The sequence below is a fragment of the Nicotiana attenuata genome, unplaced genomic scaffold (assembly GCF_001879085.1).
Source record: "Nicotiana attenuata strain UT unplaced genomic scaffold, NIATTr2, whole genome shotgun sequence".
NCBI lineage: Eukaryota > Viridiplantae > Streptophyta > Magnoliopsida > Solanales > Solanaceae > Nicotiana > Nicotiana attenuata.
In genome coordinates this window covers 211,641-283,729 of record NW_017671278.1, presented here as the reverse complement: position 1 = coordinate 283,729, position 72,089 = coordinate 211,641, and the positions used below count along the sequence as shown (strand labels likewise).

The following is a 72,089-nucleotide window of genomic DNA, read 5'->3' as shown; positions in this document are numbered from 1 at the left end:
ATGGATGAATTTCGAAATAGAATAAATAGTGTAATTATGAGTTTTTAGTGGAATAATTCGTAATTAATTATGGTGGATATTAATTTCAAAAATTAGAAATTAATTCCATAATTGGAAGCCTTGTTAATTAAATTATGTGGTCCTTGTTGTGCCTAAATAATAGGAAATAAAGGAATCCTTTTTCTGGTGGAAAAGAAAATCCAACAGATTTTGGAAAAGGGTTTTAACCCTTAAAACTTGTGCTATAAATAGATAAGGTTTTCCACCTAGAGAAGTAGTACATGGTGGCCGAAATTTTCAGCCAAGTTTTCCTAGAAATTTCGCCCACACGAAATTACTATTTCCGGATATTATTTGGGTAACACAGTAGAAGACCGTGGAGCGTTCGAGGATCATGATCGTGCGAGTGGTGGAGATTTCATTGAGTTGTTGTGGAATTGAAGGCTCACGTGATAGAGGAGCTTTGTTCACGCTTCAAGAGGTAACCCGTGAAATCCCGTTTATACTAGTTGTCTAGATTACATGTGATTTTGATACTGGGATTGCTTCCGCTGCTTATTATAATCCATCACTTGAACCCCTTAAATTAGATAGCAAAGATCAGAGCAAGAAAGCTTACATCGGCTGCAAACTTCAAGAACCGAGTAAGTTTTGTCAATTCTTAACTACTAACGCGGACTTATTTGCTTTTAGCCATGAAGATAAGCCAGGCACTCCAAAAGGAAATCGCCACACACAAACTAAACGTTGATCCATTCCACCCCTAGTGAGGCAGGTCCGGCATAAGTTCAACTCCGCAATCAACGATGTAGTACACGAAGAAGTGGAAAAACTATTGAAAAACGGCTCCGTCAGGGAGTCAAAATACCCCCAAAGATCGCCAACGTGGTTATGGTGAAAAAGAAGAATGGGAAATGCCGAATATGCATAGACTTCATAGATTTGAATAAAGCATGCCCCAAAGATTCATTTCCATTACCTCATATCGACCAACTCATAGACGCAACGACCGGGCATGAATTGCTGAGCTTTTTGGACGCCTGATAAGTGGGGATTTTGACTACTCATTAGCGCCTTTTTACTTTCTTTTCAGTCCAAAAGTGTTTAATTATATTCCCGAAAACTAATGAAATATGCATAATTGCAGGAGTATTGAAAAATGAGCCACTAGATGAAATCCAACTCAAGAAGGAGTGATCTGAACCCAATGACCAAAATCAGGCACAAAGGCTTAAGTGCGGACCACAGATTTCCATCTGCGGTCGCAGAATGTGAAGGAAAATCCATCAGAGTTTTAGTGCAAAGTGCGGCCGCAGAAGCTATGCAAGAGCTAAAGTTCAGAGAGTCATCACTTCAAGCTTAAAGGAAATGCAGACCGCATAATTATTGTGCGGCCGCAGAAGTCATCTACGCGGCCGCACTCAGAAATGTGCAGTCCGCAGAAGAGCCCTTAGCGGTCGCACCAAGAATTGTCCGAACTGCAGAATGTGAGAGACGCGATTGCATTCCAGTGTTGTGCGGCCGCATATCCAACTCTTGTCAAGACTAAAGAGAAGTGCTAACCGCACATGGAATTGTGCGGCCGCAGAACCTCCGAAAGGACATTTTTGTTCGAAAATCCCAGCTTTGTATAAATAGACTAGTTTCACAAATTTAGGTCAAGTTTTGAATATTGAAAGTCTTGTAGCCGTTTTTGCTTGCTTCTTTAGGCAACTTTAGTTTACTTTGGTGATTTAACATTGGATTTTTATCTTTTAATCTTTCAATATGAGTTTTATTATCTTTTCTTCTATACCCTCTATGAGTAGCTAGATTTTTAACTAGGGTTGTGACCCAACCCTAGTGTGTAAACCTAATGCGTATTTGATTTATGGCTTGTTCATGGTTGAGTGTTTATTATTTAGCCTTGTTCTTGCTTTTTATTGTAGAATTAATGGTTGCAAACATTAGTTCATGCCTATTTGACTTGGTCTCTACTTGAGAAAGAGAGACATAGTCTAGGAAAATTTGGCTAACAAGAAATTGGGATAAAATGAAGAGATTGATAGTCCCAATTAAAGGGTACCTAGAGATAGTGAAACCCGACTCGAGCATTTTATCAAGTATTTGGTTCAATACCCATTTGGACTTGAGAAAGCCAAATTAAAAATCACTCTCTTACCGAGAGGTATAGAGTGGGTACTTGACTGTTGATAGCTATAATAGACCCCGACCAACTAAACAAGCTTTAAAGTTTACAACACGTTAGGCAAACACCTAGGTGAAGGTCATAGCCCTAGGCATTTTATATCTTTGAAAAACATCCAAAAACAATATTCTCTAGTTTTATATCTTTAGAATTGTAATCCTTAGCATAATTTTAGAAGTACAGACAAAACCATATTTGTGGAAGTGCAATCTAGATACTTCACGTGCTCTATCCAATTATATACTACTAATTCCCATCTCAGCTCCTTGTTGATTCGATACCGACTCCTTGTTGGGTATTATTATTGCAATCGACCGTTTCATAACCTCGAATAGAGGTGTGACTTGGACGAGATCAATTTTTGGCGCCATTGCCAGGGAGCTTAAAACGGATTTAGCTATATTTTTGGTTTTGTGTGTGAATTGTCTTCTTTTCCTTCCGTGTTACTAATCTTTTTGGTGAAACAATTGTAGGTGAAACAATGTCTCTCAAAAACAATGATCATCTTGGAGACATGCCTATGGGGGATGTGGACGTGGAAGATGACCAACTTAAAGAGGTTCCTCTTGAACCTCAAGCAAATAGACGAGGCCGACCGCCTCAAGACAATGTTCCCGTTCCGCCCCACCTCTACAAAGAGCGGCTCCACATCGGGTGTTGCCGAATGAAGGGTATGCAAGTGCCAGAGTCCCACCCTGTATTAGGGCGGGTAACTTTCAAATCACAAATGTTATGTTCACATTGCTAGAGCAACGAGGATTCTTCACCGGGGCTTCGAATCAAAATGCGTACTAGCACGAAGGGGTTTGTGGAGACTTGTTGGGGAGAGTAAACAGACAAACGTCTCCAAGGATGCTTTAAGGTTGAGGATATTTCCCTTCTCTCTATGGGGAAAAGCCTTGAATTGGTTAGAGAGATTTCCAAATCATTCTATCCATACATAGGATTACATGGCGGAGAAATTTATTTCCAAGTTCTTTTCTCCCGGGCATATGGCTACTCTTAGAGACGAGATTCTAGCATTCAAACAAGAACCCAATGAGCCTTTGCATGAGATATGGGAGAGGTACCGAACTATGGTGAAAGAGTGCCCAAATAATGACATGACGGAGGTTATGATTCAATAAACTTTCTATAGAGGGATCAATACTACCAATCAATGCGTGGTCAACCAACTTGCTAGTGGAAATTTCATGACAACGCCATAAGCGGAAGCTTGTGAGATCTTAGATGAAATGGTGGATACTTTCATCAGCATGGCAAAGTAGAGCAAATGTTCCTCAAGGTGATCCAAACGTGATTCACCTACATAAAGAATTGCATGACCATGGGCAAGCAATTGTCGAGTTGACCACCACAATGAATCAAGTAGCCAAGGCTCAACTTCAACAAGTGCAAGGTCTTAAAAAAATCAATGAAATGGAGGGAGTTAGTATGATGGTAATCAAGAGAAGGCAAAAGGGTCCATAAGTGCAAAACCGTGTGGAAAATTTTGTGCAAGATGATAGTGGGGTTTGATCAAGATGAATCTTACAATGAACAAGAGGAGGAAGTACAATATGTGAACAACTTCCAAGGGCAAAGAAAAAATTCTCAAGGCCCGAATCAACAACAATGGCGACCTCAAGGAAATCAAGGGATTGAAATTCTAGCAACCAAGGTAATTGGAATGGTGGTAACAACCAAGGGAATTGGAACAATCAAAACAATCAAGGAAATTGGAATGGTCAAAATAACCAAGGCAATTGGAGTGGCAATAGTTAAGGATATTGGGGAGGAAACAACCAAGGAGGGTGGAATAATAACCAAGGCAATCGGGGGTCGGGCTTTCAAAGGCCCCCGATGCATCAACAACCCAGCAACCCGCCTCCTTATCCGTACCATGGTCCAAGCTCTTCCAACAATGAGATGGGACAAATTGAGAACATGTTCAAACAAATTATGGAGAAGAATGCCGACTCCGATGCCCAACTAGCCTCTTAAAACACTTCAATTCGTAATAAGGAAGTTCAATTAGGGAAAATATCGCAAGCTTTGAACACTCGTCCTAAGCGGGCACTACCAAGTGACACGGTGGTGAACCCAAAGGGTGGGAACAACACAGAACATGCCATGGCCGTTACTACAAGGAGTGAAAAAGGTGGGGATGCAACCACCTCAAGTCAAATGAAACTTGTAGATGATGAGCAAGTGGTACAAGAAGATGAGATCCCGAACAATAAGGTGCAAGCAACTGATTAAGTGAGGATTGATATTAATGATAATGTGGAGGAGACTCATGAGGAAGTGAACCCGTCTAGGGAGCACATTGTTGACATACCGGAACCGTTAGTGCAAAAGGCAAAGGCGCCATTGCTTAGGCCTCCTCCTCCATATCCTCAAAGGCTTGTCAAACAAAATGGTGAGAATCAATTCAAAAAGTTCATTGACATGATGAAAAGTCTATTGATTAATGTGCCATTGGTTTAGGCTTTGAAGCAAATGCCTGGTTATGCAAAGTTCATGAAGGATTTGGTGACAAAGAAGCGGTCGATGAATTGTGAAACTATAAAGATGACTCATCAAGTGAGTGCAATTGTACATTCCATGGCTCCTAAATTGGAAGATCCCGATGCTTTCACAATCCCTTGTACCATTGAGAGTGCCGACTTTTCTAAAGCTCTTTGTGATCTTAGGGCAAGTATCAATTTGATGCCCTATTCCGTTTTTAAGACTTTGGGAATTGGGAAACCAAGAGCCAGATCTATGAGATTACTAATAGAGGATCGTACCATGAAAAGACCGTTGGATATCATTGATGATGTGTTGGTTTGTGTTGATAAATTTATTCTCCTGGCGAATTTTGTTATTCTTGATTGTGAGGTTGACTATGAGGTGCCCATTATTCTTGGGAGACCTTTCCTTGCTACGGGGAAGGCTATAGCTGATGTTGAAGCTGGAGAACTTACTTTCCGGGTTGGTGATGAGAAAGTGGTTTTACATGTGTATAAGTCTATGAGGCAACCCAATAGCAATGAGGTGTGCTCTTTCGTGGACTTGGTGACCGATGTTATTATTGATGAAACAAGTGTCGTGATGAATGTTGATGATACTTTGGAGGCCGTCTTGCTCAATTGTGATGATGAAGAAATGGAGGGTTACGTGGAATGTGTGAAAGCTTTGCAAGGAATGGGGTCGTACACTTATGAGCCCCGCAAATTGTCCTTGGATCTTGAGAATAGAACCACTCCTCCAACAAAGCCTTCAATTGAGGAGCCTCTTGTCTTGGAGTTGAAGCCATTGCCTCCACATCTTTGGTATGAATTTCTTGGCCCTTCTTCTACTTTACCGGTTATTCTTTCCTCTTTTTTGACTAACGTGCAGGTAGATTCCACATTGGCGGTGCTACAAAAGAGGAATAAGGCTATTGGATGGACATTGGCGGATATTCGGGGGATAAGCCCTACATTTTTCATGCATAAGATTAATTTGGAGGAAGGTGCCAAACCATATATTGAACACGAAAGGAGACTCAATGAAGCCATGAAAGAGGTTGTCAAGAAGGAGATCATCAAGTGGTTAGATGTAGGGGTTGTTTACCCCATTTCTGATAGTTTGTGGACTTCTCAGGTACAATGTGTCCCAAAGAAAGGGGGCATGATGGTGGTCACCAATAAAAAGAATGAGTTGATTCCCACAAGAACGGTGACCGGGTGGAGATCGCAATCTCAACAAAGTCACAAGGAAGGATCAGTTCCCACTTCCCTTCCTAGATCAAATGCTTGAGAGATTGGTCGGTCGTGCTTTCTTGTAACACCCCATAAATTCGACATAGGTATGAATGAGTTCAGGGAGTAGTAAGGTTATATTTTGAGCATGTGAAGTCTCATCGAGATGATTATGGGTGAAAATAGTTGTTTCAAAATCAAGATGGAAAGTGAGGTGCATAGGATTTGACAAAATCGACTAAGTTTGCAGAAGGTCTGTATTCCATCAGTGTTTAGTGAAAATGTGTAAGGAATTCGGGAAAATTGAAAGCATGAAAGTTGTATGCCTTTGAATTAGCTTTCCAAAGATATATTATGGAGCCCGAACGGATCTCTGTGCAAAACGTTATGTGCATTTTACAGAACAGTACGCGATATGCGCGCCGGTAGCGCACCCTTATCGCGGCCGCGCTAATTTTGAGGCAGTGTGACTGCCGTTTAGCGCGGTCATTAGCGCGGGAAACCCTCCAGTAGCGCGGGCACGCTAGTGGGGGGTCATTTTAAAGCTATATTTCGTCCCCCACAGCCCCAAAACATAAAAACTTGCTCTAGAAAGGGAAGCTCTAAAAAACCTAACTCCTTAAGGGTCCTTCCACCATCCAAGGTAAGTTCTAATGGTGATTTTAAGTTAATTTCAATTTCCCAACATTATTAACATGGGTAAACCCTCCATATCGTTAGATATTCGATTGGGACACCATTGTTGAGAGAAGAAACCCTAGAACTCGAATTCAAGAAAGATTGAACGTCAAAAAGGTAATATCTTCACCCTCTAATTGATTCTATCATTGGATTAATGATTGTAGACTACAAGTTCATGAGATATGAGTTGATGGGTTTGGTAGAAAAGCATGAACGGTGATAGGTTTGGGTTGTTTATTGGTTATTATTGGTTATGGGTGTTCATTACCTTATGGGTGATAAAGAATGATGTTGATTATAATCATTTGAGACTTTTGAATTTATCTAGGAGCAACATAATGGGTTATTGGGTGTAGAGACACCATTAATAAGGACTACGAAGCTTTATGTCACCAAGTGTTTGAGAAAATGCTTAAGTGACTAAAACATGAGAATTATTGCTAATATGGAATCCCTTTGACTTGTATTGATATAGATTAAAGTTGAAAGGGGTGGCGAATGTTGTATTAAGCTAAAGAGCAGGAAGTTAAGGTATGTGAGGCTAACTTTCTATGTTTGGGAATTTTAATGATTCTCCCTACACTACGTTTCTTTTACGGCGTATCAATTGCCTCAGAAATATAGTTAAGCCTAGTTCCTTGAATAGTTGTAAAACTTCTATTCTCTAGCTTCATAACTCGTTCATGACTTTCATGTAGAACGTTGTGAGCTCAGTTCGTATTTAATATTGACTTGGGCTTGATGTCCCTAAGTCTCAGTATAGCTTACTCAGCATGTCATAAACAGTAGAAGTTTCAGTGTTCATAACCAGTTCAAGAATACATGTCTCATTCTAGTCCTATTCAGTATTCCAGTATTATGTGACTCAGTATGATTCAGTATTCCAGTATAATGTAACTCAGTGTGATCCAGTATTCCAGTATTATGTAACTCAGTGTGATCCAGTATTCCAGTATCATGTAACTCAATGTGATTTAGTATTTCACTATCATATATTGCAGTATGATTCTCAATTCCTGATTTTAAATCCCTGAATGTTGAACACTTGTCTTTGGGCCCGAGGCCGCAGTTTATGCTTTATGCATCTTTGGGCCTGAGGCCGCAGTTTATGCTTTATGCATTTTGGACCTGAGGTCGCAGTTATGTATACGTATACTTGGGCCCGAGGCCGCAGTTTGTGCACATATATTTATTGGGCCTGAGGCCGCAGTTTAATATTCAGATAAACAGGTTGTTCATCATTCAGAAGAGGGAGTATTCATATCCTTACTTCCTTTATTCAGTTCCGTTATCAGCTATCAGTTATCTTTTCAGTTATCAGTTCAGTTATCAGTTATCAGTTATCAGTTATCTTTTCAGTTATCAGTTCAGCAATCAGTTATCAGTTATCTTTTCAGTTATCAGTTATCTTTTCAGTTATCAGTTATCAATTATCTTTCCAGTTATCAGTTCAGTTACCAGTTCTCACTTCAGTTTCAGTTTCAATAGTTATCATTTCAGTTATCAGCTTAGTTTCAGTTTCAACATTTATAGTTCTTTCTTTCAGTTGCTTTACATACCAGTACAATTCAAATGTACTGACGTCCCTTTTGCCCAGGGCCTGCATCTCACAACGCAGGTAATGATTTACAGGTCAACGATGCAGAGCGCTAGGATTCTCGTACCAGCTATTTGGTGATCCCCAGTTCTTTCGGGGCATTATCATTACTTTACAACCTGTCAGTTTACAGATAGTTAGTGTTTTTAGTACTTCAATAGAGGCTTCATAGACTAGAGTAACAGTTAGATAGAGTCACAGGCTTTTCATATTAAGCTATGTTAGCTACAAATATGTTTCAGAATTGTATTAGTATTTCCGCACTTTGATTTTTTTATCATCCAGACTTTCAGTATATCATCATATGTTAGTTTATCTTCGGCATTCAGTATGTTATGATACCACATGTTGATTCAGCCAGCCAGTTGGTTCGCTCGGTCACATGTAGTCAGGCACCGAGTGTCGTGTTACGTCCAGGCCCAGGTCGGGGCGTGAAAAAGCTTGGTATCAGAGCACTAGGTTCAAGAGTCCCAGGGAGTCTATGAAGCCGTGTCTAGTGGAGTTTCCTTTATATGTGTGTGCCGGCCACTCATATTAAAGGTTAACTACCAAAACATCCAGGATTGTCTCATTTCTTTCTACTCTAGATCGTGCCATGAAGCTTAGAGCAATAGTTAACCTTCTCTTCCTATCGAATTCCAAACGTATTAGATGCCCAAGCGACGCGCAGGAGAAACCTAAGGTCCTAGAGAGGACAGTTTCCCATTGGGGTATAATTATGGAGTACAGGTTGGTAAATATGAGACTTTAGAGGACGGTAAAAGTGGGATGCAATGGATAGTAGTACAGATTAAAGCATAACCTTATCAGAAAGTACAAAAGCAGTTATCATATCTTATGGTTATCAGTTTACCTCAGTTACCAGTTATACAGTCTTTTAGTTAGCAAGTTTATGGTTATTCAGTACGCCAGTATTCAGTTATATGTTTACCAGATATCCAATTTTCAGTGTATCAAAATTTCTATAGGCTTGTGAGTATACAGTGATGCATATGGATGCTCAAAGAGAATGTAAGTAACAGTGATTATAGCAAAATCTTCGCATGTTTTAGGGATTAAGACCCAAGACTCACTGGATGGTGCATAAAGTGTTTTATCAGATACGTATGACAGTGTATCCGTATGTCAGACCCCACGGTGTATCAGGTTAAGAATTCAACCGCAGCAGGCATAGAATTGATCACTATAGTTTTGGACAGAAAATAGCCTAAGGGAAATGTAGCTAAGAATAATATGATGTACGAAGTGAGAACAAAGAGCAAGCAACATTGAATTTCAGGAATGATTTTAAGTTGTTTAGATTTATTCAAATTAGAACTAGAAGTACCACGTTAGTAAGCTACTATAAGAAGCAACTATTGATGTAAGATAAAGGATATGGCAGTTCCCCCTTAGGTTATGTGATTAAGTGATTACCGCGGATGTTTATAGTATGATATGATTTTGTATTATATAGAAAGTTTGGGGTTGCATATTCTAATTTTGTTTAAGATAGATGAATTCCCTAAGTGTGATTTATGCACATAGTTTAGAAAGAAAAAAAAAGAGAGGATAGTATGCGACCATAGAATAGGGTCGGATGATAAGAGAAGTTAGAAATAACCTTATTCCCCACTTTAGTTACCCAAAGTAGAACAAGAAAACGTGACGCTAGCAGGTAGTTAGTAAAAGAATAGTTAGCATGTTTGAGTTAATACAGTGAATTAGCAATTTTAGCAGAGCTAATAGAGGTAAGGTTTGATTTACTTAGCCAGGTTAACTCTAGTGAATGGGTAACAGTTTGAAACACCGAACGTGTGTTAGAACCCAAAGAGCTTAAGTTAAATCCGAAGTACAATGATAGTGGGAAAAACAATCAGCTAGCAATAAGAGAGCAAACTATAGAAGAATAGCCTTTAGGAATTATCGAAATGTGGTTTCTCCAGGATTGACAGTGTGAGCAGAGCTAAATTATTACGATTGTGTATGATAGTTGTGAATACATCAGCTTTGCGTTATGTGAATAATTTAGTTTTTTTTTCCTAGCTCAGAAGTAAGTTGGAAATTGAGTCATTATCGACGTAGAGTGCAAAGAATTGCAGAAAATAAGGAAAGTTATTTGGATCCCAACAAAAAGTGAAGGATCCGCAAGTATAAGACGATGGCTTTTGAATAAGGGGAAGATGATGGTACTTTAAGGTACCAAGACAGATTGTGTGTTCCAGACATAGATGGACTTAAAGAGGGAAGATCATGTTAGAAGTCCATAATTCCAGGTATTCTTTCCATCCAGGTCCCCCAAATATGCATCATGACCAAGGAGATAGATTGGTTGAACGACATGAAAAAGAACGTTGCAGACTTTGTGGCCAAGTGTCCGAATTATAAGTAAGTGAAAGTCGAGCAGCAGAAAGCCTAGTGTTTTATCACATACCTCTCATTGACCTTGCTAGTAATAACACCTACCATTCTAGTATCAAGATGGCACCGTACGAAGCTCTGTATGGGCGAAGGTGTAGATCACCAATTGGTTGGTTCGAAGCTGGAGAAATGGAGTTGTTAGGACCCGATTTGGACTATCAGATTATAGAGAAAGTTAAGTTGATTCAAGAGCGTTAGAAAACTCAGAGCCTCCAAAAGTCCTATTCGAGCGTGCGTCATAGAGACCTAGAGTTTCAAGTTGATGATTGGGTGTTTCTGAAAGTTCCGCTTATGAAAAACGGGTGTTTCTGAAAGTTTCACTAAATAAAGGGTTATGAGATTTGGGAAGAAGGGGAAGCATAGTCCCTGCTATATTGGGCCATATAGATTCTTGCGAAGGATCGGTCAATTAGCTTATGAGTTGGAGTTGCCAGCATAATTAGTGGTGGTACAACCAGTATTTCACGTGTCATGTTATAACATTCAAGTTTCCAGTACTCAGATACTCATGCCAGTTCAGTACTCAGATACTCAAGGCAGTTCAATACTCGGATATTCAAGTCAATTCAATACTCAGCTACTCATGTCAGTCCAATACTTAGATAGTCATGCCAGCTTAGTACGCTTATATTGATGTTAGTTCAATTCTCAAATATTCGTGCCAATTCAATATTCAAATGTCCATGCTAGTTCTGTATTCACGTATCCATGGCAGACCAATATTCAGTCAATACAGTAGTCATTCAGTTCAGTATCGCAACAGTTCAGTAATCATGTATTCATTCAGTTTGGCATACAAGTGTTAATGAAAGTTCATGTTTCCACCAGACCCGTTTAAGGTCCGGAGTTAGCAGAAGTTACAGTCAGGACAATCATTCGAGGACGAATGATCCCAAGGGGGAGATAATGTAACACCCCGTAAATTCGACATAGGTATGAATGAGTTTAGGGAGTAGTAAGGTTATATTTTGAGCATGTGAAGTCTCATCGAGATGATTATGGGTGAAAATAGTTGTTTCAAAATCAAGATGGAAAGTGAGGTGCATAAGATTTGACAAAATCGACTAAGTTTGCAGAAGGTCTGCATTCCATTAGTGTTTAGTGAAAATTTGTAAGAAACTCGGGAAAACTCAAAGCATTAAAGTTGTAGGCCTTTGAAATATCTTTCCAACGATATATTATGGAGCCCTAACGGATCTCTATGCAAAAAGTTATGTGCGTTTTACAGAACAGTACGTGATATGCGCGCCGGTAGCGCGCCCTTATCGCGGCCGCGCTAATTTTGAGGCAGTGTGACTGCCGTTTAGCGCGGTCATTAGCGCGGGCAAGCCTCTAGTAGCGCGGGCGCGCTAGTGGGGGGTCGTTTTAAAGCTATATTTCGTCCCCCACAGCCCCAAAACCTAAAAACTTGCTCTAGAAAGGGAAGCTCTCAAAAATCTAACTCTTTAAGAGTCCTTCCACCACCCAAGGTAAGTTCTAATGGTGATTTTAAGTTAATTTCAATTGCCCAACATCTTATTAACATGGGTAAACCCGCCATATCATTAGATATTCGATTGGGATACCATTGTTGAGAGAAGAAACCCTAGAACTCGAATTCAACAAAGATTGAACGTCAAAAAGGTAATATCTTCACCCTCTAATTGATTCTATCATTGGATTAATGATTCTAGACTACAAGTTCATGAGATATGAGTTGATGGGTTTGGTAGAAAAGCATGAACGGTGATAGGTTTGGGTTGTTGATTTGTTATTATTGGTTATGGGTGTTGATTACCTTATGGGTGATAAAGAATGATGTTGATTATAATCATTTGAGACTTTTGAATTTATCTAGGAGCAACATAATGGGTTATTGGGTGTAGAGACACCATTAATAAGGACTATGAAGCTTTATGTCACCAAGTGTTTGAGAAAATGCTTAAGTGACTAAAACATGAGAATTATTGCTAATATGGAATCCCTTTGACTTGTATTGATATAGATTAAAGTTGAAAGGCGTGGCGAATGTTGTATTACGCTCAAGAGCAGGAAGTTAAGGTATGTGAGGCTAACTTTCTATGTTTGGAAATTTTAATGATTCTCCCTACACTACGTTTCTTTTACGGCGAATCAATTGCCTCAGAAATATAGTTAAGCCTAGTTCCTTGAATAGTTGAAGAACTTCTATTCTCTAGCTTCCTAACTCGTTCATGACTTTCATTTCGAACGTTGTGAGCTCAGTTCGTATTCAATATAGACTTGGGCTTGATGTCCCTAAGTCTCAGTATAGCTTACTCAGCATGTCATAAACAGTCGAAGTTTCAGTGTTCATAACCAGTTCAAGAATACATGTCTCATTCTAGTCCTATTCAGTATTCCAGTATTATGTGACTCAGTATGATTCAGTATTCCAGTATAATGTAACTCAGTGTGATCCGGTATTTCAGTATTATGTAACTCAGTGTGATCCAGTATTCCAGTATCATGTAACTCAATGTGATTTAGTATTTCACTATCATATATTGCAGTATGATTCTCAGTTCCTGATTTTAAATCCCTGAATGTTGAACACTTGTATTTGGGCCTGAGGCTGCAGTTTATGCTTTATGCATCTTTGGGCCTGAGGCCGCAGTTTATGCTTTATGCATCTTTGGGCCTGAGGCCGCAGTTAATGCTTTATGCATTTTGGACCTAAGGCTGCAGTTATGTATACGTATACTTGGGCCCGAGGCCACAGTTTGTGCACATATATATATTGGGCCTGAGGCCGCAGTTTAATATTTAGATAAACAGGTTGTTCATCATTCAGAAGAGGGAGTATTCATATCCTTACTTCCTTTATTCAGTTCCGTTATCAGCTATCAGTTATCTTTTCAATTATCAGTTCAGTTATCAGTTATCAGTTATCAGTTATCTTTTCAGTTATCAGTTATCTTTTCAGTTATCAGTTCAGTTATCAGTTATTAGTTATCTTTTCAGTTATCAGTTCAGTTATCAGTTATCAGTTATCTTTCCAGTTATCAGTTCAGTTACCATTTCTCACTTCAGTTTCAGTTTGAATAGTTATCATTTCAGTTATCAGCTTAGTTTCAGTTTCAACATTTATAATTCTTTCTTTCAGTTGCTTTACATACCAGTATAATTCAAATGTACTGACGTCCAACGATGCAGAGCGCTAGGATTCTCGTACCAGCTATTTGGTGATCCCTAGTTCTTTCGGGGCATTATCATTACTTTACAGCCCGTCAGTATTTACAGATAGTTAGTGTTTTCAGTACTTCAATAGAGGCTTCATAGACTAGAGTAACAGTTAGATAGAGTCACAGGCTTTTCATATTAAGCTATGTTAGCTACAAATATGTTTCAGAATTGTATTAGTATTTCCGCACTTTGATTTTTTTATCATCCAGACTTTCAGTATATCAGCATATGTTAGTTTATCTTCCGCATTCAGTATATTATGATACCACATGTTGATTCAGCCAGCCAGTTGGTTCGCTCGGTCACATGTAGTCAGGCACCGAGTGCCGTGTTACGTCCAGGCCCAGGTTCGGGGCGTGACATTTCTATTGTTTCTTTAATGGGTATTCCGCCTACAATCAAATTATTATTGCTCTGGAGGATCAAGAGAAAACTACTTTCACATATCCTTATGGTACTTTCGCATTCTCGCCGATGCCATTTGGGTTGTGCAATGCACCAGCGACATTTCAAAGGTGTATGATGGCTATCTTCACGGACATGATGGAGGATTTTTGTGAAGTCTTCATGGATGACTTTTCGGTGGTCGGGGATTCTTTTGATGATTGTCTAGCAAACTTGGACAAAGTGTTGGCAAGATGTGAAGAAACAAACTTGGTGCTCAATTGGGAGAAGTGTCATTTCATGGTTGAGGACGGAATTGTCCTTGGAGACAAGATCTCAAAGAATGGCATTGAAGTCGAAAAGGCAAAGATTGAGGTGATTTCTAAACTTCCACCTCCAACTTCAGTCAAAGGCGTGCGGAGTTTCTTAGGCTACGCGGGATTTTACCGGCGTTTCATCAGGGATTTCTCTAAAGTTGTAAACCCATTGTTCAAGATTTTGGAGAAAGATGCCAAGTTTCATTTCAATGATGATTGCATGAGAGCCTTTGAGTTGCTAAAGCTCAAGTTGACTACTAATCCCATCATCACCGCTCCAAATTGGAGTGTTCCTTTTGAGCTCATATGCGATGCTAGTGATGTAGCGGTAGACGCTGTTTTAGGGCAACACATCAACAAGATCTTCCATCCGGTATATTATGCAATCAAGACCATGAATAGTGCCCAAGTCAACTACATTGTTACGGAGAAAGAGCTTCTTTTCATTGTGTTTGCTATTGAGAAGTTTCGCCCGTACTTGATGGGTGCAAAGGTGATTGTTCATACGGATCATTCGGTACTCTGTTATCTCATGAGCAAGAAAGATTCCAAAGCCCGTTTGATGAGATGGGTACTTTTGTTGCAAGAGTTTGATATTGATATCCAAGATCAAAAAGGGAGTGACAATGAATATGAAAGAGGTACCTTGGTTCGTGGATCTAGCAAATTATCTTGTGAGTGGTATCATTCCGGTTGAGTTCTCTTCAAACCAAAGGAAGAAGCTTAAACGAAATTGTCAAGACTACTATTGGGATGAACCGTACCTTTTCCGGATTCATACGGATGGAGCGTTTGGGAGATGTGTACCGGAGGAGGAACAAAGTAAAATTCTTAGGGCTTGTCACTCTTTGCCGCATGGTGGTCACCACGGTGGAGCAAGAACGGCGGCCAAAGTGTTAATTTGCGGTTTCTATTGGCCCACTCTCTACAAGGATGCTAGTGATCTTGTCAAGCGTTGTGATGAACGTCAAAGGGCAGGTGAAATCTCAAAGAAAAATGAAATGCCCCTCACTATCATTTTGGAGATTGATATTTTCGATGTGTGGGGTATTGACTTCATGGTTCCTTTTGTGAGTTCTTTTGGAAACACCTACATCTTGGTCGCGGTTGATTATGTGTCCAAATGGGTTGAAGCCGTTTCTTTGCCCAACAATGAAGCGAGATGTGTGGTGTCGTTTTTGAAGAAGAACATTTTTACAAGATTTGGTACTCCAAGGGCTATTATAAGTGAAGGGGGATCGTATTTTTGCAACAAAGCTTTCGATACCTTACTCTCCAAGTATGAGGTCACTCATAAAGTCACGACCCCCTATCATCCTCAAGTAAGTGGTCAAGTGGAAGTCTCCAACCGGGAGATAAAGAGTATTTGTTCCAAAACAGTGAATGCCAATCGGACGAATTGGTCAAAGAAACTTGATGATGGTTTATGGGCTTATAGGACGGCTTACAAAACACCGATTGGAATGTCTCCAAACCGGTTGGTGTTCGAGACATCGTGTCATCTTCCTGTGGAACTTGAGCACAAAACAATGTTGGTTTGAAGAAGTTGAATCTTGAGTGGGATGTCGTCGCCAACTTAAGGATGGCACAATTGAATGAGCTAAATGAGTTCCGATACCATGCATACACAAGTTCGTCCTTATACAAGGAGAAAATGAAGTACCTACATGACAAGTACATTGTCACGACCTCAAACCGGACCCGGTCATAATGGCGCCTCTCGTGAAGACAAGGCCAGCCGACACAATACTCATATAAACCCTTTAATCATTAAGTCATTTTAAGCCTTTAATTAAACAATACTTCATAATATAAGTCTGGATGAACAATGCCGAAATAACATACAAGCCCGACATCGGGGTGTCACTAGTCATGAGCATCTACCAAGGTCTGAATACAATAAAAAAAAGTAAATTGTACTAAGTACAGAAATGAAAATGAGAGGAAGGAAGCGGTGCTGCGAACGCCGTGCACCCACCTTGCAAACTCTGATGACTCCGCGTCTGAGCAACCAACACCCGCTACCGGGTTCCGAAATACCTGAATCCACACACGAGGTGCAGGGAGTAATGTGAGTACTCCAACCCAGTAAGTAATAAGAGTAAATAAAGACCGATCAGTAGGAAAAAATGAATCCACATTCATGTTAAACTCAATAAACACACAGGCTGCTAAATCAGAATACGAGTCAATCGCCTCTTTTAAAATCCAGCTTTGGTTAAAAATCATTTAAAAATGCCTTCCGACAGATTCAGTAGGGATTCAACATCATTTTTAATAAAAGAGCTGAAAACCATAATTGGCCCCTCGGGCAAAACATAGTTCGTAAACAGCCCCTCGGGCAAAATAGGAGTCATAAACACCTCCTAACAAGAAAATCTCAATGGAAATAACAAAAGCCAAATCAGTGATTAAATTCTGAACATCTCATAAACCCCAGCTTAAATGAAAGTTGTTCAAAAACATTTATCTAACATTTCGACAGAGGCTCAGTGTAAAGATGAGTGAAAAAGTCATTAAATCAACATATTCGCTAGAAACTCACTCTAAACAGAAGTGAAAAATCAATAAGTTCATAATCAGGCCCCTCAGGCAAACATCACTCATGTGCATGTATATATCTATCGGCCCTCGAGCTAGCCTCTCAGTCATTAACCTCACCATCAGGCTCTCAGTCTATCTCAGTCATCAACCTCACAATCAGACCCTCGGTCTATCTCCGTAATCAAATCACGATCACTCGGACCATCAGTAAAACAGGAAACTCAACCCAAACAGTTTTCACATTTTTTTAAGAATATAGTGATAAGGCCAGATTTAAGCAATAACAGATAAAACATGGCTGAGGATATGCTTTCAAACAAATAGAGTGAGGAAAAATAGTAAAAATGCCCCTAAGGGTCTCAACAAGTCGGCACAAGGCCCCAAACATGGCAAACAGCCAAAATATAATAATATCCAACAATTAGCTATCAAATACGCATTAAAATAATCATTCCGGATGGACTAAGTCACAATCCCCAACGGTGCTCTACCCCACGCTTGTCATCTAGCGTGTAAGTCACCTCAACATTCACCACGATGTGTAATCCGGGGTTTCAAACCCTCAGGACAGTATTTACAATCATTACTTTCCTCGATCCGAGCAAAATCCTACTCCGAAATGTCATTGCCCCTTGAATCGGCCTCCAATCGGCCCGAATCTAGTCAAAGTTAATTCAATTCAGTCAATACTAATTATAGGAATTAATTCCATATGAAAATACTAATATTTCCAAAAAATCCGAAATTTAACTCAAAATTGCTCGTGGGGCCCACGTCTCGAAATCCGACGAAACTCACAAAATCTGACAACCCATTCAACCACGAGTCTAACCATACCAAAATTACTAATTTCCGATAACATTTCGACCCTCAAATCCTCAAATATATCCAAGAGGGTTTTCAAACTATTCCAACTTAAAATCACCAATTACATGTTAAAAAATAACAATGGATTCGGGTAATCTAACCAAAATTGAGTTAAGAACACTTACCCCGATGTTTTTCTTGAAAATCTCTCGAAAAATCGCCTCACCCGAACTCCCTTGGTCCAAAAATGGAAGAGTTAGACGAGTTTGGACTTTATTCTGCTGCCCAGGGATTTGCTCTTCGCGTTCGCGGTCCTCCTCTCGCGTTCGCGAAGAACAAAATTTCTAAAAATTATTTTTCAAACTCTTCTCGGACAGCCTCTAGTATAATGGCCATAACTTTTGCTGCAGATGTCCAAATAACTATTATAATATGTTTCTGGAAACTAGAGTCAAAGAGCTACAATTTTCATTTTTGGGTCATCTCAACATTCATTGTAGATTGAGAGATACGAGCCTCCGAAGTAAGACCTGTGCAACAGAATTTCTTCTTCTTCGCGAACGCGAGGCTCTCCTGGCGAACGCGAAGAACAAAATCCCAGAAGCCAAATCCTTCTTCGCGAACGCGAGAGGACCCTCGTGGACGCGAAGAACAATACCAGATACCAGCTTCAGCTATTGCAAACTAGCCCGAAATGATCCGAAACCACCCCGAAACACACCCGAGGCCCTCGGGACCTCAACTAAACACGCCAACATATCCCATAACATTATTCAAACTTGTTCCAACCTTCGGAACGCTCAAAACAACATTAAAACACCAAATTTGCATCGGATTCAAGCCAAAAAGTTTCAAGAACTTCCAAATTCCATTTTTGATCAAAAACTCAACAAAACCACGTCCGAATGACTTGAAATTTTGCACACACATCATAAATGATACAACGAAGCTACTGAAACTTCCGGAATTCTATTCCGACCCCTATATCAAAATCTCGCCTATCAACCGGAGAACGCTGAAATCTCAATTTTGCCAATTCAAGCCTAAACCTTCCACGGACTTCCAAAATGCATTCCGATCACGCTCCTAAGTCCCAAATCACCTAACATAGCTAACCAAATCATAAAAATTTTGATCCGAGATCATATACAAACAAGTCAAATCTTGGTCAAACCTTTCAAATTTTAAGCTTTAAACTGAGAATTGTTCTTCCAAATTCATTTTGATTAATCCTAAAACCAAGACCAACGATTTACATAAGTCATAATACACCACACGGGGCAAATCATACCCGAGAACTGGCGAGCAAAGTGCAAAAGCTCAAAACGACCGGTCGGGTTATTACATCCTCCCCTACTTAAACACACGTTCGTCCTCGAACGTTCCCAGAGTTGTTCCAGAAGCCAACCAATTGCTAAATAACTTTACCATGTATATACCCGGGGTGATCCCACGTCACCCTATCTCATATAGGTCCGATAACACAATGAAACTACATTTTTCACATTCCAACCTAGCCAATAAGCCTTAAACCACATTTCCACTTCGGACATCATTCACAAGATCAGAATATCACATCTATATCCCGAATAAGACTGAACCAGCTGTAACAAACCATACCTGCAACCTCGGATGCAATTCCATGATAAACCACGTAACTCAAACGCTGGTAGCGATAATTTCTATTCATAGCGGCTGCACACAGCACCCGAATACCGATAGAAAAACCCTTATCAACTAAAGTCTCATCCCAACACTTTCATATACTGCCAATTATCCCTAAAACACGTGGTAAGCCATAACCATTTCCCAGATCAACCATTCATGAAACTTCTTCCTTTGGCAAATACCAAAGTAAATTTCTGAGCCAAAGCTCGATATTATCCTTCCATCATGCTGAAATCGAATCCACTCGTATTCATTAATGATCCCAACGATCTCCTCTAATCCAACACGCTACTCTGGTGACATGACACATCAAGACAGGCCTAAGCCACAACTTGCGCAAAACGCGCACCAATAAGCAACAGTCCGAACATACTCAAATCATGAAAATGACTCCAATGAAAGAGCTGTACCTCAAGCTCACCAGTACCATCACATCACAAGACTGAGAACCCATCTCCCATCATAGAAACAGAACACACGAATCTAACTCGCAGGATCATACATCCACATAACTTCGCTCCAATGCGCGACCTCATCCAAACACTAGTCCACATGAAACACATCAAGTCCCTATGCTCCAAAATCGACAACCATGCACAATATGATGCCTAAAACCAAAGAATTCCTCATAACCACCGCGAAGCAATTGACATAACATTACACTTACCCGAAGGGACACAACCGATATGCCATCCACCGAGCAATACCCAATACTTTTCCCGCTCGAATTCCACTATGAAACCCCAATGGAACCGCACCACATGTGCCTATAACCCACAGCTACTAACGCCTCGCAACTCGGAAAGATAACTCATAGATTCCCCCGATTACTAATAGCTCAATAACAACCGAATCAACATACACCTCATCAATAGCAACTCGAAGTCAACAAGCCGTCTCGATGTAGAACACACATCCATATAGGTCTACCAATGAACCACACATCAACTCTAGTCACCCACAATAGATAAATAATCCTCAGAAGGTTCACAATGACTGAATCATATCACATACTAACATCTGTCTAACTTACTCACATTTTGCCATCCACAACCACGAGCTAACTTGTATATGAGAAATTCCTGTCTCCAAGTTCATAAAACACACGAATTACCATATCCGATCCCAATTCCGCCACTCGCATATATAACTCACCTCTAGTACTCAATCATTCCATGAGAGATACTCTAAGATTCTTCTGTGCTGCCAAGCAAACGCGAATATCAGCAGTCGATCTGGCAAGAAGTGCTGCAATACTACCGAAGTACCATCCACTTAATCACATTGCCTCTTTCTGAAACATATACCCTCGTCAAATCACCTCAATTAGCATTACCATTTCCTTAATCATCTGAAGATCATTTCTCAAATCATCTGAAGCTCATTTCTCTAATTATCTGAAACTGCCCGTGCTGCCTAAGAATTTATGACCTTACATTAAAATCTGACTGTGACCTTACACGTGACAATTTTAATCCTACACAACATATCGCATGTGCCATACCATCCTAGGATATCATGAGAACTTCATATCCCTTCCGAGCTACAAGCAACTATGTACTCAACTAACCAAGAACTTTCCATTTGCACAAATCTAAATCATCAAGATTGAATCCTTCTAACTCGACCGAGCTACGCAGGTCACTAAAACCCAAGAGAACTGCCGCGAAACACCTGTAGAAACTCATTATCTCGTAAGGATCCAGAGAACTAATCATATCCTTACCATACCAACTCGGCCTACTACCATCTATCCCATCTATCCGAATTCCCTTTTGATTTACCTTCAACTTGATACTCATTCTTTCTATAACATCACAATTTCTCAACCCAGACTTACCACACGAGACCCAAGCACAAAACCACACCGTCTAAGACTCATAAGCCGCTGAATACTCTCTTACATATCCCTAAAAGCACCACTTTCAAAATACTTTGCTCTGAAGAGACTTCCTACGAATCTAAATACGTTACCTTTACTTTTCTGATACTGATACATAAAATCCCACAATTTATAGAAATTACGACAAGTCTTGACATCTTCCAATGAAAACTCAGATTCTAATCACATATACAACCTTAAAATACCCAATTGTTATATGTAGAATCTCGATCACATTAGAACCATTCTCTAGAGTCATTCACTCTATTCGAACTGCAATTAGCCTGATCAAACAAACAGAACAATCCGTGCCTCATTAGCACTCAGACACCGCAGAATGTAACCTCATCCTAGAACAACCAAGCCACTTCCTGCTTTATGCACCGAGCATCCATTACCAACAACAACTCAAGACATTCCGTGATTCTCATACACCTATAAAGCATGACATAACCTTTGTCAAAATTTTCCTTTACTTGAGACATCCTTGGTCTCAATCTCCGTTAGCCATAACTGATTCACCAGTACGCCTTAAACTGAAACCAACATAGCACATAACCGTGCAATCAACTAAGCAATAGCAGACTCCCCCACTTGGTTTAAAGCCATAGATCAAAACACACTCAATAACTCGTAACGCTTATACTCTATTGATGTCGTAATACCATAGTGAGATTAAATTCAAATCCTTGGTAAGCTTGTAAAAAACAGACCATCTGGTACTTTAAATCTTCTGCAAACCTCGCATTCACTCTCACAACAGCTGAACCCCACTCTCTTAAGCGACCCAAGTTTAACTTGCAACACATATATTACACTTGCAAGTGAGATCTTCTAACAGACAACGTAAGGATCACACAACTTCAGAACACTCCGCAGGAGATAGCCCACCTGCTTCGCCTCAAACTAACATTCGGTATACCTTCCACCATCATAATCATTACGCAGTCACTTAATCTTCCTGAGTCTGAACTCATACCGCAACATGAAATTTACTTCGCTCCCAATCTAGGAGACATGAAAAGATTCTTCAAACCCATAACTCGGAGCTATACCTTCAATCGAACTGAAAATCAAGTACCTTATAGTTCTCCTATCTTCCAGCACACCCTTCTCGTCATTTCCAAATCATATGAATACACCTCGCAGTCATAACATACTCATCACGTAGCTATTCAGTCATTACTTCTACCAATAGGGCACAACCGAACGTATAAGTTCAAAACACTTGCTCACGCAATCAGCACCTCGGTGCTCAAGCCATAGGCAAAGATCCGGCCTCAAGTCCTCCAGACTGGCCCAACATCAAACTCACAGAGATCACATCTCGCCCCTCGATCAGGGAAATTACAAGCCATCGATGCACATCTGATACTGAGAGCTCATGCGTGCGTGCGAACGCGTGGAAGGAATTTCAAGAGTTACATCTCATGCTGAATCAAAGAACGCACGATAAGAATTCAAGAATGTGAAGTTTTCCTAAAGGTTCTGCAGCCTCTCGAGGATAAATACAGACGTTTCCGTATCGATCCGTGAAACACTACTAAACCTGCTCATGACTCGTGAGACCTATGTAACCTAGGCTCTGATACCAACTTATCACGACCTCAAACCGGACCCGGTCGTAATGGCGCCTCTCGTGAAGACAAGGCCAGCCGACACAATACTCATATAAATCCTTTAATCATTAAAATTCATTTTAAGCTTTTAATTAAACAATACTTCATAATATAAGTCTGGATGAACGTGCCGAAATAACACACAAGCCCGACATCAGGGTGTCACTAGCCATGAGCATCTACCAAGGTTTGAATGCAATAAAAAAAAGTAAATTGTACTAAGTACAGAAATGAAAATGAGAGGAAGGAAGCGGTTCTGCGAACGTCGTGCAGCCACCTTGCTAACTTTGATGACTCCGCGTCTGAGCAACCAACACCCGCTACCGGGTTCCGAAATACCTGAAGCTGCACACGAGGTGCAGGGAGTAATGTGAGTACTCCAACCCAGTAAGTAATAAGAGTAAATAAAGACTAAGCAGTAGGAAAAAATGAATCCGCATTCATGTTAAACTCAATAAGCACACAGGCTGCTAAATCAGAATACGAGTCAATCGCCTCTTTTAAAATCCAGCTTTTGGTAAAAATCATTTAAAAATGCCTTCCGACAGATTCAGTAGAGATTCAATACCATTTTTAATAAAAGAGCTGAAAACCATAATTGGCCCCTCGGGCAAAACATAGTTCGTAAACAGCCCCTCGGGTAAAACAGGAGTCATAAACACCTCCTAACAAGAAAATCTCAGTGAAAATAACAAAAGCCAAATCAGTGATTAAATTCTGAACATCTCATAAACCCCAGCTTAAATGAAAGTTGTTCAAAAACATTTATCTAACATTTTCGACAGAGGCTCAGTGTAAAGATGAGTGAAAAAGTCATTAAATCAACATATTCGCTAGAAACTCACTCTAAACAGAAGTGAAAAATCAATAAGTTCATAATCAGGCCCCTCAGGCAAACATCACTCATGTGCATGTATATATCTATCGGCCCTCGGGCTAGCCTCTCAGTCATTAACCTCACCATCAGGCTCTCAGTCTATCTCAGTCATCAACCTCACAATCAGACCCTCGGTCTATCTCCGTAATCAAATCACGATCACTCGGACCATCAGTAAAACAGGAAACTCAACCCAAACAGTTTTCACATTTTTTTAAGAATATAGTGATAAGGCCAGATTTAAGCAATAACAGATAAAACATGGCTGAGGATATGCTTTCAAACAAATAGAGTGAGGAAAAATAGTAAAAATGCCCCTAAGGGTCTCAACAAGTCGGCACAAGGCCCCAAACATGGCATACAACCCAAAATATAATAATATCCAACAATTAGCTATCAAACACGCATTAAAATAATCATTCCGGATGGACTAAGTCACAATCCCCAGAGGTGCTCTACCCCACGCTCGTCATCTAACGTGTAAGTCACCTCAACATTCACCACGATGTGTAATCTGGGGTTTCAAACCCTTAGGACAATATTTACAATCATTACTTACCTCGATCCGAGCATAATCCTACTCCGAAATGTCATTGCTCCTTGAATCGGCCTCCAATCGGCCCGAATCTAGTCACAGTTAATTATATTCAGTCAATACTAATTATAGGAATTAATTCCATATGAAAATACTAATTAACTCGTGGGGCCCACGTCTCGAAATCCGAAGAAACTCACAAAATCCGACAACCCATTCAACCACGAGTCTAACCATACCAAAATTACTAATTTCCGATAACATTTCGACCCTCAAATCCTCAAATATATCCAAGAGGGGTTTCAAACTATTCCAACTTAAAATCACCAATTACATGTTAAAAAATAACAATGGATTCGGGTAACCTAACCAAAATTGAGTTAAGAACACTTACCCCGATGTTTTTCTTGAAAATCTCTCGAAAAATCCCCTTACCCGAGCTCCCTTGGTCCAAAAATGGAAGAGTGAGATGAGTTTGGACTTTATTCTGCTGCCCAGGGATTTGTTCTTCGCGTTCGCGGTCCTCCTCTCGCGTTCGCGAAGAACAAAATTTCCAAAAATCATTTTTCAAACTCTTCTCGGACAGCCTCTAGTATAATGGCCATAACTTTTGCTGCAGATGTCCAAATAACTATTATATTAGGTTTCTGGAAACTAAATTCAAAGAGCTACAACTTTCGTTTTTGAATCATCTCAACATTCATTGTAGATTGAGAGATACGAGCCTCCGAAGTAAGATCTGTGCAACAGAATTTCTTCTTCTTCGCGAACGCGAGGCCCTCCTCGCGAACGCGAAGAACAAAATCGTAGAAGCCAAATCCTTCTTCGCGAACGCGAGAGGACCTCGTGGATGCGAAGAACAATACCAGATACCAGCTTAACCTATTGCAAAACAGCCCGAAATGATCTGAAACCACCCCGAAACACACCCGAGACCCTCGGGACCTCAACCAAACACGCCAACATATTCCATAACATTATTCAAACTTGTTCCAGCTTTCGAAACGCTCAAAACAACATTAAAACACCAAATTTGCATCGGATTCAAGCCTAAAAATTTCAAGAACTTCCAAATTCTGTTTTTGATCAAAAACCCAACCAAACCACGTCCGAATGACTTGAAATTTTGCACACACGTCATATATGATACAACGAAGCTACTGAAACTTCCGGAATTCTATTCCGACCCCTATATCAAAATCTCGCCTATCAACCGGAGAATGCCGAAATCTCAATTTCGCCAATTCAAGCCTAAATCTTCCACGGACTTCCAAAATGCACTCCGATCACGGTCCTAAGTCCCAAATCACCTAAACGAGCTAACCAAATCATAAAAATTTCAATCCGAGATCATATACAAACAAGTCGAATCTTGGTCAAACCTTTCAAATTTTAAGCTTTAAACTGAGAATTGTTCTTCCAAATTCATTTTGATAAATCCTGAAACCAAAACCAACTATTTACATAAGTCATAATACACCACACGGGACAAATCATACCCGAGAACTGGCGAGCAAAGTGCAAAAGCTAAAAACGACCGGTTGGGTCATTACATACATTCAGAACAAGGAGTTTAAAGAAGGTGATCTTGTGTTGTTGTTCAATTTCGGTTACAGATGTTTTCGAGAAAGTTGAAGTCTAAATGGAGTGGCCCGTTTGAGGTTGTGAGTGTGACACCCTTTGGTGCATTGGACTTGAAGAATAAAAATGATGAGGTGTTTAGAGTCAATGGTCACCGGGTGAAGCATTATCCGGGAAAATTTGATGATGGCCACGTCGTGGCGGTGATTCATTTCAAGTAATGATGGTAATCTGCATCGTGCCCCGACGTTAAATCAGGCGCTTCGTGGGAGGCAACCCATGTGTCTTTTTCTTCTTCTTTAGATAGGTCTTGTTTTGTGCTGACTGGTTTTGAAGTGTGTTGCAGGAATGAGTGTGCTTTACAGAGACTGCGCTCAGAAAAATTGGCTAACTATGGAAAAAGTATGAACCGCACATTTATTGTGCGGACCGCACAATTTTGAGTGCCATAGCAGAAAGAGATCTGCGGCCACACTATTATTGTGCGGACCGCACAACTGGAAAGCTAAAATTGTACACTCTCCGAAGTTTCCCTTTCTGAGAAATGGCCAAAGTTCGGCCGCACAAGGAAATGTGCGGTCCGCATAAAAATCTGCGGCCTCACTCAAAAATATGCGGACCACAGATCAACAATGGGTAAATGTGTAACAGGTAAAAGAGTGTGGACCGCACATGAAATTGTGCGGCCGCACTCATCTCTTGAACTTCGGCCATCCCTTTTAGTATAAATAGTGCTCTTCATTTTATAGTTAAAACTTCACGAACTCAGAAAAATTAACACGAAGGCAAGCACAGTGCACTCATTTGATTCACGCATCTCACACTAATTTCATCATCTTTGATTCTACCTTAGCATCACTACATTACTGGTATGTCCAATTCATCTTTAAAAAATTTCAATTTTCTTAATTTTGTTCATAATTTGTTTAGTTATTTTAGACCTAATGTCAAATTCATCATCATGTGAGCTTAAATTTGTATGGGTAACTTCCTGTTGGATATTTGGGGGATGAGTACATTGTTTATCTTGTTTAATTAGTATTACCATGTCTAATTTATGCTTAGATTTAGAAACCCTAAGTTTACTGCCGATTGTTTTTGAATTGTGCGGCCGCACATGAAATTGTGCGGTCCGCAGATTGTTAGCTTAGGGAATTTGGTGTGAAGTGATTGTGCGGACCGTACTTGAAATTGTGCGGTCCGTAGAAATTGAACTGCGGCCGCAAAAAAGTGTGTGCAGCCGTAGATCACGGTTTTCTCTGTTATTAGAGAGTTGCATTTATGAAGTAGAAATTGTGCGGATTGCACCTCTGTTATGCAGTCGCACTAAAAATTGTACGGACCGCAGAATCACCACTGTGGCTGCACTTCAAATTATGCGGTCCACACAAACCCATCTGCGGCCGCATTAAAAAATGTGCGGACCGCACTTCCTCCATCCTCCATACTATTTTGACTACAGCTGTCTGATACTCTAAACTTGAACTCTAACTGATCACTATTTCTATGTATTGCAGACAATGGTTAGATCTCGGGGACGAGGTGATACATCCAAAGGGAGGGGTGAATCCTCCCGAGGCCGAGGCAGGGGTACCATACCACTCTTTGTGAAAAGAGTTATAGCAAAAAAGACAATAGTCGGGAGAGCCCCGGAGCCTGCTGAGTCCAGTTCATATATCCCGTCTAGGGAAGCATAGAGGGCAACTTTGTGCAAGAGCAGCCTGATGCACAGTCATAGTCAAGGCAGCTTCAGGGGAGGTTTCAGCTCCTAGATGAACCTTCCACCCCAGCAAGCACTTTTGAGGGTTCGGAAGATGATAGTCAGGGTTCAGAGCCCTCATCTACTCATGCCCCGACACACCGGTTACAGTTGATGATGATGATATTCCTTATGAAGGTCGAGGGGGTGATACTAAAGTTGTCGGCCTTGAGAGGTCGAAGAAGAAGGAGGTTTGGGAAGATAAACTTGTGAGTCTGACTGCATTTAACATGTTCCGAGAGTGGTGGCCTTTCAGATCACTCACTCCCGAGCTTCAGTTTATTTTGAAAGACTTGGATAGGTACAACCCGAATGTGGCAAGACAATTCCGGGAGAGAAAAGGGTGGACATGGTTCACTCAGAGTGTGGTGGATGCCAAAGAGCACTTAGTCCAGGAATTCTACGCCAATGTGGTGCATATCAAGAAGGGGACTAAGGTAACTAAAGTAAGGAACTTAAAAGTTAGATTTGATCAAGCTTCCCTGAACACATATTTGGGGCTCGAGGGTGTGGAGCCGGTACACTATTTGGAGAAGTTTGCACTGGGTGATGCAGCTCGCCCATGGCTAGCTGAGATTTTGGCAACTCCAGGACCACCACCACCACCATAGATCACAGCAGGGCTTCCTATTCAGCGGAACACCCGCAACTTTGAAGCAAAAGGGTGGTAGACCTTTGTGTGCAGTCGAATAGATCCAAGCCAGAATGAAAACAATCTACCATTCTTAAGGGCAGTTCTAGTGGCCTCCACCATGGTCGGCTACCCAATCAATGTGGGTGCCATCATATCGGTCAATATGTCTTTGGTGGGTAGGCAGGGTGACAGCTCCTAGCCGTATCCCAACACTATCTCAGAGTATCTTACAAATGCGGGGGTGGAGTCAAAGAGCTTTGACACAAAGGTTCGGGCGATGAAGCCCTTTACATGGTAGTCCCTGAAGGACCCGAGGAACCCAAAGAACAAGGGTCAGCCGACTACTAACGTGGTGCAGTCTGATAAGCCTTTGGTGGTAGCTACAGATTCAACTGACATTCCTACCACCGCAGCTGGGCCTTCTAGCAGTACAGCTGCCATACCTCTACCTCCATCATCCGGGCCATCAGCATCAGTTCCATCCACTTCTACTCTGAAGACAGTGCCTATGCCAGCTCATCCACTTTCTACGCTGCGAGTCTCCCAGACACTGGCGAGTCTCAACACTGGATACAGACAGCTACTGCAAAGATGTCTGACCTATCCAGTACTGTTGAAGCCCAGACCTCTACCCCAGCACCTCAGATTCCTCCGATAGTGGAGGACACTTTGAAGAAGATTCTGGAGAACCAGAAGACCATCATGGACACCTTAATGGCACATGGAACGAAAATTGAGGAGCTTGTGAAGAAGGTGAAGATGATGAAAAAATCCCAGGCTTCGAAGAAATTAGTTGACAGGTTGAGACGAGAGGTGACCAAGATAGCAGCTGCTGGAGACCTTCCGTTTAACTTGTTGATGGAGACAGCTCCAGCAGCACCATCAGCACCAGTGGCACCAGCTGGCCATTCTGAGGAGCCAGACCTCGCTACCCATAATTCTGAGGCGGTGCTACAGATGTTCACCAACCAAGCTACTCTCGGAGCAGAGGATGATGAGATCCAGTTGGAGGAGCCTGAGGGAGGTGATGCTGCTATGGACACGGAGACCACATAGGGAGTCCTCTATACTCTTTCCCTTCCTTGTTTTTATTTTGTTAAGCACTGGGGAACATGCTTATTCTTATTCGGGGGGAGTGGAGTTTATTTGATTTGACATTGGCCTGTAATAACTGATAACATTCTCTTTTTATTTTCATTATGTACATATTATTCTCTCTCTCTCTCTCTCTCTCTCTATTGATGTGTATATTTTATTTCTTTCTCTCTCATTTTGTATATTCATGTATGCTTTCAGTAGTTTACTTTATAGCTTCTATTTGTTTTCTTAGTAATCAATGTTTAGTCTAATAGCTTCTTATTTACTTTAATAGCTTCTTTTTAATTTAGTAGTTTCTTTACATTTTTAAGTGATCAATAAGCCTTTGGTTTTCTTAATGCCACGGTTCTTTCCAAAGGTGGTTTTTTTGTGAACCGGGTGACTCTTCCCAACGATGGATGGCGTGATAACCTTCTTAAGGGATTGAGTCAGTTTTTGGTGTTTAGGTAAGAGTAGTATTAATAATGAATAAGAGGACCAAATTGAGTCGAACTCGACGATTCAAGCATGCTTCACTTGGTACCAACACACTTAACTACGTGCTTATGATTAAAAACAAATTCTTTGGAAAGAAATAGCTCTAGTTAGTGACCTTCGGACTCTTGTGTTGTCTTAAGCAATTATCAAGTGGTTTAGTTGAACCATTAATGATTTTCAATCTTGAATATGGTTGTTGTGGGCCCTCGACTCTACCCTCTTTAACAATCCAGTTGTGTGAGAGGTGAGATGTTTTGTTGCAAGTCCAAGTACCCGTGCGAATGGTCTACTTTTTACCCCGAATGTGTTTCTAGGCGAAATTCTAAGTTTTGCTTGTCTTGAGAAGTGATTGTAGGCTCTCCTTGACCCGCTCGAAATTGTCCATGGCCCACCAATGTTGCTATACCTAGTCAACCCATTTGAGCCTAAGACCTTTCTCATTTGATAACCATGTTACAAGCCCTTACCCGTTTTGTAATGACCCTCTCTTGGCACCCGAGCTTTCCTTAACACTCTTGAGAAACAATTGGATAAAACATAAGTTTGGGGAGAGACGAGGATTTTGAAAGTGGTATCAAAGAACAAAAAGGAAAAGAAATAAGAAAAAGGAAAGTCAAAGAAAAAGAAAGAAAGAATAAAAGAAAAATGCAAAAAGAAAGTGAATAAGTTGAAGAGTGAAGGGATTCAAAGAAAAGCAACGATGCAAAGCATGGAGAAACCAAAGAAGGAGAAAATGAATATCATGACCAAGAAAGAGTGATGTTAAGTCTCTCTAGTTCCCCTAAGAAAAAAAAAGAAAATGCCTCAAAGAGTCGGCAAAACATAAGCCAAAAAGAGAAAATGGAGAAAGATGAACCTGTTCTATTCCAACATATCCAACCTTAGTCCAAAAGCCTTCATTACATTCCGAAAAATCCCTACGTGATTTCAAGCCGAGTGAACTTACATTAGTGGTGATTTACATGAGGGGCAGGCATATGGTATTTAGAGTCGTACTTGTGACATTTTTTTGAGAGAGATGAGCCAACTTTTCACAAATCCTTGAATGAGTGTGACATTCTTAAGTGAGATATGCTAACGGAGAATAGAGGAGGAGGAGTTTGGGATCCACAATGACCTACATGAAAGAGCGAGCTTCCTTGATAAATAAAGTCAACTCTCTATGCTCAAGTGTCGCAATAGAACTATTTGTTCTTAAAACTTCAAATCATTGTCTTGTTGATAATTCATAAGTGTTGTGCGTAATACTTGGTTCCAATTGATGTGTGATTAATGCACCTTAGATTAGCTTAGCTCTTAACTTGTGGAGGTGGGAATTACCTTATTTGCTTGAGGACAAGCAAAAGCTTAAGTTTGGGAGAGTTGATAAGTGGGGATTTTGACTACTTATTTGCCCCTTTTTACTTTTGTTTTAGTCCAAAAGTATTTAATTATATTCCTGAAAATTGATGAAATATGCTTAATTGTAGGAGTATTGGAAAATGAACCACTAAGATGAAATCCAACTCAAGAAGAAGTGATCTAAACTCAATGACAAAAATCAGGCACAGGCTTAAAGTGCGGACCGTAGATTTCCATCTGCAGCCGCAGAATGTGAAGGGAAATCCATCAGAGTCCTAGTGCAAAGTGCGGACCGCACAATTATTGTGCGGACCCGGAAGCTATGCAAGAGCTAAAGTTCAAATAGTCATCATTTCAAGCTGAAAGGAAATGCGGACCGCACAATTATTGTGCGGCTACAGAAGTCAGGTACACGGCCGCACTCAGAAATGTGCGGTCCGCAGAAGAGCTCTGTGCGGCCGCTCCAAGAATTTTACGGACTGGAGAATGTGAGAGACTCGGCCGCATTCCAGAATTGTGTGGCCGCAGATCCAACTCCTGTCAAGACTGAAGAGAAGTGCGGACCGCACATGGAATTGTGCGGCCGCAAAACCTCCGAAAGGGCATTTTTGTCCGAAAATTCCAGCTTTGTATAAATAGACTAGTTTCATGAATTTAGGTCAAGTTTTGAATATTGAAAGTCCTGTAGTCGTTTTTCTTTGCTTCTTTAGGCAACTTTAGCTTACTTTGGTGATTTAACATTAGATTTTTATCTTTTAATCTTTCAATATGAGTTTTATTATCTTTTCTTCTGTACCCACTAGGAGTAGCTAGATTTTTAACTAGGGTTGTTACCCAACCCTAGTGTGTAAACCTAATGAGTGTTTGATTTATGGCATGTTTATGGTTGGGTGTTTATTATTTAGTCTTGTTTTTGCTTTTTATTGTAGAATTAACGGTTGCAAATGTTAGCTCATGCCTATTTGACGTGGTCTCTACTTGAGAAGGGAGACTTAGTCTAGGAAAACTTGGCTAACAAGAATTTGGGATAAAATTAAGAGATTGATAGTCCTAATTAAAGGGTTGAACCTAGAGATAGTAAATCCCGACTTGAGCATTTTATCAACTATTTGGTTCAATACCCATTTGGACTTAAGAAAGCCAAACTGGGCCAAATCACTCTCTTACCGAGAGGTATTGAGTGGGTACTTGAGCATTGATAGCTATAATACACCTCGACAACAAGCTTTATAGTTTACAAACCATTACGCAAACACCTAGGAGATGTCATAGCCCTAGACCTTCTATATCTTTGAAAAACATCCAAAAACAATATTCTCTAGTTTTATATCTTTAGAATTGTAATCCTTAGCGTAATTTTAGAAGTACAAACAAAACCATATTTGTGGAAGTACAATCTAGATAGTTCACGTGCTCTATCCAAATATATACTACTAATTCCCATCTCAGCTCCCTATGGATTCGATCCCGACTCCTTGTTGGGTATTATTATTACAATCGACCATTTCATAACCTCGAATAGAGGTGTGATTTGGACGAGATCAACGCCTACTCGGGCCATAATCAGATCCTCATGGAAGAGGAGGACCGGGAAAAAAACACTTTCATCACCCATTAAGGGATGTACTCCTACAAGGTCATTCCCTTCGGGTTGAAGAACGCAGGGGCTACTTAACAAAGGTTGGTGACGAGGATGTTCAAAGATCAACTTGGTAAAATGATGAAAGTCTACATAGACGACATGTTGGTCAAGTCCAAAAGGAAAGAAGATCACATCGACCACCTAAGAGAAACTTTCGACATACTCAGACGGTACGGAATGAAACTTAATCCCGAAAAATGTGCATTAGGCGTGGCCTCGAGAAAATTTCTAGGTTTCTTGGTGTCGCAGCGAGGGATCGAGGTCAAACTTGATCAAATTAGAGCCATCGAAGGGATACCAGAACACCTAACCACCAAAAAACAGGTTTAGAAGTTAAGTGGTTGATCGCTGCCCTTTCAAGATTCATTTTGCGATCATCAAATGGGTGTCACAAATTCTTCGGCGTACTCAAAAAAGATAACGGGCTCCAATGGACTCTTGAGTGCGTTCAATCCTTGAAGGAATTAAAAGCATATTTATCATCACCACCATTGCTCTCAAAACCAGAGGCGGGCGAACGTCTCCTCGTCTACCTCGTTGTATCTGAAGTGGCTATGAGTGCAGTCTTTGTCCAAGAAAGCAAAGGTTCACAGTAACATATCTATTACATTAGCAAAACATTAGTCGACGCCGAGATGAGATACCCTCACCTCGAGAAACTGGCTATAGACTTAGTCGTAGGTTCACAAAAGCTTAGACCAAATTTCCAATGCCACCTCATCTCGGTCATCACTACTTTCCTCATAAGAAGCATTTTGCATAAACCGGAGCTATCAGGCGGGTTGGCCAAATGGGCCACCAAACTGAGCAAGCACGATATCACATATCAGCCGCGAAAGGCGATAAAGTCGCAAGTACTTACAGACTTTGTTACCGATTTCAGCGCAAAAATAATGCCTGAAGTCGAAAGAGAAGCCGTCCACGCTTCTCCCCAAACACAAGACCTTACACTGACGGCGCATCTAACACGTCGGGCTCTGGACTAGGACTCGTACTCGAAGTCCCCACCGGCAAAGTGATTCGCCAATCCATAAGGTGCACGGATATGACTAACAACGAAATCGAGTATGAGGCCGTAATTGCAGGGTTAAGGCTGGCGCTTAAAAAAAGGGCAAAATGGTTGAGACTACGATGCGATTCCAACTCGTGGTAAATTAGGTCACAGGGACTTTCCAAATCAAGGAACAGAGGTTACAAAAATACCAAACCAACATCTGTAAGATGATTCCTGAGTTCGACGAATGTCAACTCGGCGAGATCCCCCGAGCACAGAGTGCCGAGGCGGACGGCCTCGCCAAATTAGTCGCAGCCACCAAAAACATTGCAACCGGAGACAGAAGTGTAGTCCACCTTCTCAACTCATCGATAGATCTAATTGAGGTAAGAACCATAAACCTGACTTGGGACTAGCACAATCGTCTTGTTACATACTTGCAGGACGGCATACTCATAGTTGATAAAAAAGAGGCCAAGAAATTGCGAATGCAAGCAGCCAGGTACATCATTCACAATGACCTATACAAAAGAACGTATGGCGGCCCTCTGGAAAAATGCCTGGGTCCAAATCAAACACAGCGCTTCCTTGAACAGGTCCACGAAGGCCACCGCAGAGCTCATTCCAGAAAATCGGGCTTTGGTCAGATGCCTCATACGGGCAGGGTATTACTGGCCCACCATGAAAAAAGAGGTCGTGGATTTCGTGAAAAAATACGAGCAATGCCAAAAGTACGCCCCAATGATCCTTCAAGCAAGCGAACACCTCCACTCAGTCACTCCCCTTGGCCGTTCATCGAATGGGGAATGGACATCATGGGCCCCCTCTCGGCGGGGCGAGGTAACGTACGATTTCTTTTGGTTTTAACTGACTATTTCACTAAGTGGGTAGAAGCAGGAGCATTCCCCCAAATACGCGAACAGGAAGTGATCGCCTTCATATGGAAAAACATCGTATGTCGTTTCGGCCTCCCCAAAGATATCAGCTGCGACAACGGACCCCAATTTATGGGAAAAAAGTCGCCAATTTTTTTAAGAAATGGCATATCAAAAGAATACTCTCAATGCCATATCAACCCGCGGGCAAAGGGCAAGCGGAGTCCTCCAACAAGTCAATACTGAACATTATGAAGAAAAAACTCGAAGAGCCAGAGGGTTATGGCCAAAAATATTACCAGAAGTACTCTGGGCCTACCGAGTAACGCCAAAGGCTAGCACAGGGGAGACACCTTACTCGTTAGTCTATGGGACTGATGCTGTAATATCGGTCAAAGTCGGGGAGCCCAGTCTAAGATACTCCTACGAGAGTAGGCCAAGGAACGACTAAAACAGAAGGCAAGAGCTCGACGAAGTCGAAGAACGAAGGGATATGGCCTACGTATGGATGATATCCCAAAAACAACAGGCATAACGCTATTATAACAAAAAGGCAAAGGTCAGACCACTCAAAGTTGGGGACTACGTGCTTAAAGATAAAACACAAGGAAGCTAAGACCCACGGGAATGTAAACTGGGAACAAATAGGGACGGCCCGTACAAAATCACGGAAACAGCGAACAAAGGGTCATTCCAACTAGAAAAAATGGAAGGAAAATTAGTACCAAACAACTGGAATATCACCCACCTCAAGTACTTCAACTTTTAAGAAAGAGCGTCCCCCAAGTCGTACTCTTTTTTCCCTCACTTGAGTTTTGTCCCAATTGGGTTTTCTCAAGGAGGTTTTTAACGAGGCGACGAAGGGGACACTTCAAATGAAAGTACGCACAGACGAAGGCACAGGACGGCTAGTTCATTGATTTACCTCTCAGTCCTCCTCCAGGACGACCAATGAAGGGACTAGATAGACTAGGACTGGGACTGGAACGCCAGCCAACGTCCGTAAAAATATGTAAATTTCTCCAAGTGTATGAACAAAGCACAAATGCATGAAGTTTATTCCTATTTTTCCAAATATACAACCAAGCAACGATGCGTCGACAAATACCGCACCAAATATAGGTTATATTCGACCTCGTTCGAATTAACACCTAACTACCCCTCGGCCATAATTAAATATAGGTTATATTCGACCTCGTTCGAATTAACACCTAACTGGCCCTCGGTCATAACTAAATATAGGATATATTAGACCTTGTTCGAATTAACACCTAACTGGCCTTCGATCATAACTGACCCTCAGCGATAACTAAATATAGGTTATATTCGACCTCGTTCAAATTAACACCTAACCGGCCCTCGATCATAACTAAACATAGGTTATGCTCGACCTTGTTTGAGTTAACACCTAACTGGCACTCGGCCATAACTAAACATAGGTTATACTCGACCTTATTCGAGTTAACACCGAACTGGCACTCGGCTATAGTTCAACATGATATGTTCGACCTCATTCAAACTAATATCTACCGACCCTCGACCATAGTTTAACATGATATGTTCGACCTCGCTCGAACCAGCATCTACTGGCCCTCGGTCTTAATCAAACTTAGCTTTTGATTCAACCTTATTCAAGCTAAGCGACTACGGCTAAGAAAATAAAGGCAACCAAGCGAAAATCAAAAAGCATACAAGCACGAACCAGAATTAGGTACAAGTAACAAACTGGAATTTCATACTTAGAATGTTTTTACAAAGGCTCGTAAAGATGCCCACAAAAATGTAAAAAGAAAAAGAAAAAGAAAAACTACTGGTCGCTGCCAGGCCCAGCAGTGCCATCGGCTTGCCCACCTGGGCCATCTCCATCTTATCCCTCACCATTACCACCACCCCCAGGGTACGCATCTTCGTACCAGGCATCCTTTTCAATTTGGTCCACACCTGCGTCCTCCTTATCGTCACCGGCCTCCGGTGTAGCGGGATCATAACCAAAAGCGACCCGCGCTCCACGTGCCTTAACACGAGCATCTTCGAAAACGGCTTCTAAAATTGTACCCACCCTCATCAGATCCCTAAATATATCTAGCTGGGCCTCGGCGTGAATCCACTCCTCATACAAATCTCGAGGGACATAAGAAAAGTCAGAAGTTCGAGAACTGGTCGGGCGAGCCAGCAATTGGGTCTTCTCGGCCTCAAGAGCGGCGACTCGGTCACAAAGTCCAGAAGCCTCTTTCTCCATTGCTTCAACCCGCTCATTGAGCCGCTCTTCCTTAAGCCTGGCCGTCTCCAAGGCACTCTCTCGCTCAGAACGAAGAATGCGGATCATGATCTCCAAAGCCTCCGCCTTCCTCATGGCTTACGACCAAGCAGACTCCGCCTTCTCAAGATCCTCTACCTTGTCGGCAACCTCGCCGCCAAAAGCATCCTCTTTGAATTGACATTCTTCGAGCTTGGCACGCAGTGAGACCACCTGGGCTTGGAGATCTCATTGGGCTTCGACCCCTTTGCAAACCTCGAGCTCTTCTTCTTTGGTTCTCAACGCCCCCTCGAGGACACTGCATTTCCCGATGACCTTCACCAACTCGTCATCTTTTTGCTTCAGCTCGCCCCGAAGGGATTGAAAGTTTTCGTCCTCACCAAATCGCCTACAAATTTCCCGGTACTTGCCTCGATACTCACGATATTTTAGCTGCAACTTCCACACTTGAAGCACTTTCAATTTCCAAAATCACAGTCTGTAATCACAAAAAAGAAAAGACAAATGCAAAAACGTCTCCGCTGACAAAAGCAAAGAACTGAGACAAATCAAAAATCTAAATAAAACAGGTAAGAAGAGGTCTTAAAAGACTTACCCTAAGAGCGAGGCCGTCTATGCTCCTCGATATGGTGGCGTCGTCCAACTTCGCAGGGTTACACCCTCCACATCGGAACAAAGGGGACCAAGAGCAGGGACCATGTTCTCTGTATTTTTTAAATAAATCACGATCCATGGGGATCGCGATGGTCTGCGTGGACCCCTCCAGTCTCACCTCGAGCTGGGTAAACCCCTTCTCCATTATACTCATCTCGTCAGCATCGAGATCAGAACCCGTCTCGTAGCCATCCCCGGCAATGCCTTTACCTCTCCCATCGACTGACAAAGGAGCATCGTTAACCGGCCGTGAGGTCGACTGCCTGTCCTGCCGCAAACTATCAGAAGCCTCAGTGGCCGACCCTTCGGCTCCTACTGCCACAAAGGGAGGAGGTACGCCCTCAATAGCCTCTGTCGATATCGGAAAGTCAGATGCAAACTCGATGTAGTCTTTAAGTATTATGGTCGCCATCACGCGGATGGCAAAATCATCCATTACCGAATCTACTACTCGGGAAACCCCATCACCACCGACTACCAACCTTCTCTTACGGGGCACCAAATTTTCATCGCTCGGCGACTCCTCCTCCTCCTCGTCTATAAGATGATATAAATGGGAAGCCGAAAGTCCCGCTGACAAAACATTTGTAGGGGTAGAGGTAGCCAACGCCGAGTCAGCGGTAGACGGGGCCAAAGACCGAACAAATCCGGCCACAGCCGAGTAGGGAACGAAAACGGAAACGGAAGGGCGAACAGGGCCAACCTCGATTGCAGAATGAATAGACTTCGAAAAAGAGGAACCTTTCCTCTTACAGAATGAAAGAGGGGGAGCTTTCGGACTCTTCGAAGGTCCTCAGCTTGAAAAAGGAAGAACAAAAAAGGTTCATTATCAGAAAAAGCAAACTAAAAGAAATAGGCGACCAGGAGGCTAAAGAACAAAAGAGATCAAACTAACTCACCGATTAGGGAAGGAGAAAGGCCGAACTTTAAAAAAGCCCGGCCATTCATGAATGCCGGCAATATGAGGAAGAAGTCGTCCAACCCAGTCGGAAATATCCCGACCAAAGGATGAGGCATAGTGTCACGCCCCGAACCATGGTCTGGGCGTAACACGGCACTCGGTGCCTGACTGCATGTGACCGAGCGAACCAACTGTATGGCTGGATCAACACGTGGTATAACTATGAGCTAGAGGCAAATAAAAAACATGATAATCTACTAAAGAGTTTGACTGAAATATCATAGATTCGGAAAATACTGAAAGGCCTGCAAGTATAAACAAGTAGCCGATAAGGCTAACACATGGAAGCCTGCTAATATCTAACTGACTGGGTTATAGTCTACGNACAGGTTGGCATTTGAGGAACTGAAGAGAAGTTGATAACTGCACCCATCATTTTTTGCACCCAACTCGGGAGCAACCATTTGAGCTCATGTGTGATGCCAGCGACTATGCTATAGGAGCAGTCTTGTGGCAGCAAAAAGATAAGTTGATGCACCCGATTTACTACGCAAGCAGAATGCTAAGCGGTGCACAGCTCAACTACACAGTGACGGAGAAGGAGATGTTGGCAGTTGTGTTTGCTTTTGACAAGTTCCGATCATATCTGATTGGTTCCAACGTAATTGTGTATACTGACCATGCAGCTCTCAGGTACCTAATTGAGAAAAAGGAGTCTAAGCCGCACCTGATTCGTTGGGTGCTGCTGTTGCAAGAATTTGACCTCAAAATTCGTGACCGTAAGGGCACAGAAAATCAAGTCGCTGATCATCTATTACGACTTGAAGGAGCTGAAAAATCAGTTGAGGTCGAAGAGATTCTGGAAACCTTTCCAGACGAGCAGCTGCTCGCAACTAGCCTTGAGGATGCGCCATGGTATGCAGATTTTGCAAACTACCTGGCCTGCGGTATAGTTCCATATGACCTTTCATCTGTCCAAAAGAAAAATTTCTTTCGTGATTGCCGCATGTATTATGTGGATGAACCTCATTTGTTTCGAATATGTGTTGATAACATTATCTGGAGGTGTGTCCCCGAGATAGAATAATCTTCGATTTTGCAGGCTTGTCACGTATCAGCATATGGAGGATATTTTGGAGGGGTCAGAACAGTTGTGAAAGTGCTCGAGGCCGGATTCTTTTGGCCAACTGTGTTTAGAGATGCGCACCTCTGGGTAAAGGGCTGAGATGAATGCCAGAGGACGGGAAACATTTCCCGTCGCCATGAGATGCCAATGAAACCAATTCAAGAGGTTGAGGTGTTTGATGTGTGGGGGATTGACTTTATGGGTCCGTTTGTCAGCTCATTTAACCGCATGTGACCGAGCGAACCAACTGTATGGCTGGATCAACACGTGGTATAACTATGAGCTAGAGGCAAATAAAAAACATGATAATCTACTAAAGAGTTTGACTGAAATATCATAGATTCGGAAAATACTGAAAGGCCTGCAAGTATAAACAAGTAGCCGATAAGGCTAACACATGGAAGCCTGCTAATATCTAACTGACTGGGTTATAGTCTACGAAGCCTCTAAAGAATACTGAAAATGCTAACTGTTTACCGGGACAAGGTCCCCGGTATACCTTATTAACTGAAATACTATAATGACTAAAGAAAAAGGGATAAGGCCCCGAAAGACTGGGGCTCACCAATAGCTGATACGAGATGTCCTAGCAAGCAGAATCGTCAACCTGTAAATCGTTACCTGCATCGCGAGATGCAGGCCTCAGGCAAAAAGGGATGTCAGTACATTTGAATTGCACTGGTATGTAAAGCAACTGAAAGAAAGTACTAAAAATGCTGAAACTGAAACTGAACTGCTAGCTGATAAACTGATAATTGAACAAGGAAGCAAGGATATGAATATTCCCTCTTCTGAATGATGAACAACCTGTTTATCTGTTAAACTACGGCCTCGGGCCAAATATATATACATATATATGTGTGTGTGTGTGTGTGCGCGCGCGCGCACAAGCTACGGCCTCAAGCCCAAGTATACGTATACATAACTACGGCCTCATGCCCAAAAATACATAAAGCATAAACTACGGTCTCAGGCCCAAATACAGGTGTTCAACATTCAGGAATTTAGAATCAGGAACTGAGAATCATACTGCAATACATGATACTGAAACAATGAACCATACTGAGTTACATGATACTAGAATAGTGAATAGGATTAGACTGAGATGAGTATTCATAATAAGTTGATTTGTCATAACTGAAACTCATAGAATATCGAATGATTATGAAACTATGCCATCTAGAGAATAGAAGTTGTACTACTATTCATGGAACCAAGGTATAATTACTTTCTGAGGAAACTAGTAATGGTCATGATAAATGGGACGTAGGGAGAATCATAGACATTCCCAAACGTAAAGAGTTAGCCTTACATACCTCAATTTCACCCCTTAGTGATACTACAATGATCCACAACACTAAGAACCTTCAATCTACAATAGCAACATCCAATGGAACCCAATATTAGTAACAATTCCATAACTTAAGCCATTTAGGCATATTATCAAACACCTTGTAGGCATAAATCTCTACATCTCATCGCCATATAATTAGTTCATCTAACTACCACCATTCATCAACAATTTATCCCACCATCATGATTAACCAATTTATAAGTTCCAACATCACATGTATGACAATCCATCTACACCCAACCAACAAAATTCCANCCATAATATATCGTTGGAAAGCTATTTCAAAGGCCTACAACTCTCATGCTTTGAGTTTTCCCCAATTTCTTACACATTTTCACTAAAACTTGATTGAAGACAGACCTTCTGCAACTTAGTCGATTTTGTCAAATCTTATGCACCTCTCTTTCCATTTTGATTTTTGAAACAACTATTTTACCCAAAATCATCCCGTTGGGACTTCACATGTTCAAAATATAACCTTACCACTCATTTACCACATTCACACCTAAGCCGAATTTACGGGGTGTTACATTATCTCCCCCTTGGGATCATTCGTCCTCGAATGATGGTCCTGGTTGCAACTATGACTATCTATGGACATTAAACGGGTGTGATGATGATATGCGAATATTGAAATATCATGAATACATGTGTATCCAACTGAATGAGCACGTGATCACTAAATACTTAGCTGAGTAAATACTGAAGAACATGGAGATTATAATATAAGAACTGAATGGAAAGGTTAATTACCTTCCACATTTTCCTTTTGCCCTTCAAAGAGATGGGGATATCTGGACTTCATGTCCTCCTCGGCTTCCCATGTAGCCTCTTCAATCTTTTGATTCCTCCAAAGCACTTTTACTGAAGCAATTTCCTTAGTTCTGAGCTTGCGAATTTGACGATCAAGAATAGCTACTGGAATTTCTTCATAAGATAGGCTGTCTTTAACCCCTATAACCTCTGTAGGAACCACAAGTGACGGGTCTCCCACGAATTTCTTCAACATGGACACATGGAACACTGGGTGTACGGCAGCTAGTTCTTGTGGCAATTCCAACTCATAAGCCACCTGTCCGATCCTTCGCAGGATTCTATATGGACCAATATAGCGGGGACTAAGTTTCCCCTTCTTCCCAAATCTCATAACGCCTTTCATGGGCGATACTTTCAAAAACACCCAATCATCAACTTGGAACTCTAAGTCCCTACACCGCACGTCCGAATAGGACTTTTTGGCGACTTTGAGCCGTCTTCAAATGCCTTTGTATTAAGTTGACTTTCTTCATAGCCTGATAGACCAAATCGGGTCCTAACAACTCCGTTTCTCCGACTTCGAACCAACCAATTGGTGATCTGCACCTTCGCCCATACAAAGCTTCGTACGGTGCCATCTTGATACTAGAGTGATAGTTGTTATTGTAAGCAAACTCAATGAGAGGTAGATGATCGTCCCAACTACCTTTAAAATCAATAACACATGCCCTCAACGTATCCTCCAGAGTCTGAATGGTACGTTCCACCTGTCCATCTGTCTGAGGGTGAAAAGCGGTGCTGAGGTTCACCATTGTGCCCAATCCCTTCTGAAAGGATTTCCAAAAGTTTGATGTGAACTGCGCACCACGATCTGAGATAATGGACAAGGGAGTCCCATGCAATCGGACAATTTCTTTGATATACAACTTGGCATAATCCTCGGCCGAATCTGTAGCCTTTACTGGCAAGAAGTGAGCTGACTTGGTAAGTCGATCTACAATCACCCAAATCGAATCATGCTTCCGGAACGAGCGAGGTAGACCGGTTATGAAGTCCATGTTTATCATCTCCCATTTCCAAATGGGAATTTCTATATTCTGAGTTAAACCGCCAGGCCTCTGGTGTTCGACTTTCACCTGCTGGCAATTTGGACACTTAGCCACGAAATCTGCTATATTCTTTTTCATATCGTTCCACCAATAAACCTCCTTAAGATCGTGATACATCTTTGTGGAACCGGGGTGAATAGAATACCTAGAATTGTGGGCTTCTGACATAATCCTCTCTCTAAGCCCATCTACGTTTGGAACACATAGTCTGCCTCTGTATCTCAAGGTACCATCATCTCCCCCTTGTTCAAAAGCCACAGTCTTGTGCTTGTGAATTCCCTCCTTCAGCTGCAATAAGTAGGGATCACTGAACTGTTTTCCCTTCACTTCAGCTACTAAGGAGGATTCAGCCATGTTCTGGAGAACAACGCCACCATCTTCGGAGTCCAAAAGTCGAACTCCTAGACTTGCTAAGCGGTGGACTTCCTTCACCATAGCTTGCTTGTCTGCCTCAACATGAGCTAAGCTGCCCATAGAACGCCGACTGAGAGCATCGGCTACAACATTTGCTTTTCCTGGATGATAGAGGATATCAACATCATAATCTTTAAGTAATTCGAGCCACCTTCTCTGACGCAGATTTCTGGAGGCTCTTGTGATCTGTAAAAATGTCAACATGTACCCCATACAAATAATGGCGCCAGATCTAAAGCGCAAACACCACAGCTGCTAATTCAAGATCATGAGTCGGATAATTCTTCTCATGAGCCTTGAGTTGTCTCGACGCGTAGGCTATGACTTTACCGTGCTGCATTAATACATACCCAAGACCAACCCCTGAAGCATCACAATAAACAACGAACCCCTCGGTTCCTTCCGGTAGTGTCAGGACTGGAGCTGAAGTCAACCTCTTCTTTAGCTCCTCAAAACTTTTCTCGCACGCCTCCGACCATTGAAACTTGACTTTCTTCTAAGTTAATCTAGTTAAAGGGGACGAGATAGAAGAAAATCCCTCTACGAAATGCCTGTAATAGCCTGCTAGACCCAAGAAACTTCTTATATCGGATACTGAGGTGGGTCTAGGCCAATTCTTCACTGCCTCTATTTTCTGAGAGTCCACCTTCACGCCTTCCCCTGAGATGACATGGCCCAAAAACGCTACTGATTTCAACCAGAATTCACACTTAGAAAATTTTGCATATAGCTTGTGATCCTGCAGTGTCTGCAACACAATTCTGAGATGTTCGACATGGTCAGTCTCGCTACGGGAATAAATCAAGATGTCATCAATAAACACGATAACAAACAAATCAAGATAAGGCTTGAAGACCCTATTCATCAGGTCCATGAAAGATGCTGGTGCATTCGTTAAACCAAATGACATTACCAAAAATTCGAAATGCCCATATCGAGTCCTAAAAGCTGTTTTTGGAATATCAACTTCCTTAACCTTCAACTGATGGTATCCCGATCTGAGGTCAATCTTGGAATAACACTGGGCACCTTGAAGTTGATCAAATAAATCATCTATTCTGGGAAGAGGGTACTTGTTCTTGATGGTGACTTTATTCAACTGACGATAGTCAATGCACATACGCAAAGACCCATCCTTCTTTCGGACATACAAGACCGGTGCGCCCCAAGGTGAGACACTTGGCCTTATAAATCCCTTATCTAGAAGATCTTTTAACTGGACTTTTAGCTCTTTCAACTCTGCTAGAGCCATTCTGTAAGGCGGAATAGATATCGGCTTAGTTCCTGGAAGTAGATCAATTCCAAAGTCAATCTCTCTATCGGGAGGGATTCCAGGGAGATCTTCGGGAAACACTTCTGGAAACTCATTCGCAATAGGTACCGACTGGAGAGTGGGGATCTGAGCATCTGCATCCTTAACTCGAACCAGGTGATAGATATATCCCTTGGAGATCATCTTTCTGGCTTTAAGGTAGGAAATAAACCTACCCCTAGGTGTTACTGCATCACCCTTCCATTCTAAGACTGGTTCACCGAGAAATTCAAAACTTACTATTTGGCACAACTTCAACCAATCCATGCCCATGATCACATCGAAGTCTAACATCTCCAATTCTACTAAGTCTGCTACAGTAAGACGATGACGCACTTTAACTGGACATACCCTATAGATACACCTTGCTATAACCGATTCTCCAACTGGAGTGGATACTTCAAAGGGTTCACACAACTTTTCTGGTTCTACCCCAAGTTTCTTTGCAATATATGGGGTTACATAAGATAGGGTGGATCCCGGATCTATAAGAGCATAGACATCAAAAGTGAATATTGTTAGCATACCTGTGACAACATCTCCACGAGCCTCTGTATCCTAACGGTCTGCCAGTGCATACAAGCGGTTTCGTCCACCGCCTGCATTATTAGACTTTGATGCGTTGCGCCCTTGCTGAGCCTGAGAGTTATGATGGGCTGCTGAATTAGTGGACTGAGCTACATTGCCTTCATTGTTCTGCTTTGCCGATGGACAATCCCTCAAGAAGTGGCCCTGCTGACCGCACCCAAAGCAACCATTTGTGCCCAAACGACACAACCCTGGGTGCCTCTTACCACACGTGTTGCAAATAGGGTGACCAGGGACTCTGTAGCCCACACTAGCCTGTGACTGTGAGTCTGCTGTTCTGAAATTCTGGCTTTTCTTGTTAAACTTTGACCTCTGAACCGATGCACTAGCTGAAGATGGAGCGGGTCCTGATTTTGATTTCCTGAAGAACTGGCGATTGCCTCCTGCTTGAGATCCCCCATGGCTGAAATTTCCTGCAGACTTAGCTCTCTTGCTGAATTCCCTCTCCTTCTCTCTCCGTAGCCGCTCTTCTTCCTTCAACCTGTCTTCGTTCCCTTGAACAAAGGCAACCATCTTATTGATGGTCATGTCATTATTCTGAGCAGCTCTATTAGCATCAGCAAACAAATCATCTGAAGCCCCAACACAAGCCGCCTAACTCTGGCGCTCATATCACGTACCATTTCCGGAGCATACTTGGCCAGAGAGACGAACTTGAGGTAGTACTCATTCACACTCATATCATTCTGTCTGAGTCTCTCAAACTCCAAAGCCTTAGCTTCCAAAACCTCAATGGGTAGAAAGTGCTCAAGGAACGCATCTGCAAACTCCTTCCAAGTTGCAGGATCTGCATCCTCCCCTCGGGACTCTTCGCATGTTTCATACCAAGTGTTGGCAACATCCTTCAGCTGGTACGCAGCAAGCTCTGCTGCCTCAATATCTGTAGCATGCATCACTCGAAATATCTTCTGAACCTCATCAATGAAGTTCTGCGGATCCTCATCCTTTTTGGAGCCTGTGAAGACAGAAGGTTTCATATTGAGGAATTCCCTAGACCTGGAACTACCCGTCTCATGAACACCACTGGTCCCCTGCCTTTGAGCCTGGGTAGCAACAATCTGGGTGAGCAATTGGATAGCTCCCCTAACATCTATGTCTGAAGCACTGGGCACTGAACCCGGTGCAACCCCCTGGGCCGGAGTGTCCTCCTCCTGAGCAGCATTAGCTGTGGCCCCCTGGCTAGTAGCTGAGGCCCTCCTGGTGTACTTTCTTTTTGCAGGCATTTTTCAATAATACGCAAATCGCACGGGTTAGAAAGATTCCTGAAAGCATAGCTCTAACTGCACGATCTAGAGTATGAAAGAAATGGAACAATCCTAGATGTCTTGGTGGTCAACTGTTTACATGTGTGGCGCGCACACACACATAAAAGAGACCCCACTGGACACGGCTTCATAGACTCCCTAGGACTCTTGAACCTAGGGCTCTGAAACCAAGCTATGTCACGCTCCGAACTATGGCCTGGGCGCGACACGGCACTCGGTGCCTGACTGCATGCGACCGAGCGAACCAACTGCATGGCTGGATCAACATGTGGTTTAACTATAAGCTAGAGGTAAATGTAAATCATGTTAGTCTGCTAAAAAGTCTGACTGAAATATCATAGATGCGGAAAATACTGAAAGGTCTGCAAGTATAAACAAGTAGCCGACAAGGCTAACACATGAAAGCCTTCTAATATCTGACTGACTGGGTTATAGTCTACGAAGCCTCTAAAGAATACTGAAAACGCCAATTGTTTACCGGGACAAGGTCCCCGATATACCTTATTAACTGAAATACTATAATGACTAAAACAAAAGAGAGATAAGGCCCCGAAAGACTGGGGCTCACCAATAGCTGATACGAGATGTCCTAGCAAGCTGAATCGTCGACCTGTAAATCGTTACCTGCATCGCGAGATACAGGCCCCGGGCAAAAGGGGCGTTAGTACATTTGAATTGTACTGTTATGTAAAATAGCTGAATAAAAGAACTGTAAATACTGAAACTAAAACTGAACTGCTAGTTGATAAACTGATAACTGAACAAGGAAGTAAGGATGTGAATACTCCCTCTTCTGAATGATGAACAACCTGTTTAACTGAATATTAAACTGCGGCCTCAGGCCTAATATATATATATATATATATATATATATATATATATATATATATATATATATATATATATATATATGTGCACAACTGTGGCCTCGGGCCCAAGTATACGTATACATAACTGCGGCCTCAGGCCCAAAGATGCATAAAGCATAAACTGCGGCCTCATGCCCAAATACAGGTGTTCAACATTCAAGAATATAAAATCAGGAACTGAGAATCATATTACAATACATGATACTGAAATAATGAGCCATACTGGGTTACATGATACTGGAATAGTGAATAAGATTAGACTGAGATGAGTATTCATAACAAGTTGATTTGTCATAACTGAAACTCATAGAATATCGAATAATTATGAGACTATGCCATCTAGAGAATAGAAGTCCTAATACTGATCAGGGAACTAAGGCATAGTTCCTTTCTGAGGAGACTGGTAATGATCATAATGAATGGGACGTAGGGAGAATCATAGACATTCCCAAACGTAAAGAGTTAGCCTTACATACCTTAACTTCCTGCTCTTGAGCGTAATACAACGTTTGTCAATCCTTTCAACTTCAATTTATAGCAATACAAGTCACAGGGATTCCACATTAGCTATAATGCTCATGTTTTGGTCACTTAAGCATTTTGTCAAACACTTGGTAAAAATAAAGCTTCATAGTTCTTGTTAATGGTGTCTCTACACCCAACAACCCATTCTCTTGTTCCTAGATAAATTCTAAGGTCTCAAATGATTACACCAACCTTATTCTTCATCACCCATAAGGCAAACAACACTCTTAACCAATAATCAACACTCAACACCCCAACCCTATAATCATTCATGCTTTTCCATCAACCCCAACCACTCATGCCTCATGAACTAGGATTTATAATCATTAAACCAATGTTAGAATCAATTAGAGGGTGAAGACATTACCTTTCCGAAGTTCAAGCCCTTGATTTTCGAAATCTAGGCTTCCTTCTCTAAACAATGATGTCCCAATCGAATATCTAATGATATGGAGGGTTTACCCATGTTAATAAGATGTTGGAAAAGTGAAATTAACTTAGAATCACCATTAGAACTTACCTTGGGTGGTGGAAGGACCCTTAAGGAGTTAGGTTTTTGAGAGTTCCCCTTTCTAGAGCAAGTTTTTATGTTTTGGAGCTGTGGGGGACGAAATATAGCTTTAAAATGACCCCCACGCGCGAGTTCGCGCACCTGGAGGCTTGTTCGCTCGAGAGTTCGCGCTCAACGGCAATAACACTGCCTCCCACACGCGAGTTCCCGCACCTGGAGGCTTGTTCGCGCGAGTGTTCGCGCATACACGTACTGTTCTGAAAAACGCACATAACTTTTGCACAGAGATCCGTTCGGGCTCCATAATATATCGTTGGAAAGATATTTCAAAGGCACAACTTCCATGCTTTGCGTTTTCCCCAATTCCTTACAAATTTTCACTAAAACTTGATGGAAGACAGACCTTCTGCAACTTAGTCGATTTTTGTCAAATCTTATGCACCTCTCTTTCCATTTTGATTTTTGAAATAACTATTTTACCCACAACATCCCGTTGGGACTTCTCATGTTCAAAATATAACCTTACCATTCATTTACCACATTCACACCTAAGCCGAATTTACGGGGTGTTACAATAAGAAAGTGGACCTTTATATTGATGATTAAATGCTGAAAATTTGCAACTCAATCGGAATAATGAAGCAACAATCCTTGGACTGAAACGCCGAAATCGCAAATCAAACCTCGACATAGAAGCCTCGCTTGACCGATGAAGACAAATGAATTAAATGTATAAGCTTTGTCGTGAATGAAAAACCAAAGAGCTCTAATTCTAAGTCAATCACTGATGTTTACTCAAATTTCAGAAGCAACAAATATATATGTAAACAATTCTTCAAATCATTGAGTTAGGAACTTGCATGGATAAGGAATGAGCAAAATGACTGAAAGCAACAAAGCTTCTTCAACATTATCACAGCCAATCACAACCCAAAGAGTAAAACCCAAGAATGTGAGCTTAATTCCTGTCCGTTCCTCTCTTTTGCATCTCACGATATTTTGCGTTTCCCCTTTCGGATTTGTTATCTCTGTTTCGTGTGTGTTGCGGCTAACTTAGGGTGTAGGTATTAGAGATTAGGTTCTTCTTTTATAGGGACTAGGAATTAGGTTAGGTCAAATGAGGAATGGGTATGAGCTCAATGTTTTGGGCTATTCGAAATTGGGCCTAAAAAAAGGGTTGTTGAGCCCAAATTTTATTTTTTTCACAAAATCTAAATGCAATGCATGATATTTTTGACATTTTTCATGATTTTTACAAAATTAAACGTGCACAAAATGCAAACAATTAATAAATCCTACAAAAATCCTATAAAATTGCAAACAATTTGGAAAAAAATTATTTCTTTAATTTGTAGGAGTATTTCACATAGGGCAAAAATCACATGCTCACAAAAGGAGACGCACATCCTAGTCGAGTCTTCAATTGCATCCTTCATCAATACCATATGTGATTCATAGGTCTGCTAACAACTCACAAATCTTCCTAGAGCAAACTGGGGCAAAAAAGTTTTTTTTGTTTTGTCTATTTTGCTGTAGTAGCAGGCGCCCACCTGGAGAACGAGGGAAGTCATTTCAGAAGTCAATTCAAGTTAGAAGTAGCGGAAGCTCGCCTCAAAAATGCGAGTCGACAGTCCGAGACAACCAAAAAATAAGTCTCAATCCAAAAAAAAGAGGGAAGTGAATCCAAATGTAGAAGCAGATGAATGATGTGAACTGCTCAAGACGTGGCTGAAGTCACGAGCACTGCATGTCCGGTCTTGATCCGAAGAAGCCATGGAAGAATGAACTAACACCTGCAGCTAACAAGCATCAAGATTCATATCAGAGTCCGCATGGAGAACCAACCAAGACTCAAGATCAAGCTTCAGAAGACTCATAGATAGGAATCTTGTAACTCGTAGCTGATAGGCTTAGTTAGTCTTTTAAATTTTGATTTTTGATGTAATAATAGGACCGCGGACCGGGACCTCGACAGAGCAGTACCTCGCTCGACTATCTCATTCTCTCCACACACTCCATCACCTCATTCACTTCTGAACTACACGTGGCTTGATTCCTTTATACCCAAGGATATGTAGGCAGCTCAGATACCAGGGCTTGGTCACATTCTCTTTTCTTTTAGATTTTGGTCTCTCTAAATAAGGGTTGGGTACAAAAAAAACATGTCTCGTCGTTCTTTGTCTCAAAACTCTTCGTGTTTCCAGTCAAAGAGGGGCAGCTGTAGGCATGTGAATTTTGACCTTCCCCAGAATTTTCACATTTTTAGTGTTTAGATATTAGTTTAGGTCTAACAGTACTATTTTTACTATTTTTTAACTTTTAACTTTATTTTATCTTTAAATAAAAATTACAAAAAGATATTTTCTTTTATTTAGCTAATTGACATTTTTATCTAGTTACTTTTAGTTTATCTGCTTTTCATAAAAGTCGAAAATACAAAAATAGTTTCACTTTGTTTTCAGGAATATTAGTATTTTTGGTAGGAATATTATTTTAATTTTTGCGATGATTTTAATCTAATCCCATTTTTATTTTTAGGATTGATATTTGAAATATACCAAAAATATATTTGTTTTAACGGTTAGTTTTATTTTAATAGTTATTTACTTAAGTAGGATTAATTAGTAAATGGGTAGTATTTTTAGTCTTGTTGAAAGTGTTCATATTTTAGGATTAATTAGTTAATTAATTGCTTTATTAAAATAAAAATCAGAAAAAATATCATTCATTTATATTTTTTTAGCTTTAAATGCTAGAATAGTATTTTTCTCTTTATTAATTTAGGATTAACTAATTTTTGTAAATATTATAAATAGATAATTAGTTTAATTTTGCAAATTAGATTAATTTAGAATTTTAATTAATTAAAGAAAAAGAAAAATAAAAACAAAGAGAAATGAATTTGGAAATGGATTAATTTGGTTTTGAAATTGGGCAAATTTTTAATACTCAAACTCCAGCCCAATTAATCCCGTCCAAACCCAGGCCCAAAAACCTGTCTACCCGGTCCAGTGCCCCCAGTCACAAAACGACACTGTTTCACCCTTTTCATCACAGCCGTTGGATTTTTTTGATCCAACGGCTCGGAACTTAATCCCCATTTTATATATAACTGTCCTAAAACCAGAGACCCCCCCCCTCGACCTCCTCTCATTTCATCTCTACACTCTAAACCAGCCAAACCCTAGCCGCCCCCTTATACCATGCCGGCTCCGCCGCCCGAAAATCGTATTACGGCGGCGGAGCACCTCCAATCCGCCTCAAATTAACACCCTATAACCATTTCCCTCCCCTTTCCAAATCCCCAAACTATTTCCCTCAAATCTTTGTCAAACTGCTCGAATCTTGGATCTAAAATCCAAACCCTAATTTTTTTCCTTTTGATTTCCGGTCAATTTCTGGGATATTTGAACCTAACACTTCCATTAGTCAACTGTTCTGTTAAGAACGGTTGATTAAAGGTCGTTCAAGTCCATTTTACCCCGTTAAATTAGTCAAATTCATAGTCGGACCAGTCCAAAACGAGTTTAGGTAATTTCTTTCACTTTTCTGTTTATTTTTTTTTATCTTTTTTTGTTCTTCTTCATGTTTAATTGCTTCTTCTAGCCGCATGTTGTAGGTAATCACAACTCTAGGTTTGCTCTCTCTCTCTCTCTCTCTCTCTCTCTCTCTCTCTCTCTCTCTCTCTCTCTCTCTCTCTCTCTCTCTCTCTCTCTCTCTCTCTCTCTCTCTTTTTTATAACTGTTTTGTTTGTTTATTTTGCATCTGTTTATTAGATTAATCAAAGCATGCTAGTATTTCATCATCTGAAGTTTAATTTCAATTTGCATAGGTTTGGTTTAATTAGGTCTAATCTTCGTAGGGTTTTTGATAAATTGGCTATTCTGTTTTTTCTCTTATAATTGTTTGTTTTAGTTCGAAGTTAATTAGAATGATTCTAAAAGTTAATTAACAATCTGCTTGGTTGATTTCTGATTAGCTATTAGAAAAAAATAGTTTAGTTGATTAGGTTGTTTTGTTTTGAAAACTGATTAGGATAATCTTTAGGTTTAAATTGCACCATTTCAACTCTGTTTGTCATTTGGATCTGTACTCTGATTCCTTTTTGGCCTGGTCTATGTTTGCTATGAGTTGTAAATCAGTAGAAACGTGTAGGTGCCTAATTAAACTAAAAAGAAACTAAGGAGTATTTTAGAAACTTAAGAAAATAAATATCTAGAAGAGGGAAGGTTTTAGAAGGGACAACTGTCCAGAATTGGTTAAAAAAAGATGCTAAAAACTGGATAGCTGTCCAGTATTCTCTGTCACAGCATGCTGTACTATCCAAAAAATTAGGATAGAATATTCTTTGATGCTATTTTGGATATATCCTATAAAAGGAAAGCTATTCCTTCATTTTTAGAGACAGATTTTATTAGGATATCTGCACCCAAAAGGCTCTGAAAACAAAAAGAGAAAAATTCCTTGAAACTTTTCTGAAAACTTCAGTTTTCTAGTTAGTCTTCTAGGCTAGTTTTCTGATACTCTGATTTTTAGAGACATTTGAGTGTTGATTCTGGGTTTTCTAGGTTGATTTCATACTGCGGCTGCTTGGTTTTTTGTTTGCTGCTCCTTCTTCAAAAGTTTCAATCAGCTTTTCCTCTATTTTCTGCTGGTTTTGCTGTTGTTTAAGGTACTGATTTTACATCCCTAGATGTATTGCCTATTTGGAATGATATAATATCAACAAGTTTGCAAATTATGTGTAATGAATGAGTATTCTTTCATGTGATACTTAACTGATTTGTTATAGATATAGTAGGTTTTAATGTGTGAGCTTAAATGTGGAAATGAACTAGTATGACCCCTTTTGTTTTGTTTATTGATGCTTGTAACTCCCTCTTTGAAAGATGTTCAAATCTGAAGTTCTTTTTTTTAGTCAAGATCTCATATTGATTCCGAAGTTGGATTACTGAAGTTGTTTGTTCTTTCTTCTTCTGCTCACAATAATACTAGCATAATGTTCTGTTTGAGTTCATGTAGCCTATAGGCTATAACATTGTGGATTTGGCCATTAGTTGGCCAAATCAGTATGTGTTAAAGCCCAAACTGGACTTGTTTGTTGTTACTGTACTGAGTTGAAGAGCCTCACATCAATGAACTAAGCTTGATGGATCAACTATATCCAAAGGGAGTGGATGCTCATTAGGCTGTTATTTTTAAAAATTGCAATGGGATTAGCTGTTGTGTTCTTCTCATATAATTCTAATGTAATAGATTAGTTATTAATGCAGTAGTTTATGTATTAATAGGCCATAATGTAATGTTCTGATTTTGAAAGCTTTATTTTCATCTGGAGTACTGTAGTGAATTAGGTTCTGATTTCATGTACTGAGATTAAAACAACTGCTATTAAGAGTGTAATTATTTTGTTATTGTATTTTTGTAAGCACAGTGGTGCAATGGCCAAGGCTATAGGCCAGATCTTCAAGGTTAAAAGGCCTGTTTCTGCGATTCAAGTTGGGCCAGACTCGCGAATGAGCCCAGATGGGAAAAACAATCTTAACCGAGTCTGGGCCTAGGTCATTGGGCCTGGGCATTAAACCCAAAAGCTTGGCTCAGTTATAAAGCTCCCCTTGTGAACTATAGTATAAATGCATGTCCTTTATGTCTTGCAAATCATGTGTAGTGTAATTTCCAAACTTGAATTGTGTTTTTGATTCTGATTTTCTTACATAAAAGTGAATTGATCAACAATTTTTGACAAATGTGTATATTATGCAAGTTTCCGCTAGCTTAAAACGCAAGGGAAAGGCAGGCCCAGCTAGTAATTAATCACGACTGTGCCAGCCTGGTGCTAGCCCACAGCAAGCCTAGACACGGTAAAAAAATCGGGCTTGGCAAGGCCTTTAATTTTATCATTATTTCTGGGCTGAAATCTGAGCCCAAGCAGCCTTAGCGCTGATTCTCCCTTTGGCCAAATAACCCAATGGGCTACTGCTGGCCCAATTCCCTCATCTAAAATAATTAAAAGTCCGACACATCACCCCAAGCCCGTTAGCCTTCTTTTGAATAAATTGAGGCGTGCCATCCACCAATGAATCCCATAATATATGGCCCTCACATTGATACCAAAACTAGTGTGGAAAATACTTTGGACATTCGTAACTAGTGCAGAAACATTTTGAACATTCGTAGTTTGCTTTAGGCGCATTTATAATAAAATTATCGTAGCTACGGGTACGGTTCCCATGACGTAGTTGTGATACATAATTTCCAAATCCGGGGGTACATTTATGTGACCCGGCCATAACTTCTAATAATGTTAATAAATTAAACATGTTGTAGATCGTTGGTACGATTCTCGTGACACGATTCGCAATGTGTATCAAACAAACAAGTGTATGACAATCGTAACTTGTTCCAGAATAATTCCATAAATAGTTAAAAGTGGTTATAAAGTTTAAAAATGCACAACAGGTTTAAAATGTGTAGTAAATCAGATAAATAGGCCAATTATTATCAGCTAAAGCGACCGTGCTCGAACCACGGAACCCGGGAATGCCTAACACCTTCTCACGGGTTAACATAATTCCTTATCTAGAATTTCTGATTTCGCAGACTTTTAAATAAAGTCGATTCTCCTCGATTTGGGATTTAAAATAAACCGGTGACTTGGGACACCAAATAAACTATCCCAAGTGGTGACTCTGAAAAAATAAACTGAATAATCCCATTTCGATTTATGTCACTTAAATTGGAAAAGCTCCCTTATATACCCCTCGGGTGGTAAAAAGGAGGTGTGACAGCTCTGGCGACTCTGCTAGGGATTAAAAACCCAGAACTTCCGGTTCAGGGTTCAAGAATTCGGGCTTAGAATAACTGTTATACTTGGCTTTGTTTATTATCTGAATTTTACATGTTTGGGCCTAATGTGCTAAATGCCGCTTTGATATTATTTGAACTGTATATAAACTGCTGCGAAACCCTTCTCTTCTAATCTTCTGGGAAGTGCACGCTGGTGTGACTTCTTTTCTGTTAGTGTCATACCCTAATTTAGAACGAGGATCAGATCAGTTACAAAGCCAGATGGCCTTTTGGTTCCCGGTACGTAGCCCCCCCCCCCCCGGCTCGAGCTGTCCGATCGGGTAAGCCAGGTTTAGAACAATACACCCAGGTTTTAAACCTAGAAAAACACAGCCTCAGGCCGGATCCCTAGTAGGAACGCTTGTTTTGCATCATGTGCATTTGACTTTGGGGACTCAACACAGGGGTTGAGTCCGTCTAGGATAGGTTACCCAAAAATCAAAAGACTATCCTGATGCATTTTTACGTGCTACTTGTACAATTATTTGCTTCGTTTTGCATGTTGACCGGTTTCTAGAATAGGGAGAAAATTTGGAAAAAATTAAATTGAGGTATGAGAGAGATAATTGCCCGCCTTTGAAAAATCTGGTGTCCAAGATATACCGAAACTCTGCTGAAATTTTGAAAAAAAAAGAGGGAGAAGAGAAGAGAAAAAAAAGAAAAGGGAAAATTGTTTCAAAGTACTTCATGTTTTCTGTTGCATCAAAACTGACCGAACTACGCGGGTTTGATTCTCACCGGATGTGGGTTATGTAGGCAACCCTCATCGGGTCCAGCCCCATTTTTGCAAAAATGACCCAAAAATTTGAAAACATCGTCATTGTTGTAAATAAATTGGGTGATGCCGTTTTTGTCTAAATAGCCGAACGTCCCGACGGGGCGTTGGAAGGCCGTTTTTGCAAAAATAGCCACCGATGGTTTTGTTTCCAATTTTTGGCCACCTAGCAAACACAATCCTAAAATCTTCCCTTTTGAAGTGCTGAAGGGCCGTATTTGCAAAAGTAGTCGTGTTTATTTGAATTTTGCAAAATGACCCCTTTTTATCAGCTTTAATAAAATTCACTTTGTTTTAAACCAATCACCTTAATCAAAATGTGCAGAACGGGTACGAGTCAAAACTTACCAATGAAGGTTATGACCAAGATTCCGTCGGAACTACACATGCGGTGGGAAGATTTGGGTGAGCAAGGACGAGACGTGGTCAACCATTACTTGGGGGGCTCACCGGATTATTAAAGATCAGGCCTAGGGGGGACATAATAAAAGCACTGGTGACATTTTGGGACCCAACTCACAACGTTCTGCATTTCTCGGATTTCGAACTTACACCTACTTTGGAGGAGATAGCGGGTTATGCTGGGAGTACAGAGGATCTAAGACATAAATACCTGGTCGCTCCAAGGGCTGTCACTCCTCACAAATTTCTGGACTTACTAAAACTAAGCAGGAAGATTCACTATGCAGATTTGGCGGGTGGGTTTTCCACTCTACACTTCATATACCAGCGGTATGGACATATAGGGGGATTTGAAAACCTGGAAAGCGAAATCTGTAGTAAAGGGAACCGACCAAAGTGGGAAGAGCATAGATGCTTCGCTTTCATGGTGGCATTCTTAGGTTATCTAGTGTTCCCCAGGAAGGATGGGAATATTGATTTACGTGTAGCCGGAGTCGTCAATACTTTGATTACCAATGCCAAGAGCACCCTCGCACCTATGATAGTATCAGAAATATTCCGAGCTCTCACAACTTGCAAAGCCGGGGTAGATTTTTTCGAAGGGTGCGATTTGTTACTACAAATGTCGATGATTGAGCATCTATGTCATCGTCCTCGGTACATGAACTACGGATCTACAGGGAAAAGCTGCATAGAGGAGTCTGGTACAAGGGTCAATGGGTTCAGGATGCCAGAAGGGGTCGTAGATTGGATATCCTGCCTTCGCTCCATAACTGCAGATCAGATAGAATGGACGTTGGGTTGGCTTCCTGTTAACGAGATTGTATACATGCCTGCCACCGGTCCTCACTTCCTCCTAATGGGTCTCAGAAGTATCCAACCTTATGCCCCGTACCGGGTTTTGAGATAGTTGGGAAGATGCCAAATAGTCCCCAAGGACGAAGACCTTAGCATTCATGCAGTCGAGATCCGCTCTGAAGGTTTTCATGAAGTAGTGGTTCGCCAGATCTGGAGTGAGTGCCAATATTTGATGGCGAACACCTGAGTACGTGATTTATCCAAGGGTGAAGTCTCGTCCGGTTACCTTGCCTGGTATAAAAGGAGTGTTGAGTTTGGAAGACCAGCTAAGAGACCCCACCTCCAAGAATTTGTTGAAGCATCACAAGAACAATGGGATTGGCTGACCAAAGAAAATGAATACAGAGCCACCATAAGCAAGTTGGAAGGGCAAATCAGAGATCTTAAATTTGATAATGGTTTGCAAGCCGCTGCAGATGAAGGTGAAAAGAAGAAGTTGGCCCAAGAAAATGAAGCCCTCCGAGCCCAAATCCAGAAGATGGAAATAACAGCTGAAAACCCGGTCAGGAGCGGAGCAGATGAAAAACTTATAAACAGTCTTAGGCGGAAAGTATGTGACTATGGGGTTGATTTAGAAAGGACTGAGGTTGAACTAGCAAAGGCCCGAGCAAAGTTATCTAGGAATGTGGAAGAACGGGCAAGTTTCGTTTGACAGTTGAAGGAAAAATACGACAAAGGAATCACGGGTCTGAAGAAAAAGATCAATACCCTTGAGAATAAAATGGCTAAACAGACAAAGAACTTCAAGGCAGAGAGGGAACATTGTTATGCATTAATGTCTCGACTGGAAAAGGACATGCAACAGTTGCAGGAGCAAAGCCATAATGACATCCAAGTTCTGGAAGATAGATCCCAACAAATTGGGCGCCTGCTCCAAGAGAAAGGCATCATTAGAGAAAGGATTAGAGGAATTGCTGACTACATCGTCATGAAATGCCATGAGTGTGAGGATATGACTAGATCCACCTTCTTCGCCACAGTGATGACTTTTGTTCGCCAGATAATGGATGACCTGGATCGCCTCCAAGGAGATCTTGCACGTAGGCCCGCGCCGAGACCGACTGATGTCCCGCGGGCCCCTGGAGTAGTTTCAGAGGCACTCATGTATTCCAGATTTTTCTTTTTCGAGTCTGTATTTCAGTTTCCTTTTAGAGTTTGTTTCGAGTCTGTTTTAGTTTTAAAGTTCTTAAATATGTATGTTGGAGTCGTTGTAATAGAGCAAATTCAGAAGTTTTATGAAAATTTGAAAACCCAAAAAATGTTTCTCTCTTTTATTTCGCATTTATCCCCTGAACTACGTAATGGTCTGATTCACGCGGCGTCGTGATACGTAGGCAATCTCCATCGGATCCGGTCATGGTTTTATATAACTCAAATAAGAGAGAAAATAATGAAAAGAGGACACAAGAAAAAGAGAGAAAACATGAAAAAAAAATAAGAAAACAATACAAAAGAGAAAAGAGAGTGAATAATGAAAAATTCAAAGATCTGGGAAGTCACAAAAGCCGGGATGAGACACGCAACCATTGCAAAACATGTAGAAAAACATTTAACTGTCTAGGTGCATTGCATTCCGCAACGTGCGAATCCTTATGTGTTAATCGTCTCAAACTAACCGGTTTGTTGTGTATGCTATTGAGACCAGGTTCTGTTTTAAGGTGGTTGGTTTTGTGGTAACCTGGCTTCGCACCATTACTTTACAAGATCCAAAGGACGTGTCGAAATGACGATAGAGAGTCATCTACCAACAATTCCCCGCTCAGAAGATAGCCCGTTGTTGGTTATCCCGACGTCAGAGTCAGCAACTATTGAAGAGAACAGGGCACTGCACCTCCCTATGTTGAAAATGTGGGACGCTTGGTCTAACGGTAGAGAGCCGCCTAGTGCAATACCTGGTTTTCCCGAGCTAATTCCCAGGACAAGTGGAACCTCCAACATCCCTATAAATTACCCGACCACCCCATTCGGATACCCTACTATGTCAGCCCATTTCGCTGGAACGCCTTTTGAGGTTCGCCCCCAGGCACTGATTTCGGAAGTGGCTTCTAACATATTCACCGCACCACCAACCTCGGCTACGGCACAACCAACATTGCCCAGGACAAGTTTTGAGCCGTCATCCTTTACTTTCCAAATACCACCATTTCAATCGGACACGGATCATGTCACCCCAAACTCCTACCCCCAACAGCCTCGATATGAGTTTACCACGGGACAAGAGAGAACTGTAAAGAACCCCGAGCAAGAGGAGATCACTCGGAAAATGAAAAGCATAGAACAAAGTCTCAAGAACATACAAGGCCAGAGTGGCCAGAAGAGTGTCTCCTACGCTGACTTGTGCATGTTCCCGTATGTTCATCTGCCCATCGGTTTCAAGACTCCCAAGTTTGAAAAATATGATGGACACGGGGACCCCATAGCTCACCTGAAGAGGTATTGCAATCAGTTGAGAGGAGCAGGCGGAAAAGAAGAGCTTCTAATGGCTTACTTCGGGGAGAGTTTAGTCGGAATTGCATCTGAATGGACCAAGACATCTCCCGCTGGCACATATGGGATGACTTGGCCCGAGACTTTGTCCGGCAGTTCCAGAAGACTCAAATGCTTGGAAAATGTTCTTCGACGGAGCTGTGAATGCGAAAGGTGTCGGGATTGGGGAAATTTTGATTTCACCCACTGGTCAGCACTATCCGGCCACAGTCCGGCTTTGGTTCTTCTGTATGAACAACACTGCCGAGTATGAAGCCTGCATCATGGGCATGAACATGGCAATTGACCTAGATGTGGAAGAATTGTTAATCATGGGAGATTCTGACTTGATTATCCGACAAGCTCAAGGTGAACGGGAAACCCGAGATATCAAGCTTATTCCATACAGGCAACATGTGGAAGATCTTAGCAAGCTGTTCAAATCTGTCGAGTTTAGGTACATTCCTCGGTTTCACAATGAGTTAGCCGATGCACTAGCTACTTTGGCCTCGATGCTGCCGTATCCAGGCAATGTCCACATTGACCCATTGGAAATCCAAATCCGAGAAAGACATGGTTACTGCAATACAATTGAGATGGAACCAGATGTTCACCCGTGGTATCATGACATTCTTGAAAACAAAGGAATATCCCGAGCAAGCCAGTGGAGACCAAAAGAGAGCTATTAGAAGGCTAGCCAGTAATTTCTTAGCGGAGAAGTCTTGTATAAAAAAACTCCAGATCTGAACCTGTTAAGATGCGTGGATGCCCAAGAGGCCGGAAGAATCATGAATGAAGTACACGCAGGAGTATGCGGACCCCATATGAACGGAAACGTCCTTGCAAAGAAAATCCTTCGAGCAGGTTATTACTGGATGGCCATGGAAAAGGATTGTTTCAGTTTTGTCTGAAAGTGACATCAATGTCAGTTACACGGCGACCTGATTCATGCACCGCCTTCGGAATTGCATCCTGTGTCGGCACCATGGCCGTTCGTGGCTTGGGGTATGGATGTCATTGGGCCAATCGAGCCGAAAGCTTCAAATGGGCACAGATTCATCTTAGTGGCCATTGACTATTTCACAAGGTGGGTTGAAGCAGTCACTCTCAAAGCCGTCACCAAGAAAGCAGTAGTGGACTTCGTGCATTCCAACATTATCTGTCGTTTTGGTATTCCTAAAACTATCATTACGGACAATGCTGCAAATTCGAACAATAATTTGATGAGGGAGATATGTGAACAATTTAAGATCACGCATCGGAATTCTACCCCTTATCAGCCCAAGGCTAATGGTGCTGTTGAAGCAGCGAACAAAAACATCAAGAAGATCCTCAGGAAAATGATTCAAAGTTCTAGACAATGGCATGAAAAGTTGCCTTTTGCATTGTTGGGATATCGCACAACTGTGCGCACCTCGGTTGGGGCAACACCCTATCTATTGGTTTATGGCACTGAAGCTGTAATACCCGCGGAAGTTGAAATTCCATCTCTTCTAATCATCATTGAAGCTGAGATTGAGGACAATGAATGGGTCAAGACCCTTCTAGAGCAATTAACACTGATTGATGAAAAGCGGATGGCCGCGATTTGCCATAGGCAGTTGTATCAACAAAGAATGGCCCGTGCCTACAACAAGAAAGTCCGGCCTAGGTACTTTGAAGTGGGGCAACTCGTTTTGAGATGTATTCTCCTGCATCATAAGGAAGCAAAAGGAAAGTTCGCTCCAAACTGGAAGGGTCCATACATTATAAGAAAATTGTTGCCAAAAGGGGCATTGTACATGGGAGACATCGAAGGAAATGACCCCGAAACAACTGTCAATGCGGACGCGGTCAAAAGGTATTATGTTTAACCTTTCTGCGATGCTAATATTCTCCGATTGGGATGACGAAGGCTTCCGTTCTCGCTACCCAAAAACTGTCAACCCGTTGCAAACCCTTTGAGCTGGTTACCTTTCTTTGATTACCCTCTTTGGAACCCGAAAATGTTGTGTATAAAAAACAAACAAAACAAACAAAACCACAAAAACAAAAGAAAATCAAAACAAAGTTTCCTAAACTACGTTCGACTTGATTCCGAAAGGATACGTAGACAGCCTCTCTCTGGGGTTCAGTCACACCAAAACAAAAATCCACATTTCCCCAAAAGTGAAACTGGGGTAGAATTTATAATGGTTTGGTGATGGTCCGCCTGAAAGGTTCCAAAGTTGTAATTCAATCCAAACTCTTTTTACCCCAAATCCTGTTCAAGTCCTTCTGATCAATCGGTAAAGATGTTCGAAACTGGAGGATGTGGTTACTTGGGTCTGATACAACCAAAAGAGAGAAATAAAATGAGAGAGTCTTATTGGTGAAAACCCACACGGGCACCATAAAGCGATGGTAAGTAGAGAGATTGAAAATGAGAGAGTCTTGTTAGTGAAAACTCGCAAAGAGCACTATAAGGCGACGATAAAAAAAGAAATGAGAGAGGTCAGTTGGTGAAAACCTGCAAAGGGCGTCACCGGTCGAAAAAGGGATCCCTTACAACCATCGGCACTGATAGAGTCATGGCAAGGTTTCTCGGTTTAGAGGTATGGGTTATGATGGGTTTATCAGAGTTGGATGGTTTGCACAGATCGGGTATCCAGTCCAAGAAGCATGTCATGTCTATTGAAGTCTGCATGCCCTCCAGATAAGTCTTTCTTTCCTTTTCCCGAAAGGGACACTTCTCGTTTAAATTCATTATCCTGTCCGTTGTTTCTTTTCTTTGAATCCCTTTCAGTCTAATTCTCCTCCGAAAGTAATATAAAGAAAAGATATCAAGATTGGTTTTACAGGGTTTTGTTTGGCAGAAAGCTAAAGTTCAAGAAAAGCACCCAGCCTCAGCAGGTGCGTCAAGTCGGTCTCGACTGGCCATGATGACCGATGCTCCAGAGTCAAAAACTCTTGAAAATAAAGGAAATCAAAGTAAAGTGCCCATAAAGGCAAAATAAGATAGAAAAGGCCAAGCCCCACACAGGTCAATCATCATGTAGAATCTTGGAAAGTCAAGATCCCTGGTTTAGAGATGAAACCAATTTCCACAGAGCCAACGAGCAATGGAGATTTTTATTGAAAGAGCTGGGCCAAGATCAAGTGATTGAAACAATCAAGGCCACAAAACCAACCACCGTTTCAAACTGACAAACTGTTCTTTGATTTGAAAACAGGAAACAAGTGCAGTCCAAAGCGACCTTGCAAGAAGCAAGTGCAACCAAAAAGAAACTGTGCAAGGGCTAGAAATAGCTCTGCAGCAATAATCAATCCAAAAGGGAAGTCTCCTCCAAATTCTTTCCAGCATTTTATTCATTTTCTTAAATAAAAAAAAATTCCAAAAATGAAATAAAAAGAAGGAGAATAAAAATTCAAGAATCATGGTAGCATAGGATCTCCAATCTCTAGCTACGTCTTTTCCAACATACCCGATGACTTCCCCGGCATAACCCGAGGACCTTCTCCGGCATAACCCGATGACTTTCTCGGCATAACCCGAGTACCTTTTCAGCATAACCAGATGACTTTCCCGGCAAAAGCCGAGGACCTTTCCGACATAACCCGATGACTTTCCCGGCATAACCCGAAGATCTTTCCGGCATAACCCGATGACTTTCCCGGCATAACCCGAGGACCTATCAGGCATAACCCGATGACTTTTCCGGCACAACCCGAGGACCTTTCCGGCATAACCCTGTCACACCTCCTTTTTACCACCCGAGGGGGTATATAAGAGAGTTTTTCCAATTGAAGTGACATAAATCGAAATGGAATTATTTTATTTAAACTTTTCAGAGTCGCCACTTGGAATAATTTATTTTTGGTGTCCCAAGTCACTGGTTTATTTTTAAATCCCAAATTGAGGAGATTTCGACTTTATTTAAAAGTCTACGAACCAGAAATTCTAGATAAGGAATTCTGTTAACCCGGGAGAAGGTGTTAGGCATTCCCGGGTTCCGTGGTTTTAGCACGGTCGCTTAGTAATTTATACTCGGCTTATTTTGTCTAATTACTCATTTTAGGACCTATGTTTATTTTACCTGTTACCGCTATTAATCACTTGATAATCCGTATTTAAAGAATTAACTTAAGATGAGTTACGCGTACGTATACTCATTTCGTTTGGTGCGTCAAAAATCATGTCACGCGTACATGCCCACAATTAATCATGCTTTATTATTAAGATTGTTCGACCGAAGTTGCGCGAATGCATACCTCGATTTGATTTTGGGATAATAATTATGTCACACGAACGTGTACATAAACATGATAATTTGATTAATTAAGAGCGAGCTTAAAGCATTCTAAAGTATTCATGAATTGTTCATTTCCTAAGTTTAGGATCATTGCGAAGGTCATTAATTATGGATTATGGAAGAAATAAAGTAAATCAATTGTGGAAAGGTGGGATAGCTTATTTAAGTATACACTAAAGTTATCGAGCCTCGCAAATTGAATTCTTATTTTAATGTCAAGTTTAATTCTCATCTCTCGAAATCGAAACCCATGATCCAATTGCGAACAACAATTCGTATGAAATCTAAGCAACCAACCATGGCTAACAAATATTCTAGAGATATTAAAATATTCAAATCATTTAAGAATTAGAACTAAAGGATCAATTTCTTCAAATATATTCCAAAACAAAGCAGGAAGCATCAGGTAAAAATACACATATAGACCATCTGTTAACAAACAAAGCGAACTAGCGAGACTAACTATTTTGAAAGATAAAATCAAATAGAGCTCATACTGCATATAACAAACTCAGTCACTCTAAACCAGTTGCTTTAACCCAATTAATGGCTCGTCCATGTGAGACTCTTTGATAACTTGTGTATCCTGAAATGTTCAAATTAGCCTATATTTTTATACTCTATGAGCATGTGGATGACCCCATTATGCCTAAATTAATTGACTTATAATACCTCTACTATATGAAGTTCCACTGGAACAACCTCACTTGTTGAGTTGGAGGCAGAAAATTAGTCCCAGAAATACACAACAGAAAATCAAGAATTCGAGAAATAAGTTCAAACCATCAAACCGAAATGCATGAAAGATAGTCTAGATGAAACAACAAAGCCAAGCAGCAATTTCAAAGAGTCGAACCTCAAAAAGGGCCAAATATTTTGATTAAATAATAAGGAACAAAGGACTCTACTGTTTAATCATTTACTAAAAGTGTAATACAAAGAAGTTTCAAACTAACCTGGGGAACAAGGAAAACAACTTGAATAAATCGACTAAAGGTAGAAGCCAACTCCAAACGAGCTCAACAATTCCAGAACAACAGCAGGAAAATCAGCGAACAACATTACTTCTATCAAACCCAAACATCGACACCCAAACCAAGAGAAATTGAAGTCAGTCCCTCTAATTCCAACTTCTTCTTTCTTTTTTTTTTTGATTTTTGGAACTCTTTTCTTTGGGATTTTAAACCTGAACTTTAATCTTCAATTGCAGGAGTTTTGCTTCAACTGTTCTTGAACTTTGAGAGAGAGCTTCGAAATTTTCTACTCTTGACTCTAAATTCCAGAACTTTCAGCTTGCTTAGTGTGTGTTTGAATATGTTTTTCGGATGGAAATCAAGGGGGGAGGAATTGTGACAGAGGGGGGAACGAGCAGCAGTGGCTGGAGGAAAATGGAGGAGTCTGATCCGCCCTTTCTCGCTCTCATCTAAAAGGGGAGCTCCCCTCTCAAGAAGAATCTAATTTTTTTCTTGTGATTTGAGAGAAGGAATAGAGGAAAATGGGGGAGTCTGATCCGCCGTTTCTCGCTCTCATCTAAAAGGGGAGCTCCCCTCTTAAGAAGAAAGAAAAGATTAGGGTTTTAGTTATGAGAGGGGTAAAGCGGGTCGGGCACGCGGGTCATTTAGGTTTTTTGGGCCAATGTAGTGTTTGGCCCAATTTTGAACAAGACCCAAATAATTCTTTAATTCTCTTTTTTTTGTTTTTTCTTTTCTTTTCTTTGGTTTTAAATTCGAATTAAATTAATTAAAATCTTAAATCAATCTATTTTTGCAGAATTAAAATTCTTTATCTATTTTTAACATTAAAACAACTATTTAACTTAAAAACTAAAGAAAAATGCTAATTTTAAAGGCTAAAATCTAAATATGTAAAAATGACCATTTTTGTGATTTTTTGCTTAATAAAATTAACTCCTACATGCAAATTGAACCTAAGATGGCATGAAATTAAAACGTGACAAATTTTATGATTTTTCTATGATTTTAAAAACATTAAACATACATGAAATGCAACTAAATAAAGAAAAACTCCTAAAAATCAATTAAAATTATTTTTGGCCTATTTTTAGGAGTTATTTTCAGGTAGGGCAAAAATTAGGTGCTCACAGCTGCCCCTCTTTGCTCGGAAACATGAAGAGTTTTCGGGCAAAGATAAAGTGAGCGACTACGAGCAATTTTTGCCCGTTTGAAACTCCATTTGGAAGCATTTTGAAAAAGTTTGACCGAACCTTGCTTCGGAGGTTGCCTACATATCCTTGGCTATAATGGAATCAGGTCGGTGTAGTTCTGGAAATTTTAGTAGCTGGGACTACCGAGAAACTGTGATTTCACTGCTGTTGTTGCTGTTTCTGCTTGCTGAGCTCCTTATTACACCAAAATGACAGATGAAAAGCTAAACTAGCTAAGCCTATTAACTACGAGTTACAAGATTCCTATCTATAAACCTTCTAAAGCTTGATCTTGAGTCTTGGCTGGTTCTTTCAGAAGACTCTGATCTGAATCTTGATGCTCGTTAACTGCAACCGCTGGTTCATTCTTCTTCAGCTTTTCGGATCAAGGCGGGACATGCGAAGCTTGTGACTTCAATCATATCTTGAGCAGTCCGCATCTTTTCTTCGCTTCTACACTTGGATTCAACTTCTTTTCTTGTTTTTTCTTTTCTTTTATTTGGATTGAGACTTCTTCTTTTGGTCATCTCAAACCCCGTGCCTTATGGTAAAAACCTGTTCAGACACCAAAACAAACAAACAAATAAAATTTTTCTGCCCCAGTTTTCACTAGGAAAATTTCGTGAGTTATTTGCAACACAAATCTAAACTATTTCTTTATTGAAAGCAATAAAATCAGGATTGTGTATCCTTGGGAGAAAAGAGATTAGGGAGTGGAGCCCTATATCTAAAATGAAATCAAATAGGGATCGGAGGTCCTAAGTTGGAAAGATTACCAGGTTATGTTGGCATCAACTAAGGAATGGGACATTGTGCTGGAAAAGATTACCAAGTTATACTGGAAAAGCTAGGGAGTGGGACCCTATGTTGGACAAGATTACCAGGTTATGCTGGCATCGGCTAGGGAATGAGACCCTATTTTGGAAAAAATTACCAGGTTATGCTGGAAAAATAATTGGGTTATGCCAAAAAAGTCCTCGGGTTATGCCGGGGAAGTCATCGGGTTATGCCGGAAAGGTCCTCGGGTTATGCCGAGGAAGGTCATCGGGTTTCGCCGGAAAGGTCCTCGGGTTATGCCGGGGAAGGTCATCGGGTAATGTCGGAAAGGTCCTCAGGTTATGCCGGGGAAGGTCATCGGTTTATGTCGTAAAGGTCCTCGCGTTATGCCGGGGAAGTCATCGGGTTATGCCGGAAAGGTCCTCGGGTTATGCCGGAAAGGTCCTCGGGTTATGCCGGAAAGGTCATCGGGTTATGCTGGAAAGGTCCTCGGGTTATGCCGGGGAAGTCATCGGATTATGCCGGAAAGGTCCTCGGGTTATGCCGGGGAAGGTCATCGGGTTACGCCGGAAAGGTCCTTGGGTTATGCCGGGGAAGTCATCGGGTTATGCCGGAAAGGTCCTCGGGTTATGGGACCCTATGTTGGAAAAGGCCTAGCTAGAGATTGTAGATCCTGTGCTACCATGATTTTGAATTTTTCTTCTTTTCTTTTTCTTCATTTCATTTCAACATCATTTTTTTTATTTCAGAGAATGAGTATATGCGGGAAAGAATTTTGGAGGAGACTTCCCTTTTTGGAGTTGTTGCTGCAAAGTTGTTTTTTAGCCCTTGTGCCCTTTCTTTTTGGTTGCACCTGCTTCTTGCAAGGTTGCTTTTGGATTACACCGGTTTCCTGTTTTTTCAAACAAAGAACAATTTGTTAGTTTGAAGCGGTGGTTGGTTTTGTGGCCTGAGCGTTTCAGTCACTTGATCTCCGCCCGATTTCTTTGATGAAGATTTCAATTGCAACTGCTTGTTCCCTTAGGACCGATTTCATTTCTGACCCTGGAGAACCTCTAGCTTTTGCAGACTTTATGTCACTCCCCAAAATCCGAGGAGCGCGACCGACGCTCAACCGAGTAAACCCGACTAAGCAAGCCTGTTAGGTTTCATTCTACCCAAATTAATTCATGAATAAATAGGAGATGGACTCCATTAATCAAATTCTATAAACATGTCATTAACGATTTCCATTTCATTTTCAGTAGCAACTTCGTTCACAATTTTGAAGATATTACAAGTTTTATACATCATTGCCAAACATCAATATTTCTATTTTAATTCCAATACCTGACACTACCCACAACCTGTCTACGAAGCCTCTAAATACAACTGAAGAATAATATGGAAATACCGGCAACAAGGCTCCAGCTATACCTCAAATACAAAGTACATGATTAACAAATGAAACAGGACCCCGAAATGAAGTGGGGCTCACCAAGTCAGCTGAAAGGATGATGCGGCACTAGCTGCGACCAATACTGCCTGCAATAGAAACACCTACATCAATTTAAAGACGTAGCGCCCCCGGCAAAAGGGACGTTAGTGCCATCGAATAGCACTAGTATGTATAACTAAACACCATCTCATTAGAAAGAACAACCTTACAAGGACAAAGAAATCATAAGGATTCAACAAAAGCTTTGAACAATCACTACATCATCAAATAAAAGGAATCACATAGCTCTCACATAATTTTCATAGCTTTAGTTTGGGGCTTTTACTACTGTTCATCATTATTCACAATACCATTGCTTTCTTGAGCGGAGTCCGATCACGGCCCGATCGGCTAAGCCGCCACCCCGAGACGTTACCATTATTTCATTCACACTTACCAATTTTAATCATCAATACATTACCACCATGTGTATATATATCATGGCATCCGATCACGGCCAGATCGGCTAAGCCGTCTCCCCGAGACGTTACTATTTTCCGTTATTCATCTCACGCCAATCTTTGGTTTCACATGTATTAGTTCATTGGTACTTGGGGCCACAATTATCACATCATACTTGGCACTAGGCCATATTTCATAACTCTCATTCCACATCACTTTCACTTTCAATATCAAACTTGCAAATTTAAGATAATGGGCACATACAAGAGCAATTCAAGTTATAAGCATAGGGAGGAATTCTCATGATTCGGCATAATAATCACAATTCAACTGACTTGAAATCTAGGCAATTTAGCATATAGTTCACATTCTTCACATATCCCCAATTACCAAGAATAGCATATTGAACATATTGGGACACACTTTTCACATATATTCTTGCAACACTAATTCCTTTGAAGCAACAAATACTACGTCAATCAAATTCCGGACTTACAATTTTACATGGACACCATGGGAGCTCAATTTCTAAGAAGAGGGGGTTTTAGCCATACATACATTGTTTAAGCTTTTCTTAAGTTACTACGACGTTTCGAAAATTCTAGCAATCCCAATCTACTTTGAGACATAACAAAATTGAACACAAATTAGGAAGGTATTCATGGTTTCAGCTCATTTGAGCATTTTATCAAATACTAGTTGAGCATCTTGATTTCAAATCTCTTTTACAAGGTTTTCTTCATTCCCCAACCCAATCTTTACTTATTTATGTTCTACAATCTTTCCACAAACCTAATTTGTACATGCATGTATACATAATACTATTATACCCAAGAATCATGCCTCAATAACCCATCTTATACCCCAAACTCGAAATTAAAGTCTAATGTATAGAACCCTACCTCTTAGATGAAGAACATGTGATTGAGTTCTTTGATTCTTGAAGACTTGAGCAAGAGATGGGTGATAATGAAGTTAGGCCCCTCCTTCCTCTCTCTATATGCTCTCATCTCTCTCTAAAATCAGTAGGAAATGACCCCAAAATGAACCCCAAAGCCTATGTATTAAAATGGGGTCGGATTATAAAAATATGAAAAATAACCCTCCGAAACCGGGTCTGCGATCGCAGAATGGACCGCAGAATGGGTATGCTGGCCGCAAACGCGTCGCAAAACTCGGTGCCCAAAACTGGGCTACACTGGTCCAATTTGCGACCAGATTTGCGATCGCAGATCGGTTATGCGGACCGCATAATGGTTTTTGGGATCGCATATCTGACACAGGATCGCACTTTTCTAGCCTTTGGTAATTTGATTATAACTTTGTGTAGGAATGTCCAAATGACAAACGGTTTGAAGCGTTAGAAACTAGAGTCAAAGACCTTTCATTTGATAGGTTATTCATCACATAAAACCTTATACATATTTAGATATGCTCATTCAAAATATGGAATAGTGCAAGTACCTTTGGAATCTTAGCCTATTATGAAAATTTTCCCATTTGGCTTACACTTAGGCCTCTCCTTGGACCCCACCTTACTTAATATATGACACATACACTTGTTTACCAAATCCAATTGATGCCTACCATGTTAATAGCACATAAAATATTATAATTAGCCTACGTGGCATCACGAAATCCTAGATTACTTAGCGAAATTCCGGGGCCTTACATTCTCCCCCCCTTAGGATCATTCGTCCTCGAATGAGGAGTAGAGTCCGACTTAAACGTTTAATATAATAAATCCCTTTTCTCACCTACCTCAAGTCCCTAAATTTTGACTAACTCCTAAATTTTTCAGAAATTTCGGCAGAGTTTCCTTTGTAACTAGGCCTATCCACCTGCCATAGAACCACCAAAACCATCCTAAAAACACATCCACAACTCGACAAAGCACCACAATGTATATATCAATAACATGAACCTCAACATTACAAGCACTGCATTATCATAACGACACCTGAACATGGACTGCACATTTTTAGATCATAACACCTATAAGCTACATTTCAAGTCAAAGCTTATTGATATTCAATCAAGCGAAAATATTCTCCTTCCACGACACTTTCGGCCTTAAAGGTGGCCTCCTCGACTCATAAGCTTTGCCATAACACATTCACGGAAGCAATCCCAACCCCTAAACTTATCTAACAAGGATGACAGCTAGACACCTAGCATAAGCTAACTATCCATCAACATTCACCTTCAATAATTTACACCAGGATGATACACAAATGATCTCCACCTACTTTCTTAGACATAGACATGTGAATACACAAAATATATGGCGAACAACTATGGGGATACTTCATACTCCTAGTGCAGCCTAATGTGGAATACACTTATGCAACCTTTATTATCAACTCATATAACATCTTCACGGGAAAATATTGAGAATAACCTGTTCACCCTTCTAAACTCTAAATCTCTAGGCAAACCCTCACACTAAACCCTTGATGACTTTCGACAGTTAATCTAAGATGTGCTATCATAAACTGACCATAAAGTTACCTATCGAATATATGTGATCATATGGGGATGCTCCCTCTTTGACATGTTTGAACTTCAATCTCCAATAGATTTAATGCAATGAGGAGCAACAGAGTTCAAAATCGGGCTAGAATTGTTCAGGAACCCATTAATGTGCTGCGTAGAGTATTTCACGAGGTTATATGGTAAGAGACACAAAGATTACTACTAACAATACTGAAATGGTTAATCATTGCGACGACATCAATTATTAGACAAATGAGACATAAGGGTAACTCGTACATTGGCAGTAGGAATCATTAAGGGGGAATATTCAAGTACGCGACCCAGCCGGCTCCTGGAGTGTAGGGAAAATCCGTTTATCAAGAATGAGCATACTCTGGCACCTTGAATGCGATATGGGTTTCAAAATACATGAAGTTGAATTGCACTCTTAACATTAACTGACACACGGAATCTATGCCACAAGCCCATGAGGATGAAAAGAAGTTGAACACTTATGAGATTATCATATTTCAAACAGCTTAACCCTTCCTGATAGTTCATCCTATATGAGAGAACTAAAGATACGACAACTTGTCTTCCAAATCAATATACCCATGATATGTGCAAAAATCTAAAGGCATTCCTTTCACGAGTGAAACCACATAGCTAGGACATCCTACCATAGGGGTGAAATCATGTATTGGTTAGAGGAGTTCCAATGGTTGACGTAATGCTCCGGGAGGAA

At 41.0% G+C, this 72,089-nt stretch overlaps 1 pseudogene; it reads right to left on the bottom strand.

The window, feature by feature from the left end:
* Positions 1-37,146: 37,146 nt before the first annotated feature.
* On the bottom strand, positions 37,147-46,484 carry LOC109207244 (annotated as a pseudogene).
* Between the last annotated feature and the right edge of the window lie 25,605 nt (positions 46,485-72,089).